Source organism: Aegilops tauschii, chromosome 5, assembly GCF_002575655.3.
Source record: "Aegilops tauschii subsp. strangulata cultivar AL8/78 chromosome 5, Aet v6.0, whole genome shotgun sequence".
Taxonomy (NCBI): Eukaryota; Viridiplantae; Streptophyta; class Magnoliopsida; order Poales; family Poaceae; genus Aegilops; species Aegilops tauschii.
In genome coordinates, this window is record NC_053039.3 from 269,508,779 (window position 1) to 269,580,867 (window position 72,089).

The window sequence follows — 72,089 nt, forward strand, 5'->3', positions numbered from 1 at the left end:
GAAAGAAGTTCATCACACAGATCAGTTCATGTGGTTCCTACACCAATTAGAGAGGAAGCTAATGATGATTATCATGAAACTTCAGATCAAGTTACTACTGAACCTCGTAGGTCAACCAGAGTAAGATCCGCACCCGAGTGGTATGGTAATCCTGTTCTGGAGGTCATGTTACTTGACCATGACGAACCTACGAACTATGAGGAAGCGATGATGAGCCCAGATTCTGCGAAATGGCTTGAGGCCATGAAATCTGAGATGGGATCCATGTATGAGAACAAAGTGTGGACTTTGGTTGACTTGCCCGATGATCGGCAAGCCATAGAGAACAAATGGATCTTCAAGAAGAAGACTGACGCTAACGGTAATATTACTGTCTACAAAGCTCGACTTGTTGTGAAAGGTTTTTGACAAGTTCAAGGAGTTGACTACAATGAGACCTTCTCACCCGTAACGATGCTAAAGTCCGTCTAAATCATGTTAGCAATTGCCGCATTTTGTGATTATGAAATTTGGCAAATGGATGTCAAAACTGCATTCCTTAATGGATATCTTAAAGAAGAGTTGTATATGATGCAACCAGAAGGTTTTGTCGATCCAAAAGGTGCTAAAAAAGTGTGCAAGCTCCAGCGATCCATTTATGGACTGGTGCAAGCATCTCGGAGTTGGAATCTACGCTTTGATAATGTGATCAAAGCATATGGTTTTATGCAGACTTTTGGAGAAGCCTGTATTTACAAGAAAGTGAGTGGGAGCTCTGTAGCATTTCTAATATTATATGTGGATGACATATTGTTGATTGGAAATGATATAGAATTTGTGGATAGCATAAAAGGATACTTGAATAAAAGTTTTTCTATGAAAGACTTCGGTGAAGCTGCTTACATATTGGGCATCAAGATCTTTAGAGATAGATCAAGACGCTTAATTGGACTTTCACAAAGCACATACCTTTATAAAGTTTTGAAGAAGTTCAAAATGGATCAAGCAAAGAAAGGGTTCTTGCCTGTGTTACAAGGTGTGAAGTTGAGTCAGACTTAATGCCTGACCACTTCAGAAGATAGAGAGAAGAGGAAAGATGTTCCCTATGCTTCAGCCATAGTTTCTATCATGTATGCAATGCTGTGTACCAGACCTGATGTGTGCCTTGCTATTAGTTTAGCAGGGAGGTACCAAAGTAATCCAGGAGTGAATCACTGGACAGCGGTCAAGAACATCCTGAAATACCTGAAAAAGGACTAAGGATATGTTTCTCGTTTATGGAGGTGACAAAGAGCTTGTCGTAAATGGTTACGTCGATGCAAGCTTTGACACTGATCCGGATGACTCTAAGTCACAAACCGGGTACGTATTTATATTGAACGATGGAGCTGTCAGTTGGTGCAGTTCCAAGCAAAGCGTCGTGGCGGGATCTACGTGTGAAGCAGAGTACATAGCTGCTTCGGAAGCAGCAAATGAAGGAGTCTGGATGAAGGAGTTCATATCCGATCTAGGTGTCATACCTAGTGCATCGGGTCCAATGAAAATCTTTTGTGACAATACTGGAGCAATAGCTTTGGCGAAGGAATCCAGATTTCACAAGAGAACCAAACACATCAATAGACGCTTCAATTCCATCCGCGATCAAGTCAAGGAGGGAGATATAGAGATTTGCAAGATACACACGGATCTGAATATTGCAGACCCATTGACTAAGCCTCTCTCACGAGCAAAACATGATCAGCACCAAGACTCCAGGGGTGTTAGAATCATCACTATGTAATCTAGATTATTGACTCTAGTGCAAGTGGGAGACTGAAGGAAATATGCCCTAGAGGCAATAATAAAGTTGTTCTTTATATTTCCTTATATCATGATAAATGTTTATTATTCATGCTAGAATTGTATTAACCGGAAACTTAGTACATGTGTGAATACATAGACAAACAAAGTGTCCCTAGTATGCCTCTACTTGACTAGCTCGTTAATCAAAGATGGTTAAGTTTCCTAGCCATAGACATGAGTTGTCATTTGATGAACGGGATCACATCATTAGAGAATGATATGATGGACAAGACCCATCCGTTAGCTTAGCACTATGATCATTTAAGTTTATTGCTATTTCTTTCTTCATGACTTATACATGTTCCTATGACTATGAGATTATGCAACTCCCGAATACCGGAGGAACACTTAGTGTGCTATCAAACGTCACAACGTAACTGGGTGATTATAAAGATGCTCTACAGGTGTCTCCGATGGTGTTTATTGAGTTGGCATAGATCGAGATTAGGATTTGTCACTCCGTGTATCGGAGAGGTATCTCTGGGCCCTCTCGGTAATGCTCGTCACTATAAGCCTTGAAAGCAATGTGACTAATGAGTTAGTTGCGGGATGATGCATTACGGAACGAGTAAAGAGACTTGCTGGTAATGAGACTGAACTAGGTATGGTGATACCGACGATCGAATCTCGGGCAAGTAACATACCGATGATAAAGGGAACAACGTATGTTGTTATGCGGTTTGACCGATAAAGATCTTCATAGAATATGTAGGAGCCAATATGAGCATCCAGGTTCTGCTATTGGTTATTGACCGAAGATGTGTCTTGGTCATGTCTACATAGTTCTTGAACCCGTAGGGTCCGCACGCTTAACGTTCGATGATGATTTTTGTATTATGAGTTATGTGATTTGATGTACCGAAGGTTGTTCGGAGTCCCGGATGAGATCACGGACATGACGAGGAGTCTCGAAATGGTTGAGACATAAAGATTGTTATATTGGACCATGTTATTCGGACACCGGAAGTGTTCCGGATAGTTTCGGGTAAAACCGGAGTGCCTGAGGGGTTACCGGAACCCCCGAGGAAGTAATGGGCCTTAGTGGGCCTTAGGGGAGAGAGAGGGCAGCAGCCAGGAGGTGGCGCCCCCCAAGGGGAGTCCGAATAGGACTAGGGGAGGGGGGGCGCGGCCCCTCTTTCCCTCTCCCTCTCCCTATCCTTCCTTCTTCCCCCCTTCCACCAAGTGAAATCCTACTAGGACTTGGAGTCCTAGTAGGACTCCTCTCCTTGGGGCGCGCCTCTAGGGGCCGGTTGGCCTCCTCCCTCCCTCCTTTATATACGGGGGAAGGGGGCACCCCATAGACACAGAAGTTGATCTTTTAGCCGTGTGCGGTGCCCCCCCTCCATAGTTACACACGAGGCCGGTTGGCCTCCTCCCTCCCTCCTTTATATACGGGGGAAGGGCGCACCCCATAGACACACAAGTTGATCTTTTAGCCGTGTGTGGTGCCCCCTCTCTATAGTTACACACCTCGGTCATATCGTCGTAGTGCTTAGGCGAAGCCCTGCGCTGGTAACTTCATCATCACCGTCGCCACGCTGTCATGCTGACGGAACTCTCCCTCGGCCTCAACTGGATCAAGAATACGAGGGACGTCATCGAGCTGACCGTGTGCTGAACACGGAGGTGTCGTACGTTCGGTGCTAGGACCGGTCGGATCATGAAGACGTACGACTACATCAACTACGTTGATAAAATGCTTCCTCTTTCGGTCTACGAGGGTACGTGGACACGCTCTCCCTGCTCGTTGCTATGCATCACCTAGATAGATCTTGCGTGATTGTAGGAATTTTTTTGAAATTACTGCGTTCCCCAACAACATATCATCAAAATATCGAACGAATATCAAATTCACATGATTACTTGCAACATGACTTCTCCCATGGCCTCAAGAACAAGGGCAACTACTCACAAATAATATTCATGCTCAAGATCAGAGGGATATTAAATAGCACAATGGATCTGAACATATAATCTTCCACCAAATAAACCATCTATCATCAACTACAAGATGTAATCAACACTACTAGTCACCCACAAGTACCAACCTGAGGTCCCGGTATAAAAATTAAACACAAGAGATGAACTAGGGTTTTGAGATGAGATGGCGTTGTTGAAGATGTTGATGAAGATTGGCCTCCCAAAGATGAGAGGGTTGTTGGTGATGACGATGGCTTCGATTTCCCTCTCCCGGAGGGAAGTTCCCCCGGCAGAATTGCTCCGCCGGAGGGCAAAAGTGCTCCTGCCCAAGTTCCGCCTCAAGAAGGCGGCGCTCGATCCCGAAAGTCCTCTCCTTATTTTTTTCTAGGTCAAAATACCTTATGTACTAGAAGATGGGCACCAGAGGTGGGCCAGGGCCCCCACTACCCACCAAGGCGCGCCTGGAGGGGGTGGCGCGCCCTGGTGCCTAGTTGGCACCTGGGTGCCCCCTGTGGTATTTCTTTTCTTGAATATTTATTATACATTCCAAAATAATTATCCGTAAAATTTCAACTCATTTGGAGATGTGCAGAATAGATATCTCCGACATAGCTTTTTAGGTCCAGAATTCCAGCTGCCGATATTCTCCCTCTTTGTGTAAACCTTGCATATTATGAGAGAAAAGGCATTAGAATTACTCCACAAAGTGTTATGATGAATAAAAACACTATAAATAATAGTAGGAAAACATGATGCAAAATGGACGTATCAAGAAGCCAGTCTACTATGTATCAGAAGTGCTTACCCCGTGCAAATCTCGGTATCCACACTATCAGAAGATAGCCTATATTGTTTTTATGGCATCCCGAAAGCTCCGACACTACTTTCAAGAGTGTTCGGTAACAGTGGCATCTGAGGTACCCTTGAATGACATCATTAACAACAGGGACACCACTGGCCGCATCGCCAAATGGGCCATAGAGCTCCTTCCCTTTGAAATTGTGTACAAACCACGCCGAGCTATTAAATCTCAGGTGTTGGCCAATTTCCTAGCCGAATGGACAGAAGCCGAGCTCCCACAGGAATATAGTACATATTCACATTGGACAATGTACTTTGACGGCTCCAAAATGCTAGCCGGACTGGGGGGCTGGGGTGATCCTTACATCTCCCATAGGCGACAATATTCGATATGTCCTACATATCATGTACACGGATTCTAACAACACAACCGAATACGAGGCCCTGCTACATGGTCTTCGGATGGCAACGTCAATGGGCGTACAATAGCTCGAGATGCGGTGAGACTCTAACCTTGCCATCTCCCAAGTCAGCAGCGAATTTGATGCCAAAGACCCAAAAATGGCGACATATAGAAATGTCGTCCTCAAGATATTAGCCCGGTTCGAAGGGTTAGAATTTCACCATGTCTCCAAAGACAACAACCAAGCTGTGGATGTCCTCGCTCGCATGGGTGCTAAACGTGACCTGGTACCTAAGAACACCTTCTTGGAGCGGCTCTTCAAGCCATCCGTGGTGTGGCAGGACGGGGACAAGGACGCGGCAGCCAATGGCCCTGAACAGATCATCCCTCCGGAAATCGAGCCAAACGACAACATCATCGGTGGCTCAGCGCTCGAATAAACACCTTTGGCTCACGAAATCATGGCAGTAATCGCACCATGGACTAAGCCCTTCCTTGCCTATATTCTACAGCAGGAGCTCCCCGATGATCAGACCGAGGCACGTCGCATAGTCTAGCGTTCTAAAGCCTACAAGGTCCACGAGGGTGAGTTATACAAGAAAAGCACTACCGGAGTCCTCCATAGATGCATATTTGAAGAGGAGGGGCATCAATTTTTGGCCGAAATACATGCTGGCATGGGCGGCCACCACACGGCAGCTCGGGCTTTGGAAAGCAAAGCCTTTCGATTAGGGTTTTTCTGTCCCACCGCTCGCGCGGACGCGCATACACTAGTCCAACACTGCGTTGGATGCCATCTCTTTGCAAATCAAAGCCATATGCCCCCACGACTCTTCGAACAATACCGATCACCTGGCCTTTTGCGGTCTGGGGGCTTGACACGGTCGGACCACTTAAAGGGGGGGCAAGAAAAAGAAATACTTACTGGATATGGTTGAAAAATCCACTAAATGGATCGAGGCAAAACTAGTAACCTCAACAAAGTTTGGACCAGTCATCGACTTTATATCCGGCGCGTACACCATTACGGTGTTCCCCACAGCATAATCACAGGACAATGGATCCAAGTTTACAACCCAGGGAGTCAAAGACTGGTGTGCTAACATGGGCATCAAGCTCGACTATGCTTCAGTTTATCATCCACAGACCAATGGACATGTCAAACGGGCTAATGGACTAATCATGAGTGGCATTAAGCCCTGTCTGGTCCGTTCCCTAAAGGAAGCCGATTGCCACTAGGTAGAGGAGCTCGACACCGTACTGTGGGGACTGCGCACCACCCCTATCCGGTCAATGGGATACACCCCCTTTTTATGGTGTACGGCGCAGAGGCAGTCCTCCCATGCGACCTCATCCATGACGCGCCTAGAGTATGATGTACGAAGAAAAAGAAGCCGAGTTGGATCCGCGGGATGACCCGGACGCCCTGGAAGGAGAGCGCAACATAGCTCAGGCTCGCTCTACATTCTATCAACAGCATGCCCGGCGCTACCAGAGCAGGGATGTTCGGGCAAAAGCATACAATGTAGGCCAACTATCTCCCTAGGAAGCAAAAGAACAAGCTCTCGCCTAAATGGGAGGGTCCTTTCATAATCGATGAAGTGCTAGCAGGAGGAGCATATCTTCTTCGCAATCCAACGGATAATTGCCTCGAACCAAACCCTTGGAATGCATCTCGGCTTCCGTGCTTCTACGGCTAGTCCCATGTCGTCACTTTAACTACCCTTTTCTTTGTTTTTTATTTTTATTTTTTTGGGAGTTAGCACCTCCCGGGCTATGTTCGGATAAACCGAACTATGTTAGGCTCTTTAAGTATACATCTTCAAATGTACTGCCCAGATCTACTTGGGGGCTCCCTTCAAGAAGCCAATCACCATACTTTTCGTGCACATATTCGTCTTTTTCGTGTTTGCACCCTTCTCGTACCATTTCAATCCATCGTATGCACCAATTTGACTTAAGTTTTTTGCCAAGCTGGGTTGCCTGGCTCCTGCGCTTACCCCCAACATTCTCGATTGTTCGGCTAGGGGCTAAAGGGAGCACCTCTCTGATTGCTACGACCGGGCCAGCCGTGTACGTACCACAGACGGGTGAAGCCGAAAGCTGATGTTCTTAAGAAAATAATGGGTCGGCCATGAGGGAAGTGAAAATAATTAGGTGTTCTCCACCAAAATCCTGGGGTTGGTTCCCAACATGACTAATACCCGCATAACTATAGGTATCCGGATGTAACGTCTGTGGTCAACATAACAAACCCGAAGAAAAGAACCCATGGAGGAACTATTTTCTTCAGAAGATGTTTCTTACGTTAAAAAGTAATATAACATAACTCTTCATATGCGCTTTTGTCTATTTACACCAAATGGTCGGATTGCCTGGTTCCCGAAGTGATTTCCTGTTTCTCAGGTCACATGGTACGGAACACTCCCCGACCACTGGTCGGGGAGGCGGAAGCCAATGGCCGGTTAAGACAACGTTTACAATGTCGATTGAGAAGGCTTGATGTATAGTACATACATACATAGAATCAAGCACCCTACTCCTTGTCAGTATTATCTATCAAGCTGTCCAGGGCACAGTCCTCTTGGGAGTACCGAGCAACAGGCATCACTTGGTAATACACCAGACGAAGCGGTATTTCTTGCCCGTCTGGCCCCGCCGGTCCAACACGAGCCATATGCTCTGGCTCGAGTTTGGTAAACCGGGTCTTCACCGTCGCCCAGGCCTCGTGCACTCCTTCTCGGCAAGCTGATATCTTCCATAACTCAAAACGACACCGAGCTCCTTTGAAACGATTGACCGATTCAGCCATACCTTCTGGAGGTGTCTCGGTTGGCTATAACACCTTGGCCATGCTCTTCATGTCTTTCCGAGCTCTCTCGTGCACAATGGACAACTCCTTTAAAAGGTTCCCTCCAAATGAGTTGACCTCTTCTTTGGGCCGCCTAGTCAGGAGACCTGGCACAAGGCATTGCATGTCCTATACATTCAGACACTATGAATATCTACGTGCACATAAGTTGAAATACCACTTACCAAACATACCACCTTTCAATCTCTGGTTCTCCTCAAGGGCTTGTGCCAGTTGAGTTTTCAAGCTCTCAATTTCTTTGGCATGTTGTTGGTTTCCCGCCTTCAGTTATTCCTTTCCTCATGGCTTTGCATCAATACTCGGCGGCCAGCTTCGTGCTATGACTCGGCGTATCTTTGAGATTCTCTGGCCGCGTCCAATTCCTTTTGTAGTTGACCTATGGATTCAGCTGCTATAATGGAAGCCTATGTTAAATAAGGTACCATAAATAATTAATGCATTCTAAAGCTTTTCCCTCACCATGGGCTTCGCTGGTGAACTACCGCCTCCAGTTCGGCTATCGCATTAGCCAACTATGTTCGGTTCAGCTCGAGGTCCTCCGATAGTTTCTTATTTTGTTCCCTCGAAGCCTACAAAATATTACAAATACATATAATCACAGATCCTTAACTCGGTCATCCCACGCAAATCAAGGCTCGGGGGCTACTGGGTTAAGATTTATGTTCGGTTTTCAAAACTAATCTCGTAGCTGCATATTGGTGGACATGAGGTTGGCAATCCCTTCAAGACCTGTTCGGGCTACTCTGAGGTATGCGTCCATCGAGTTAAATACATTGAATTGCTGGTCGGAAAATGCGGTGTTGCGCAAGGATTTCCTCTGCTGTCGATGATTCATCACACTTTCAACTTCGAAATTGGTAACCGAGACATCCCCAAGATCCTATAGACGAGGGTCTGCGGCAGAATCTTCCGCATTGACCCCGGCCCGCGCTGAGGACCCTAGTCCGGGATTATGCCCTGACACCTCCTGGACGTCTTCGGACGGTGGTGGTGGTGGTGCCCTTCTTCTGCAGGTGTTAGTAAATGTTACGGGTACCCGTGGCGGCAATGTTAACAATGACCTGACTATAATCTCAGATGTGCTACCTTTTGACCGAAGGTACGGTCAATGTAGCTCCCGTGGTTGCCTTGCGCTTGGAAGCTCCATTATTGGCCGATGTCGGCACATTCGACACCGCTTCCGTTGGAGTTTGGTGCATGGTACGGCGGCCCTTGGGAGTAGAAGTCAGCATACTCGGGGTGGCGTGAGGCAAATGCCTTGTTCGGGAAGAGGCCTTCTTGCTACTTACAGCGGAAGAAGGGAGGCCCCCGGATGATCGACTATGAGGGCCACCTTGGTACCGTCAAGGCTTTCCTGGAAAAAGACCCCGTCCTCGAAATCAATGGACATCTTCAGTTCATCATGAAATCCAGGGCCGTCATCACGGACATGGCTCTCCGGTTGAGGAGAGGGCTAGCTGATAGACTCGACCTGCTGCCTCCAATTCTGTTCGAAAAAATATAGATCCGGTCAGTATACGGATGTAACGTCCGAACTATGAATTTTTTTTTTTGAACTTACCCATTCTATGGGGTTATAGCTCGTATAGCCATCCCTGTTCCTCAGATGGGCAAACTCTTCTTCTTCTCATTTGAAGAGATCAGCTAGTATGGCAGCCATTGCCGCCTGGTTATCCGATCCCTGCCACTTGTAACGGGTCGCGTCGTTTGTCCCGTTATAGCACCACAGGGGGTGCATCCTTTGTTGAAGAGGCTGTACGCACCGAGCGATGGTGGTGGCCATCACATCAACCATTGTTAACTTGCTATGGGTTAGCAGCCGAACTTTGGCGGACAAGCGTAGCACCTCGGCGCTCTCTTCTTGGGAAGGGCTTTTTGGCCGCCAGTTGAACCGCTTCTTTAGACGAGCGTCCGAATAGTCAGGCAAACCCCTCTGAACTGGCCCAGATAAGGGAACATCTTTGATATAAAACCATTCTGAGGTCCACTCTTCAGAATCCTTCTTCGGGGTCCCAATAGGATACCCCGTTCCGGCTATGCGCCATACCTCGGCTTCGCCTACTTAAAAATCGACCCCCACGGGTACGGGGGGCGAGGCAGAAATATTTCCTCCATAACTCGAAATGAGCCTCACAGCCCAAGAACATCTCGCAAAGGGCAACAAAGCCAGAGATGTGCAATATGGATCCGGGGGTGGGCTGGTGAAGTTGGATCCCGTAAAATTCTAGCAAGCCCCGCAGGAAGGGGTGAATGGGGAAGCCTAGACCTCGTAGAAGGAAAGGCATGAAACATACCCTCTCTTCCTTGCTTGGGGTAGGGAAGTTCTCCGCGAAGGCCTCACCGTTCATGGAAGTTAATCCGGCGCGGACAGATACGAGATCTGCAGCAGGAAGATATCCTTGCGTTTGGACATTGCTTAACTGGAGGAGTGGAACCGAGCAGCTAGCCTAGTCGCCTGGGAGAGGGCCATGAGGGCGGGAGGATGAACCTGGGGCGCTGGCCATTTGACCTGAATTTTCTTTGGTTCGATCTTGGCCTCTTTCTTTGGATGGATTAACCACCCGTCGCGCTCCTGGCATGTTATATAGGGACGCTTTCTGGCCCCAGGGGGCGTTTCTGTAAAAGAGCGCTGGACTATTTGCCTCCTGATGAGCGCATGGAAGTCGAGGGTTGTCTTTAACCCTTGATAAAAATTAACACTGAGGGTCCTACAGTGACTTGACGGATTAGGAGGTTATCGGTGGCCGAACTGTTAAACATCCGAACAAGGAAGGGGTGAAGAACTCGCCTCGCAAGCCGAAGACTTTGGGGCGCACAGGGTGGCCGGCAATTATGAACCCTGGCATTGGAGGCTAGTTCGGGGGCTACTAGGGGAGACCTGGACTAGGGGGTCCTCGGGTCGCTGCCTCATCTTTCATGGGCCGGACAGGTGGGCCGCACTACAGTTGCTGGAAGACCGGACTACGAGGCAATGTCGTATCCGGACAGGAGATTTTGGGTGCCTTGGTGTGTCCTCCAAGTCAGCATAGGAGATTTGACATGTTATTTCCCTTGTTTGTAACCCATCATGTGTAACCCTAGTACCCCTTGTGTCTATATAAACCAAAGGGTTTAGTCCGTAAAGGAGATTTAACTAAACCAAAGGGTTTAGTCCTCCAAGTCGGCATAGGAGATTTGACATGTTATTTCCCTTGTTTGTAACCCATCATGTGTAACCCTAGTACCCCTTGTGTCTATATAAACCAAAGGGTTTAGTCCGTAAAGGCTAGAAGAACAACCATCATCCTACAAGCCTAGGGTTTAGTTCATTTGATCTCGTGGTAGATCGACTCTCTAATCATCCTATACACTTCAATATAATCAAGCAGGACGTAGGGTTTTACCTCTTAGAGAGGGCCCGAACCTGGGTAAAAATCGTGTCCTTCATCCCTTGTTCCCCATTGATCCAAAATCCACAGCTCGGGACCCCCTACCTGAGATCCGCCAGTTTTGACACCGAGAAGCATCGAAATCATTCTATGTGGTATGGACTAAATTATGGCGACGAAGAGGTCCCATTCTACGGTGCCCCTGGTACCCCTTATATAACAAATGTTATGGAAGACCTCCAATGTTGGTGCATTGGAGGCATGCAGAGATAGGAGTCGACCCAGGTGTCGATATGCAACACGTTTGACTTCTTTTTCCTATCCGTGAGTGTTTCCTAGTTCCATTGGCATTGTATGCTGGTAAGTCTCCTCATGAGGCGGTGGCAATCCCCCTAGGGTAGGTTGGGTTTCTTGAGCTTCGTGGGCCCACTTGGGCGTCAAAGGGAGGCATGCCGATAAGTACTTTAACTCATCACCGACAAACAAATGGTTCCCTCGACATTTTCTTTGGCTTGCGGATGCGTGCTTATCAGATCCAACGATGAGATCATGCAAAGAGGTAGGTCTTCTCCGCTCGTCACTTCACTTCCGTTAGTAGTGGTGGTGCTAAATAACGTTTTCTTCTGCTTTGATGGTCCGTGCGCTGCCCGTTACAAAGATGAGATCAGGTGGACATGTTTTGGAAGCAGAGAGAGTTTGTGTGTCTTAGTCTAGTCGATGGTACTTCGGTATCAATGACGTAGATTTGGTTATCTCCTCGACTCGAGCGGACATATGTGACCGAGCCATCATCTTCTACTCATTCAGTCCGTGGATCCTTTGGGATCAATGTCACCGACACTTCCTGGTTGTGTGTGTGGATACTACTTTCTTGTTCCGTTGACAACGCGGAACTCCGGCGCGACAACATCGCTGCGCCATTGCATGTGTGGGATGGAGTGGCCGGATGATTCCCCCAGGAAGATTGTATCTTATTATTTCTTTAGTACTCCCCCCGTTTCTTTTTAGTCTGCATATAAAGTTTGGTCAAAGTTAAGCTTTGTAAAGTTTGACTAACTTTATATTAAGAAATATTAACATTCACAATATGAAATCAATATCATCAGATGCATCATGAAATGTATTTTCATACAATATAGTTTTAGTATTGTAGTTTTTCATATATTTTCATATAAATTTGGTCAAAGTTTATGTAGTTTGACTTTGACCAAATCTTATACGCACAGCAAAAAGAAACGGAGGAAGTATAATTTTCTTATAATGCTGATGTTTCATTAATGCAGAGATTCGTCTCTTTAACAAGGAAGAAGAGAAAAGAGTGTAAAATCATGCTATTTGAAAGTTAAATAGAAGGAAAAGGAAAATAAACTACATTGTATCTGATTTACTTAAGCCAACTCCACCGCGCGACCCTATCCTGTTCCTCCCCGTCCGTTTGGGGTAAAAGGGACAAACCGGACGGCCCAGCGCGTGGGAGCAACCGGACTTTTGTACATTTCTTGTCCGCTTTCGACCCATCCCCGGCCCAAGTTTACGCCGGTTTTGGGGTGAAACGGATAGCACGCGGACGGGCGGGACGCGCGCACTTGTCCTCCCCTGGCCCACCTGTCGGTGGCTGTTGGGGATCGTTGCAGAAATTAAAAAAATTCTACGCATCACCAAGATCAATCTATGGAGTTTACTAGCAATGAGAGGGGAGTGCATCTTCATACCTTTGAAGATCGCGAGTCGGAAGCGTTGCAAGAACGCGGATGAGGGAGTCGTACTCGTAGCGATTCAGATCGCGGTGGATTCTGATCCTAGCGCCGAACAACGGCACCTCCGCGTTCAACACACGTGCAGCCCAGTGACGTCTCCCGCACCTTGATCCAGCAAGGAGGAGGGAGAGGTTGAGGAAGAGGGCTCCAACAGCAGCACGACGGCGTGGTGGTGATGGAGTGGCAGTTCTCCGGCAGGGCTTCGCCAAGCTCACGCGGAGGAGGAGAGGTGTTGGGGAGGGGAGGGGCTGCGCCTTGGATGTGGTGTTGCAGCCCTCCCTCCACCCCTCTATTTATAGGGAGAAGGGGGAAGGGTCCCAGCCCCTCTAGATGAGATCTAGAGGGGGGCGGTGGCCAAGGGGAGGGGGCTTGCCCCCCAAGCAAGGGGCGCGCCCCCTTTAGGGTCCCCCCCCAACCCTAGGCGCATGGGCCCTAGGGGGGATGGCGCCCGACCCACTTAGGGCTGGTTCCCTTCCACATACAGCCCATAGGGCCCTCCGGGGCAGGTGGACCCTCCCGGTGGACCCCCGGAACCCCTTCGGTGGCCCCGGTACAATACCGGCATACCCCCGAACACTTCCGGTGACCGTATGATGACTTCCCATATATAAATCTTCACCTCCGGATCATTCCAGAACTCCTCGTGATGTCCGGGATCTCATCCGGGACTCCGAACAACATTTGGTAACCACATACAAATCTTCCTTATAACCCTAGCGTCATCGAACCTTAAGTGTGTAGACCCTACGGGTTCGGGAATCATGCAGACATGACCGAGACAGCTCTCTAGCCAATAAACATTAACGGGATCTGGATACCCATGTTGGCTCCCACATGTTCCATGATGATCTCATCGGATGAACCACGATGTCGAGGATTCAAGCAATCCCGTATACAATTCCCTTTGTCAATCGGTACGTTACTTGCCCGAGATTCGATCGTCGGTATCCCAATACCTCGTTCAGTCTCGTTACCGGCAAGTCACTTTACTCGTTCCGTAATGCATGATCAGATCCCGTGACTAACTACTTAGTCACATTGAGTTCATTATGATGATGCATTACCGAGTGGGCCCAGAGATACCTCTCCGTCATACGGAGTGACAAATCCCATTCTCGATCCGTGCCAACCAACAGACACTTTCGGAGATACCTGTAGTGCACCTTTATATCCACCCAGCTACATTGTGACGTTTGGTACACCCAAAGCATTCCTACGGTATCCGGGAGTTGCACGATCTCATGGTCTAAGGAAACGATACTTGACATTAGAAAAGCTTTAGCAAACGAACTACACGATCTAGTGCTATGCTTAGGATTGGGTCTTGTCCATCACATCATTCTCCTAATGATGTGATCCCGTTATCAATGACATCCAATGTCCATGGTCAGGAAACCGTAACCATCTATTGATCAACGAGCCAGTCAACTAGAGGCTCACTAGGGACATGTTATGGTCTATGTGTTCACACATGTATTACGATTTCCGGATAACACAATTATTGAAGGAAATATGCCCTAGAGGCAATAATAAAGTTATTATTTATTTCCTTATATCATGATAAATGTTTATTATTCATGCTAGAATTGTATTAACCGGAAACATAATACATGTGTGAATACATAGACAAACAGAGTGTCACTAGTATGCCTCTACTTGACTAGCTCGTTGATCAAAGATGGTTGTGTTTCCTGGCCATAGACATGAGTTGTCATTTGATTAACGGGATCACATCATTAGGAGAATGATGTGATTGACTTGACCCATTCCGTTAGCTTAGCACTCGATCGTTTAGTATGTTGCTATTGCTTTCTTCATGACTTATACATGTTCCTATGACTATGAGATTATGCAACTCCCGTTTACCGGAGGAAGACTTTGTGTGCTACCAAACGTCACAACGTAACTGGGTGATTATAAAGGTGCTCTACAGGTGTCTCCAAAGGTACTTGTTGGGTTGGCGTATTTCGAGATTAGGATTTGTCACTCCGATTGTCGGAGAGGTATCTCTGGGCCCACTCAGTAATACACATCACTATAAGCCTTGCAAGCATTGTGACTAATGAGTTAGTTGCGGGATGATGTATTACGGAACAAGTAAAGAGACTTGCCGGTAATGAGATTGAACTAGGTATCGAGATACCGACGATCGAATCTCGGGCAAGTAACATACCGATGACAAAGGGAACAACATATGTTGTTATGCGGTCTGACCAATAAAGATCTTCGTAGAATATGTGGGAACCAATATGAGCATCCAGGTTCCGCTATTGGTTATTGACCGGAGAGGTGTCTCGGTCATGTCTACATAGTTCTCGAACCCGTAGGGTCCGCACGCTTAACGTTACGATGACAGTTATATTATGAGTTTATATGTTTTGATGTACCGAAGGTTGTTCGGAGTCCCGGATGTGATCACGGACATGACGAGGAGTCTCGAAATGGTCGAGACATAAAGATTGATATATTGGAAGACTATGTTTGGACATCGGAAGTGTACCGGGTGAAATCGGGATTTTTCCGGGGTACCGGGAGGTTACCGGAACCCCCCGGTAACTTAATGGGCCTTAGTGGGCCTAGGTGGAAGAGAGGAGAGGAGGCCAGGGCAGGGCCGCGCGCCCCTCCCCCCCCCCCCCCCCCCCAGTCCGAATAGGACAAGGAGAGGGGGGTGGCGCCCCCCCTTCCTTCCTGCCCTCCACCTCCTCCCCCTTTCTCTCCTAGTCCAACATGGAAAAGGGGGGGAGTCCTACTCCCGGTAGGAGTAGGACTCCTCCTGGCGTGCCTCTCCTCTAGGCCGGCCGAACCCCCCCTTGCTCCTTTATATACGGGGGCGGGGGCACCTCTAGACACACAATTGATCAACGATCTTTTAGCCGTGTGCGGTGCCCCCTTCCACCATATTACACCTCGATAATATCGTAGCGGTGCTTAGGCGAAGCCCTGCGTCGGTAGAACATCATCATCGTCACCACGCCGTCGTGCTGACGAAACTCTCCCTCAACACTCGGCTGGATCGGAGTTCGAGGGACGTCATCGAGCTGAACGTGTGCTGAACTCGGAGGCGCCGTGCGTTCGGTACTTGATCGGTCGGATCGTGAAGACGTACGACTACATCAACCGCGTTGTGTTAACGCTTCCGCTTTCGGTCTACGAGGGTACGTGGACAACACTCTCCCCTCTCGTTGCTACGCATCACCATGATCTTGCGTGTGCGTAGGAATTTTTTTGAAATTACTACGTTCCCCAACAGTGGCATCCGAGCCTGGTTTTATGCGTTATGTTATATGCACGAGTAGAACACAAGTGAGTTGTGGGCGATATAAGTCATACTGCTTACCAGCATGTCATATTTTGGTTCGGTGGTATTGTGAGATGAAGCGGCCCGGACCGACATTACGCGTACGCTTACCCGAGACTGGTTTCACCGTTGCGAGCACTCGTTGCTTAAAGGTGACTGGCGGGTGTCTGTCTCTCTCACTTTAGTTGAACCAAGTGTGGCTACGCCCGGTCCTTGCGAAGGTTAAAACAGCACCAACTTGACAAACTATCGTTGTGGTTTTGATGCGTAGGTAAGAACGGTTCTTGCTAAGCCCGTAGCAGCCACGTAAAACTTGCAACAACAAAGTAGAGGACGTCTAACTTGTTTTTGCAGGGCATGTTGTGATGTGATATGGTCAAGACATGATGCTATATTTTATTGTATGAGATGATTATGTTTTGTAACCGAGTTATCGGCAACTGGCAGGAGCCATATGGTTGTCGCTTTATTGTATGCAATGCAATCGCCATGTAATTGTTTTACTTTATCACTAAGCGGTAGCGATAGTCGTAAAAGCAATAGTTGGCAAGACGACAACGATGCTACGATGGAGATCAAGGTGTCGCGCCGGTGACGATGGTGATCATGACGGTGCTTCGGAGATGGAGATCACAAGCACAAGATGATGATGGCCATATCATATCACTTATATTGATTGCATGTGATGTTTATCTTTTATGCATCTTATCTTGCTTTGATTGACGGTAGCATTATAAGATGATCTCTCACTAAAATTTCAAGATAAAAGTGTTCTCCCTGAGTATGCACCGTTGCGAAAGTTCTTCGTGCTGAGACACCACATGATGATCGGGTGTGATAGGCTCTACGTTCAAATACAACGGGTGCAAAACAGTTGCACACGCGGAATACTCAGGTTAAACTTGGCGAGCCTAGCATATGCAGATATGGCCTTGGAACACTTAGACCGAAAGGTCGAGCGTGAATCATATAGTAGATATGATCAACATAGTGATGTTCACCATTGAAAACTACTCCATTTCACGTGATGATCGGTTATGGTTTAGTTGATTTGGATCACGTAATCACTTAGATGATTAGAGAGATGTCTATCTAAGTGGGAGTTCTTAAGTAATATGATTAATAGAACTTAAATTTATCATGAACTTAGTACCTGATAGTATCTTGCTTGTCTATGTTAATTGTAGATAGATGGCCCGTGTTGTTGTTCCGTTGAATTTTAATGCGTTCCTTGAGAAAGCAAAGTTGAAAGATGATGGTAGCAATTACACGGACTGGGTCCGTAACTTGAGGATTATCCTCATTGCTGCACAGAAGAATTACGTCCTGGAAGCACCGCTGGGTGCCGGGCCTGCTGCAAGAGCAACACCAGAAATTATGAACGTCTGGCAGAGCAAAGCTGATGACTACTCGATAGTTCAGTGTGCCATGCTTTACGGCTTAGAACCGGGTCTTCAACGACGTTTTGAACGTCATGGAGCATATGAGATGTTCCAGGAGTTGAAGTTAATATTTCAAGCAAATGCCCGGATTAAGAGATATGAAGTCTCCAATAAGTTCTACAGCTGCAAGATGGAAGAGAATAGTTCTGTCAGTGAGCATATACTCAAAATGTCTGGGTATAATAATCACTTGATTCAACTGGATGATAGCGTCATTGACAGAATTCTTCAATCACTGCCACCAAGCTACAAGAGCTTCGTGATGAACTATAACATGCAAGGGATGAATAAGACAATTCCCGAGCTCTTCGCAATGCTAAAGGCAGCGGAGGTAGAAATCAAAAAGGAGCATCAAGTGTTGATGGTCAATAAGACCACTAGTTTCAAAAAAAGGGCAAAGGGAAGAAGAAGGGGAACTTCAAGAAGAACAGCAAGCAAGTTGTTGTTCAGGAGAAGAAACCCAAGTCTGGACCTAAGCCTGAGACTGAGTGCTTCTACTGCAAGCAGACTGGTCACTGGAAGCGGAACTGCCCCAAGTATTTGGCGGATAAGAAGGATGGCAAGGTGAACAGAGGTATATGTGATATACATGTTATTGATGTGTACCTTACTAATGCTCGCAGTAGCACCTGGGTATTTGATACTGGTTCTGTTGCTAATACTTGCAACTCGAAACAGGGGCTACGGATTAAGCGAAGATTGGTTAAGGACGAGGTGACGATGCGCGTGGGAAATGGTTCCAAAGTCGATGTGATCGCGGTCGGCACGCTACCTCTACATCTACCTTCGGGATTAGTTTTAGACCTAAATAATTGTTATTTGGTGCCAGCGTTAAGCATGAACATTATATTTGGATCTTGTTTGATGCGAGACGGTTATTCATTTAAATCAGAGAATAATGGTTGTTCTATTTATATGAATAATATCTTTTATGGTCATGCACCCTTGAAGAGTGGTCTATTTTTGTTGAATCTCGATAGTAGTGATACACATATTCATAATATTGAAGCCAAAAGATGCAGAGTTGATAATGATAGTGCAACTTATTTGTGGCACTGCCGTTTAGGTCATATCGGTGTAAAGCGCATGAAGAAACTCCATACTGATGGACTTTTGGAACCACTTGATTATGAATCACTTGGTACTTGCGAACCGTGTCTTATGGGCAAGATGACTAAAACACCGTTCTCTGGTACTATGGAGAGAGCAACTAATTTGTTGGAAATCATACATACAGATGTATGTGGTCCGATGAATATTGAGGCTCGTGGCGGATATATCGTTATTTTCTCACCTTCACAGATGATTTGAGCAGATATGGGTATATCTACTTAATGAAACATAAGTCTGAAACATTTGAAAAGTTCAAAGAATTTCAGAGCGAAGTTGAAAATCATCGTAACAAGAAAATAAAGTTTCTACGATCAGATTGTGGAGGAGAATATTTGAGTTACGAGTTTGGCCTACATTTGAAACAATGCGGAATAGTTTCGCAACTCACGCCACCCGGAACACCACAACGTAATGGTGTGTCCGAACGTCGTAATCGTACTTTACTAGATATGGTGCGATCTATGATGTCTCTTACTGATTTACCGCTATCGTTTTGGGGTTATGCGTTAGAGACAGCTGCATTCACTCTAAATAGGGCACCATCAAAATCCGTTGAAACGACACCTTATGAACTATGGTTTGGCAAGAAACCAAAGTTGTCGTATCTTAAAGTTTGAGGTTGCGATGCTTATGTGAAGAAACTTCAACCTGATAAGCTCGAACCTAAATCGGAGAAATGTGTCTTCATAGGATACCCAAAGGAGACTGTTGGGTACACCTTCTATCACAGATCCGAAGGCAAGACATTCGTTGCTAAGAATGGATCCTTTCTAGAGAAGGAGTTTCTCTCGAAAGAAGTGAGTGGGAGGAAAGTAGAACTTGATGAGGTAACTGTACCTGCTCCCTTATTGGAAAGTAGATCATCACAGAAACCAGTTTCTGCGACACCTACGCCAATTAGTGGGGAAGTTAATGATAATGATCATGAAACTTCAGATCAAGTTATTACTGAACCTCGTAGATCAACCAGATTAAGATCCGCACCGGAGTGGTACGGTAATCCTGTTCTGGAGGTTATGTTACTAGACCATGACGAACCTACGAACTATGAAGAAGCGATGGTGAGCCCAGATTCCGCAAAATGGCTTGAGGCCATGAAATCCGAGATGGGATCCATGTATGAGAACAAAGTATGGACTTTGGTTGACTTGCCCGATGATCGGCAAGCCATTGAAAATAAATGGATCTTCAAGAAGAAGACTGACGCTGACGGTAATGTTACTGTCTATAAAGCTCGACTTGTTGCGAAAGGTTTTCGACAAGTTCAAGGGATTGACTACGATGAGACCTTCTCACCCGTAGCGATGCTTAAGTCTGTCCGAATCATGTTAGCAATTGCCGCATTTTATGATTATGAAATTTGGCAAATGGATGTCAAAACTGCATTCCTGAATGGATTTCTGGAAGAAGAGTTGTATATGATGCAACCGGAAGGTTTTGTCGATCCAAAGGGAGCTAACAAAGTGTACAAGCTCCAGCGATCCATTTATGGACTGGTGCAAGCCTCTCGGAGTTGGAATAAACGCTTTGATAGTGTGACCAAAGCATTTGGTTTTATACAGACTTTTGGAGAAGCCTGTATTTACAAGAAAGTGAGTGGGAGCTCAGTAGCATTTCTGATATTATATGTGGATGACATATTGCTAATTGGAAATGATATAGAATTTCTGGATAGCATAAAGGGATACTTGAATAAGAGTTTTTCAATGAAAGACCTCGGTGAAGCTGCATATATATTGGGCATCAAGATCTATAGAGATAGATCAAGACGCTTAATTGGACTTTCACAAAGCACATGTTGGGGAACGTAGTAATTTCAAAAAAATTCCTACGCACACGCAAGATCATGGTGATGCATAGCAACGAGGGGGGAGAGTGTTGTCCACGTACCCTCGTAGACCGACAGCGGAAGCGTTATCACAACACGATTGATGTAGTCGAACGTCTTCACGATCCGACCGATCAAGTACCGAACGCACGGCACCTCCGAGTTCTACACACGTTCAGCTCGATGACGTCCCTCGAACTCCGATCCAGCCGAGTGTTGAGGGAGAGTTTCGTCAGCACGACAGCGTGGTGACGATGATGATGTTCCACCGACGCAGGGCTTCGCCTAAGCTCCGCAACGGTATTATCGAGGTGTAATTTGGTGGAGGGGGGCACCGCACACGGCTAAGAGATCTCAAGAATCAATTGTTGTGTCCATGGGGTGCCCCCTGCCCCCGTATATAAAGGAGCAAGGGAGGAGATGGCCGGCCCTAGGAGGGGGGCGCACCAAGTGTGGAGTCCTACTAGGACTCCCTAGTCCTAGTAGGATTCCACCTCCCATATGGAATAGGAAAAGAGGAAGGGAAAAAGAGAAGGAAGGAAGGGGGCGCCCCCCTTCCCTAGTCCAATTCGGACCAGACCAAGGGGAGGGGTGCGGCCACCCTTGAGGCCCTTTTCCTTCTTTCCCGTATGGCCCAATAAGGCCCAATACGTATTCCCGTAACTCTCCGGTACTCCGGAAAATACCCGAATCACTCGGAACCTTTCCGAAGTCCGAATATAGTCGTCCAATATATCGATCTTTACGTCTCGACCATTTCGAGACTCCTCGTCATATCCCCGATCTCATCCGGGACTCCAAACTCCTTCGGTACATCAAAACTCAATAAAACTGTCATCGTAACGTTAAGCGTGCGCACCCTACGGGTTCGAGAACTATGTAGACATGACCGAGACACGTCTCCGGTCAATAACCAATAGCGGGACCTGGATGCCCATATTGGTTCCCACATATTCTACGAAGATCTTTATCGGTCAGACCGCATAACAACATACGTTGTTCCCTTTGTCATTGGTATGTTACTTGCCCGAGATTCGATCGTCGGTATCTCGATACCTAGTTCAATCTCGTTACCGGCAAGTCTCTTTACTCGTTCCGTAATACATCATCCCGCAACTAACTCATTAGTCACAATGCTTGCAAGGCTTATAGTGATGTGCATTACCGAGTGGGCCCAGAGATACCTCTCCGACAATTGGAGTGACAAATCCTAATCTCGAAATACGCCAACCCAACAAGTACCTTTGGAGACACCTGTAGAGCACCTTTATAATCACCCATTTACGTTGTGACGTTTGGTAGCACACAAAGTGTTCCTCCGGTAAACGGGAGTTGCATAATCTCATAGTCATAGGAACATGTATAAGTCATGAAGAAAGCAATAGCAACATACTAAACGATCGAGTGCTAAGCTAACGAAATGGGTCAAGTCAATCACGTCATTCTCGTAATGAGGTTATCTCATTAATCAGATGACAACTTATGTCTATGGCTAGGAAACATAACCATCTTTGATTAACGAGCTAGTCAAGTAGAGGCATACTAGTGACACTCTGTTTGTCTATATATTCACACATGTATTATGTTTCCGGTTAATACAATTCTAGCATGAATAATAAACATTTATCATGATACAAGGAAATAAATAATACTTTATTATTGCCTCTAGGGCATATTTCCTTCAGCACATACCTTGACAAAGTTTTGAAGAAGTTCAAAATGGATCAAGCAAAGAAAGGGTTCTTGCCTGTATTACAAGGTGTGAGATTGAGTAAGACTCAATGCCCGACCACTGCAGAAGATAGAGAGAAGAGGAAAGATGTTCCCTATGCTTCAGCCATAGGCTCTATCATGTATGCAATGCTGTGTACCTGACCTGATGTGTGCCTTGCTATAAGTTTAGCAGGGAGGTACCAAAGTAATCCAGGAGTGGATCACTGGACAACGGTCAAGAACATCCTGAAATACCTGAAAAGGACTAAGGATATGTTTCTCGTTTATGGAGGTGACAAAGAGCTCATCGTAAATGGTTACGTTGATGCAAGCTTTGACACTGATCCGGACGATTCTAAATCGCAAACCGGATACGTGTTTACATTGAACGGTGGAGCTGTCAGTTGGTGCAGTTCTAAGCAAAGTGTCGTGGCGGGATCTACGTGTGAAGCGGAGTACATAGCTGCTTCGGAAGCAGCAAATGAAGGAGTCTGGATGAAGGAGTTCATATCCGATCTAGGTGTCATACCTAGTGCATCGGGACCAATGAAAATCTTTTGTGACAATACTGGTGCAATTGCCTTAGCAAAGGAATCCAGATTTCACAAGAGAACCAAGCACATCAAAAGACGCTTCAATTCCATCCGGGATTTAGTCCAGGTGGGAGACATAGAAATTTGCAAGATACATAGGGATCTGAATGTTGCAGACCCGTTGACTAAGCCTCTTCCACGAGCAAAACATGATCAGCACCAAGACTCCATGGGTGTAAGAATCATTACTGTGTAATCTAGATTATTGACTCTAGTGCAAGTGGGAGACTGAAGGAAATATGCCCTAGAGGCAATAATAAAGTTATTATTTATTTCCTTATATCATGATAAATGTTTATTATTCATGCTAGAATTGTATTAACCGGAAACATAATACATGTGTGAATACATAGACAAACAGAGTGTCACTAGTATGCCTCTACTTGACTAGCTCGTTGATCAAAGATGGTTGTGTTTCCTGGCCATAGACATGAGTTGTCATTTGATTAATGGGATCACATCATTAGGAGAATGATGTGATTGACTTGACCCATTCCGTTAGCTTAGCACTCGATCGTTTAGTATGTTGCTATTGCTTTCTTCATGACTTATACATGTTCCTATGACTATGAGATTATGCAACTCCCGTTTACCGGAGGAACACTTTGTGTGCTACCAAACGTCACAACGTAACTGTGTGATTATAAAGGTGCTCTACAGGTGTCTCCAAAGGTACTTGTTGGGTTGGCGTATTTCGAGATTAGGATTTATCACTCCAATTGTCGGAGAGGTATATCTGGTCCCACTCAGTAATACACATCACTATAAGCCTTGCAAGCATTGTGACTAATGAGTTAGTTGCGGGATGATGTATTACGGAACGAGTAAAGAGTCTTGCCGGTAACGAGATTGAACTAGGTATCGAGATACCGACGATCGAATCTCGGGCAAGTAACATACCGATGACAAAGGGAACAACGTATGTTGTTATGCGGTTTGACCAATAAAGATCTTCGTAGAATATGTGGGAACCAATATGAGCATCCAGGTTCCGCTATTGGTTATTGACTGGAGAGGTGTCTCGGTCATGTCTACATAGTTCTCGAACCCGTAGGGTCCGCACGCTTAACGTTACGATGACAGTTATATTATGAGTTTATATGTTTTGATGTAACGAAGGTTGTCGGAGTCCCGGATGTGATCACGGACATGACGAGGAGTCTCGAAATGGTCGAGACATAAAGATTGATATATTGGAAGACTATGTTTGGACATCGGAAGTGTTCCGGGTGAAATCGGGATTTTTCCGGAGTACCGGGAGGTTACCGGAACCCCCCGGTAACTTAATGGGCCTTAGTGGGCCTAGGTGGAAGAGAGGAGAGGAGGCCAGGGCAGGGCCGCGCGCCCCTTCCCCCTAGTCCGAATAGGACAAGGAGAGGGGGGCGGCGTCCCCCTTCCTTCCTCCCCTCCACCTCTTCCCCCTTTCTCTCCTAGTCCAACATGGAAAAGGGGGGGAGTCCTACTCCCGGTAGGAGTAGGACTCCTCCTGGCGCGCCTCTCCTCTAGGCCGGCCGAACCCCCCCCCCCCTTGCTCCTTTATATACGGGGGCAGGAGGGCACCTCTAGACACACAATTGATCAACGATCTTTTAGCCGTGTGCGGTGCCCCCTTCCACCATATTACACCTCGATAATATCGTAGCGGTGCTTAGGCGAAGCCCTGCGTCGGTAGAACATCATCATCGTCACCACGCCGTCGTGCTGACGAAACTCTCCCTCAACACTTGGCTGGATCGGAGTTCGAGGGACGTCATCGAGCTGAACGTGTGCTGAACTCGGAGGTGCCGTGCGTTCGGTACTTGATCGGTCGGATCGTGAAGACGTACGACTACATCAACCGCGTTGCGTTAACGCTTCCGCTTTCGGTCTACGAGGGTACGTGGACAACACTCTCCCCTCTCGTTGCTATGCATCACCATGATCTTGCGTGTGCGTAGGAATTTTTTTGAAATTACTACGTTCCCCAACAATTATAGCATGAACAATAGACAATTATCATGAACAAGGAAATATAATAATAACCATTTTATTATTGCCTCTAGGGCATATTTCCAACAGTCTCCCACTTGCACTAGAGTCAATAATCTAGTTACATTGTGATGAATCGTACACCCATAGAGTTCTGGTGTTGATCATGTTTCGCCCGTGGAAGAGGTTTAGTCAACGGATCTGCGACATTCAAATCCGTATGCACTTTACAAATATCTATGTCTCCATTTTGAACATTTTCACGAATGGAGTTGAAGCGACGCTTGATATGCCTGGTCTTCTTGTGAAACCTGGGCTCCTTGGCAAGGGCAATAGCTCCAGTGTTGTCACAGAAGAGAGTCATCGGCCCCGATGCATTGGGAATAACTCCTAGGTCGGCAATGAACTCCTTCATCCAGATTGCTTCATGTGCTGCCTCCGAGGCTGCCATGTACTCCGCTTCACATATAGATCCCACCACGACGCTTTGCTTGCAACTGCACCAGCTGACTGCCCCACCATTCAAAATATACACGTATCCGGTTTGTGACTTAGAGTCATCTAGATCTGTGTCGAAGCTAGCATCAACGTAACCCTTTACAACGAGCTCTTCGTCACCTCCATAAACGAGAAACATATCCTTAGTCCTGTTCAGGTACTTCAGGATGTTCTTGACCGTTGTCCAGTGTTCCATGCCGGGATTACTTTGGTACCTTCCTACCAAACTTACGGCAAGGTTTACATCAGGTCTGGTACACAGCATGGCATACATAATAGACCCTATGGCCGAGGCATAGGGGATGACACTCATCTTTTCTCTATCTTCTGCCGTGGTCAGGCATTGAGCCGTGCTCAATCTCACACCTTGCAATACAGGCAAGAACCCCTTCTTGGACTGATCCATATTGAACTTCTTCAATATCTTGTCAAGGTATGTGCTTTGTGAAAGACCTATGAGGCGTCTCAATCTATCTCTATAGATCTTGATGCCTAATATGTAAGCAGCTTCTCCAAGGTCCTTCATTTAAAAACACTTATTCAAGTAGGCCTTTATGATTTCCAAGAATTCTATATCTTTTCCCATCAATAGTATGTCATCAACATATAATATGAGAAATGCTACGGAGCTCCCACTCACTTTCTTGCAAACACAGGCTTCTCCATAAGTCTGTGTAAACCCAAACACTTTGATCATCTCATCAAAGCGAATGTTCCAACTCCGAGATGCCCGCACCAGCCAATAGATTGAGCGCTGGAGCTTGCATACCTTGTCAGCATTCTTAGGATCGACAAAACCTTCCGGCTGCATCATATACAATTCTTCCTTAAGGAAGCCGTTAAGGAATGCCGTTTTGACGTCCATTTGCCATATTTCATAATCGTAGAATGCGGTAATTGCTAACATGATTCGGATGGACTTCAGCTTCGCTACGGGTGAGAAAGTCTCATCGTAGTCAACTCCTTGAACTTGTCGATAACCCGTAGCGACAAGTCGAGCTTTGTAGATGGTAACATTTCCATCAGCGTCCGTCTTCTTCTTAAAGATCCATTTATTTTCTATCGCTCGCCGATCATCGGGCAAGTCTGTCAAAGTCCATACTTTGTTTTCATACATGGATCCTATCTCGGATTGCATGGCTTCAAGCCATTTGTTGGAATCTGGGCCCGCCATTGCTTCTTCATAGTTCGAAGGTTCACCGTTGTCCAACAACATGATTTCCATGACAGGGTTGCCGTACCACTCTGGTGCGGAACGTGTCCTTGTGGACCTACGAAGTTCAGTGGTAACTTGATCATGATCGTCATCATTAACTTCCTCTCTAGTCGGTGCAGGCACCACAGAAACATTTTCTTGTGCTGCGCTACTTTCTGGTTCAAGAGGGGTCATCTCATCAAGTTCCACTTTCCTCCCACTTACTTCTTTCGAGAGAAACTCTTTCTCCAGAAAGGACCCGTTCTTGGCAACGAAGATCTTGCCTTCGTATGTGAGGTAGAAGGTATACCCAATGGTTTCCTTAGGGTACCCTATGAAGACGCATTTTTCCGACTTGGGTTCGAGCTTTTCAGGTTGAAGTTTCTTGACATAAGCATCGCATCCCCAAACTTTAAGAAACGACAGCTTAGGTTTCTTTCCAAACCATAATTCATACGGTGTCGTCTCAATGGATTTCGACGGAGCCCTATTTAAAGTGAATGCGGCAGTCTCTAAAGCATAACCCAAAAATGATAGCGGTAGATCGGTAAGAGACATCATAGATCGCACCATATCCAATAGAGTGCGATTACAACGTTCGGACACACCATTACGCTAAGGTGTTCCGGGCGGCGTGAGTTGTGAAACAATTCCACATTTCCTTAAGTGTGTGCCAAATTCGTGACTCAAATATTCCCCTCCACGATCTGATCGTAAGAACTTTATTTTCCTGTCACGTTGATTCTCAACCTCACTCTGAAATTCCTTGAACTTTTCAAAGGTCTCAGACTTGTGTTTCATTAAGTAGACATACCCATATCTACTCAAGTCATCAGTGAGGGTGAGAACATAACGATAGCCACCGTGAGCCTCAACGCTCATTGGACCGCACACATTAGTATGTACGATTTCCAATAGGTTGGTTGCTCGCTCCATTGTTCCGGAGAACGGAGTCTTGGTCATTTTTCCCATGAGGCATGGTTCGCACGTATCAAATGATTCATAATCAAGAGACTCCAAAAGTCCATCCGCGTGGAGTTTCTTCATGCGTTTGACACCAATGTGACCAAGGCGGCAGTGCCACAAGTATGTGGGACTATCATTATCAACCTTACATTTCTTGGCATTCACACTATCAATATGTGTAACATCATGTTCAAGATTCATTAAGAATAAACCATTGACCAGCGGGGCATGACCATAAAACATATCTCTCATATAAATAGAACAACCATTATTCTCGGATTTAAATGAGTAGCCATCTCGCATCAAACGAGATCCAGATACAATGTTCATGCTCAAAGCTGGCACCAAATAACAATTATTGAGGTTTAAAACTAATCCCGTAGGTAAATGTAGAGGTAGCGTGCCGACGGCGATCACATCGACCTTGGAACCATTCCCGACGCGCATCGTCACCTCGTCCTTCGCCAGTCTCCGCTTATTCCGCAGCTCCTGCTTTGAGTTACAAATATGAGCAACCGCACCGGTATCAAATACCCAGGAGCTACTACGAGCGCTGGTTAGGTACACATCAATAACATGTATATCACATATACCTTCGGTATTGCCGGCCTTCTTATCCGCTAAGTACTTGGGGCAGTTCCGCTTCCAGTGACTGTTTCCCTTGCAATAAAAGCACTCAGTTTCAGGCTTGGGTCCATTCTTTGTCTTCTTCCCGGCAGCTTGCTTACCGGGCGCGGCAACTCCCTTGTCGTCTTTCTTGAAGTTCTTCTTACCCTTGCCTTTCTTGAACTTAGTGGTTTTATTCACCATCAACACTTGATGTTCCTTTTTAATCTCCACTTCCGCTGATTTCAACATTGAATATACCTCAGGAATGGTCTTTTCCATCCCCTGCATATTGAAGTTCATCACAAAGCTCTTGTAGCTAGGTGGGAGCGACTGAAGGATTCTGTCAACGACCGCATCATCCGGGAGATTAACTCCCAGCTGAGATAAGCGGTTGTGCAACCCAGACATTTTGAGTATATGCTCGCTGACAGAACTATTCTCCTCCATCTTACAACTGTAGAACTTGTCGGAGACTTCATATCTCTCGACCCGGGCATGAGCTTGGAAAACCATTTTCAGCTCTTGGAACATCTCATATGCTCCGTGCTGCTCGAAACATTTTTGGAGCCCCGGTTCTAAGCTGTAAAGCATGCCGCACTGAACCAGGGAGTAATCATCAACACGTGTTTGCCAGGCGTTCATAACGTCTTGGTTTGCTGGGACGGGTGCTTCACCTAGCGGTGCTTCAATGACATATGCTTTCTTGGCAGCTATGAGGATGATCCTCAAGTTCGGGACCCAGTCCGTATAGTTGCTACCATCGTCTTTCAGCTTGGTTTTCTCTAGGAACGCGTTGAAGTTGAGGTTGACATTAGCATGGGCCATTTGATCTACAAGACATATTGTAAAGATTTTAGACTAAGTTCATGATAATTAAGTTCATCTAATCAAATTATTAATGAACTCCCACTCAGACAGACATCCCTCTAGTCATCTAAGTGATACATGATCCGAGTCAACTAGGTTGTGTCCGATCATCACGTGAGACGGACTAGTCATCATCGGTGCACATCTTCATGTTGATCGTATCTTCTATATGACTCATGTTCAACCTTTCGGTCTTCCGTGTTCCGAGGCCATGTCTGTACATGCTAGGCTCGTCAAGTCAACTTAAGTGTGTTGCGTGTGTAAATCTGACTTACACCCGTTGTATGCGAACGTTAGGACCTATCACACCCGATCATCACGTGGTGCTTCGGAACAATGGACTTTAGCAACGGTGCACAGTTAGGGGGAACACAATTCTTGAAATTTTAGTGAGAGATCATCTTATTTATGCTACCGTCGTTCTAAGCAAATAAGATGTAAAACATGATAAACATCACATGCAATCAAATAGTGACATGACATGGCCAATATCATTTTGCTCCTTTTGATCTCCATCTTCGGGGCGCCATGATCATCATCGTCACCGGCATGACACCATGATCTCCATCATCATGATCTCCATCATCGTATCTTCATGAAGTTGCCTCGCCAACTATTACTTCTACTACTATGGCTAACGGTTAGCAATAAAGCAAAGTAATTACATGACGTTTCAGTTGACACGCAGGTCATAAATAAATTAAGACAACTCCTATGGCTCCTGTCGGTTGTCATACTCATCGACATGCAAGTCGTGATTCCTATTACAAGAACATGATCAATCTCATACATCACATATATCATTCATCACATTCTTCTGACCATATCACATCACATGACACATGCTGCAAAAACAAGTTAGACGTCCTCTAATTGTTGTTGCAAATTTTTTACGTGGCTGCTATAGGTTTCTAGCAAGAACGTTTCTTACCTACGCCAAAACCACAACGTGATATGCCAATTTCTATTTACCTTCATAAGGACCCTTTTCATCGAATCCGGTCCGACTAAAGTGGGAGAGACAGACACCCGCTAGCCATCTTATGCAACTAGTGCATGTCAGTCGGTGGAACCTGTCTCGCGTAAGCGTACGTGTAAGGTCGGTCCGGGCCGCTTCATCCCACGATGCCGCCGAATCAAGATAAGACTAGTAACGGCAAGTAAATTGACAAAATCGGCGCCCACAACAACTTGTGTTCTACTCGTGCATAGAAACTACGCATAGACCTAGCTCTGATACCACTGTTGGGGATCGTTGCAGAAATTAAATTTTTTTTACGCATCACCAAGATCAATCTATGGAGTTTACTAGCAACGAGAGGGGAGTGCATCTTCATACCTTTGAAGATCGTGAGTCGGAAGCGTTGCAAGAACGAGGATGAGGGAGTCATACTCGTAGCGATTCAGATCGCGGTGGATTCCGATCCTAGCGCCGAACAACGGCACCTCCGCGTTCAACACACGTGCAGCCCGGTGACGCCTCCCGCACCTTGATCCAGCAAGGAGGAGGGAGAGGTTGAGGAAGAGGGCTCCAACAGCAGCACGACGGCGTGGTGGTGATGGAGTGGCAGTTCTCCGGCAGGGCTTCGCCAAGCTCACGCGGAGGAGGAGAGGTGTTGGGGAGGGGAGGGGCTGCGCCTTGGATGTGGTGCTGCAGCCCTCCCTCCACCCCTCTATTTATAGGGAGAAGTGGGAAGGGGGCCGGCCAAGGGGAGGGGGCTTGCCCCCCAAGCAAGGGGGGCTCCCCCTTTAGGGTTCCCCCCCAACCCTAGGCGCATGGGCCCTAGGGGGGATGGCGCCCAGCCCACTTAGGGGCTGGTTCCCTTCCACATACAGCCCATAGGTCCCTCCGGGGCAGGTGGACCCTCCCGGTGGACCCCCGGAACCCCTTCGGTGGCCCCGGTACAATACCGGCATACCCCCGAACACTTCCGGTGACCGTATGATGACTTCCCATATATAAATCTTCACCTCCGGACCATTCCGGAACTCCTCGTGACGTCCGGGATCTCATCCGGGACTCCGAACAACATTCGGTAACCACATACAAATCTTCCTTATAACCCTAGCGTCATCAAACCTTAAGTGTGTAGACCCTACGGGTTCGGGAATCATGCAGACATGACCGAGACAGCTCTCTAGCCAATAAACAACAGCGGGATCTGGATACCCATGTTGGCTCCCACATGTTCCATGATGATCTCATCGGATGAACCACGATGTCGAGGATTCAAGCAATCTCGTATACAATTCCCTTTGTCAATCGGTACGTTACTTGCCCGAGATTCGATCGTCGGTATCCCAATACCTCGTTCAATCTCGTTACCGGCAAGTCACTTTACTCGTTCCTTAATGCATGATCCCGTGACTAACTACTTAGTCACATTGAGTTCATTATGATGATGCATTACCGAGTGGGCCCAGAGATACCTCTCCGTCATACGGAGTGATAAATCCCAGTCTCGATCCGTGCCAACCCAACAGACACTTTCGGAGATACCTGTAGTGCACCTTTATAGCCACCCAGTTACGTTGTGATGTTTGGTACACCCAAAGCATTCCTACGGTATCCGGGAGTTGCATGATCTCATGGTCTAAGGAAACGATACTTGACATTAGAAAAGCTTTAACAAACGAACTACACGATCTAGTGCTATGCTTAGGATTGGGTCTTGTCCATCACATCATTCTCCTAATGATGTGATCCCGTTATCAATGACATCCAATGTCCATGGTCAGGAAACCGTAACCATCTATTGATCAACGAGCCAGTCAACTAGAGGCTCATTAGGGACATGTTATGGTCTATGTGTTCAGACATGTATTACGATTTCCGGATAACACAATTATAGCATGAACAATAGACAATTATCATGAACAAGGAAATATAATAATAACCATTTTATTATTGCCTCTAGGGCATATTTCCAACAGTGGCACAAAGCAAAACCCCCCGCCCGCCCATTTGGCGCCATTTCCAGCAAACCCTCCCACGTCCCTCCCGCCACCCCCCTTCCTCCCCCATCCATGGCCGACGCCCAGCCGAATTCCGGCGGCCTGGCCGTCGACCCGCCCGGAAAGGTGAAGAAGAAGGCGGCCAAGGCACCAAGGAAACCACGGTCGGAGTGCACGCCAGAGGAGATCGCCAGGTTGGACGCAGAAGTGGCGACGAAGAGGAGCCGGAGAGCGGCCGTCAAGGGCAATGCCGCCGCGGCCAAGTTCGCCGCCGAGCGCGATGCGATTGAGGCCGCGCGGCGCAAGGCCGCGGCCGACGAGAAGGAGGACATCGTCAACAAAGCGCACGCCCTCCTCATGCTTAGCATGGGCCGTCCGGCCGGTTTCACTACAGCGGCCGTCGGCCCGGCGAGCACAGGCTCGTCGGTCGCCCGGCCTGCGCACTGCCAGTCGCCAACGTCGCGGACCACGCCCATGTCGCCCGGCTTTCTTCCGCCAAGGCACGACGGTCACACTCGTTTCTCGGGGTCGCCGGACGTTGGCTTGTTCGCACCGTCCACACCACGCCCCGCGGCCGTCATCGACCTCAATGTCACGCCTGGGTCCAGCAGCGGCGGCCGGCCGTCCGTCGAGATGCAAAGCAAGCAAGCACGGGTACCGTTCACGGGCACCATGCCGCCCCGCGCGTGTTGTTTGACGGAATGCCAACAGCAACGGCATCGGTCGACGACCCCCTCTACAACCAGTACATGGAGAACGTGATCTTTGAGGCTGGGCACGGACGTGCCTATGACCCCGAGGAGACCCAAAGTCAGGATGGCCGCGCCCAGTACGTCCCCGATGAAGAGGCTGACGACCGTGCAGACTACGACCATGGTGACTCGTGGCATGAAGACGATGACATCTATGTCGAAGGTGATGGTGAAGAAGAAGAAGAAGGCAATGACGTTGATATTAGTGACGCGCCATTGTTCATCGACGAGCTGACCCAAAGAGCGGAAGCACAAAAGAAGAGGAAGAGCATTCGCACGGGTTCATACACACAAGATGAGGACAAGTTGATTTGCCAAGCTTGGATGGAGATTAGCCAAGATCCGAGGACCGGCGCGCTACAAAAGGGCATTGTTTTTTGGACGAGAGTCCACAAAACATTCCATGAAAGGAAGATGTTCGAGCCCTACCAAATTACAAGCAACTATGGCATTGGCTCGATTCAAAAGAGATGGTTGTTCATCCAACAAGAGTGCAAAAAGTATCAAGCCGCATTTGAGAGCGTTGAAGCACGGCCCGTGAGTGGTCTCGGTGTTGGGGACACGGTATGCTCTCCTCTTCCTAGCCCTTTCCTTGCTACGGCCATGAGACTTCGGCCTTGTATATGTTTGCATGTTCACTTCTTGTTGATCATGTGTTGTAGGCATTTCAATCTTTGGAGGCATTCAAGGCCGGCACAATGACAAGCCATTCACTCTTACGCATTGTTGGACGCTCATCAACAATTGCCCTAAGTTCAAGGACCAATACCGTGAACTACAAAGGAAGAGAGGACTGAAGACGGCCAAGTTCGCCGGAGGTGAAGATGGCGAGGCGTTGAAGAGGCCGAGGGGCAAGACCAACTCCAAGGTTGATGACATACGTGATGCCTCATCCATGGCATTGCATGACACTTTGCATGGCATGATGTCTCAAAAGGATGTGAGGGACGAGAAGAAGCGGCAAAGTAAGGACAAGCAAATGAAGCAATACCTAGACCTTCAAAGAAAAAAGCTTGAGATGGAGGAGGCGGCCAAGAAGAGGAAGATCGACATGGAGGAGGCGGCCCGGCAAAGGCAACTCGACATGGAAGAGGCCGCCCGGCAAAGGCAGCTCGACATAGAGGCCGACAACGTCAAGGCCAGGCAGAGGCAGCTCGACATCGAGGCCACCAATGCCGCCACCAAAGCGAAGGAGGTGGTCCTTGCGATCATGAGCGTGGACTTGTCGAAGATGAGCGACAAGACGAGGGCCTGGTTCGAGGCCAGGCAGAAGGAGATGCTCGACGCCGAAGGCTTGAACTAGGTCGTCCGATCGGCGTGGCCGTTCTTTTTGGAGGCTGGCATGGGTGCCGCCCGCCCGCTGGGCCGCTGGCAGTGTGCCGGCGAGAAAACATTCATTTTGGAGGCCGGCTGTGTTGCCGGCGAGGACAACTATTCATTTTGGAGGCTGGCTGTGTTGCCGGCCGCTGGCCGATGCCGGCGATGGACGTGTAGGCCGCTGGCTTTGTTGCCGGCGTGATGAACTGGGGCCGTGAACTAGGGCTCGGCATTTGAAACGTTGCTTTTTTTTAAATAGACGCGGACAGGATGGGGCAAACAGATGCGCCCGCATGCTAGGCGCACGGCCACCGCATCCAAAGACACGCCCGGACACGATCCCAAATCCCTATCAAATGGACAGAATCCGGACAAAAACGTCCGTTTGGGGTCGCGCGGTGGAGTTGGCCTTATGACCGGAAATTTTATTTGGTGCCGGTGCCAAGGTCGGTTCAAAAGCTCCCGCGGGGCTGCCTCGTCTACTATAGTCTAGGGTTTTGCCCGCAAACCCCAATTCCAGTCCCCGTCCCAGTCCCAATCCTAATCCCGCCCCCACCAGCGGAGCGGCGTAGCCGCCGCCTCGGCCGCCCTCGGCGCCCGCGCCGGAGAGCCGGCGACGATGGCGAACCGCACGGACCCCCTGGCCCGGAGCATCCACGGCACCAACCCACAGAACCTGGTGGAGAAGATCGTGCGGGCTAAGATCTACCAGAGCAACTACTGGAAGGAGCAGTGCTTCGGCCTCACGGCGGAGACCCTCGTCGACAAGGCCATGGAGCTCGACCACACCGGCGGCACCCACGGCGGCAACCGCAGGCCGACCCCCTTCCTCTGCCTCGCCCTCAAGATGCTCCAGATCCAGCCCGACAAGGAAATCGTCGTCGAGTTCATCAAGAACGAGGACTACAAGTAATTTCCTCTTTAACGTATTCGTCGATTCCGTCCTCTACCTCTAGCTGCTTCTGGTAGGCATTGAATTGAAAAATCGATGCCCTTATCTTGTTGTTTCTGCTCTAGGTATGTCCGGGTTCTTGGGGCCTTCTACCTGCGCCTCACTGGCACCGTCGCCGACGTTTACCAGTACCTCGAGCCGCTCTACAACGACTACCGCAAGATTAGGCAAAAGCTCAGCGATGGAAGTATGCACTCCAAATTTTGTTTCTTTTGATCTCATATTGTTACTTATGCTGGTAGCTAGCTAGGTGTATGAGATTTCAGATTTGGGGGTATGCGGTTATTTTACTCATTTTCTCATCTGTATTCGTTTCAGAATTCACGCTGACACACGTTGACGAATTCATTGACGAGCTCCTGACCAAGGACTATAGCTGCGACACTGCCCTCCCCCGCATTCAGAAAAGGTTTGATTTTATCTGTCCCAAACTCTGCCATGCAGTTGAAATTTATCTTGTTTGCGACATCTGCATCTACCCTGCCATCTGCTACTGCTCAATTTCTCGCTGATGTTCCGAGACTAGCGACATCTTAAAAAGATAGTTACCCCTTTTGAGATTGTGTTCACTGTTCTCTCTGTGTTAAAGATTGGAGTTGTTGATTGTTCCCTCTCTGTTAAACACATAGTTGTCATGTACTCCCTCTGTCCCAAAATAAGTGGCTCAACTTTATACTAGCTTTAGTACAAAGTTGAGTCACTTATTTTGGGACGGAGGGAGTATGTTTCAGTAATAGTTTTTGGTTTAGAGATATTTTCTTTTGACCACTAGTCAGTAATCTTAAATACGGGTTTGCCTCTTGATGTGCTCCAGATGCTTCACAAATTCATTTTTATGAATATTTTCAACAGATGGATCCTTGAAGCTTCTGGAACTCTAGAACCTAGAAGAAGTGCACTTGAAGACGATTTTGAGGAAGAGGAGGAAGATAAGGAGGATGGACAGCCTATGGACGTAGATGAGCCTAACACTCGTGAAAAGGTGAGCATACTTGCTAAATGATCTAAATCAATTCACCTAATTTGTTGACCAGAGGTGTTGACTTGTTTTAACGTGTTAACAGGACCATCTTCGTGGAAGAAGCCCCACCAAAGAACGCGACAGGGAAAGGGAGAGGGACAGAGACAGGAAACACGAAAGGCATCACAGGTATCTGCTATATATGAATTGCTTGTTACGTAGATGGTTGTCAACGACTTATCTATTGTTTCTTGAAATGCATCTGTACTGCTCTCGTGCTTAAGGAAGAATCAGGTGTGAGCTGATTGGTTAATATTCATCGGATGCCAAGTTTTTAGTACTCTGTTTACTGTGTGTTTTGGGAGTTCAGGCCAAGGATCTTCTGTTTTCTTATTGGTTAAGGGCCCAGAAGTAACCTATGTTTCACTGATTTTACATTGATAAATGTTAGTGACGTCATGCTTAAGACATATTAACTTAGAAAATATATACTTAGAAGCCCTAAGCATTTTGCTATCTTGGTTTTGGTAACTGTAGAATATATATAGGAAAATTACCACATCTGTGTAAGCTATCCTTTTCATACATGGACGTGACTCAATAACACAAGACCAACAAGCAGAGCAAGAGCTTCTGGGGCACCCATGCACGAGCAGGTTCACTTGTCTTGTATCACAGCACAAGACTGAAACAGTGACTTTCTCTTTAGCTTCTTTTGATATTGTATGACTTTTAGTTATAGAGATTGTACTGGAAGCTGTTGCTGTATCATTGCAGCGTTGCATTGCATATTTGCGCACTTAGTACTTACTGCCATGGCATGTTCATGTCAAGAGCCATTGGTTGATGAGCTGCTTCCTACAGTGTTTTGTGGCCCTGCCAGGTTTCTCTGCACTGATAGTGTGCAGTTGAGAAGTATGATGTGCCAAACAGATTTAAAATCACAAACTGGTCCAAATTTGAACTTTTCGCTTATTGAAATTTGCTATCTTATTCGGATTTATGTTAAACTTTATCATATCAGTTTCATCACATCCTCCATTTTTCTGCCGCTTGCAACCTTTTGAGTTTTTGAAATGAAGAGCTCTTGCTTGTTTTTGTGTCTGCTTTTATAAAAACATGTAAGAAGCCTGTTTTAATCGTGTCTAAAATGTATAGAGCCCGATAGAATTTTGTAGCGGTGCCAGATGGGTTGGCCAACGAGTTATTGTAAGTATTTCCCCCAAAGCTTAATGTGCCTAGCATGCATATTGCTCTTGCATGAAAGTAGAAATCAGATAAGAGCCGAAGGAGCTTATATTCATTTCCGGCAAGTTTTGAGTATGATGTTGATTTACATGCTCTTTGAGAGTTCAAGTCACCGATGTTCTATTTCTTCTTCTTACTGGTTAAGGGCATAGAAGTAATCTCATTTTTATTTCATGTTGATACATCATACATATTAGTGATGTCATGCTAAGCCACATCAATTTGGAAAATATATACTAAATTAGAAGCCATAAGCATTTTGCTATCTTGGTTTTGGCAACTAGATTATATCCAAAATGCAAATAATCTGAGAGCAGAAATTGCAAATCATTGGAAAGTATGCAATGTAAAAATGCTAAGAAGGCCAAAGAGCAGCGCAGGAGCTTTTATTATAGTTGTTTAATCCTGGAGATCATACTGGAAGCTGATGCTGTAGCATTGCAGTTGCATTGCATATTTGCAATTTTGCATACTAGAGTTACTGCCATGGCATGTTAATGTCAAGAGCCTTTGGTAGGCAAGCTGCTTCCTATAGTGAATAATCATGACTCTGCCAGGTTTCTCTGCACTGATAGTGTGCAGTGAGAAGTATGATGGACCAAACAGATAGTTCTTATCCACAGTGGTTCAAATTTGACATTTTGCTTATCGGTTTTGTTGCTCTTGTTTAGTCCATGTTAAGAAGCCTTCCTTTCATGTATAAATGTATAGAACCGGATATAATTGCATAGCTAAGCTTCATGCTCTGCCTAGATAAGATCAGTTTCTCTGTTCTAGAGATTTGTTTGTTCATAACCAAATGAATAAAAGGAATCGGTTATTTTTGGAAACTCATTTTTTAAGGATGTATTGAGATACTGCCTAAGGGTTTAACTTCGGATTATGTCATAAAGAAGTGTAATAATTTTTTTGACAGCTGGTCATGTTCATTAGCTGTGCACCAGTGTACGATGTTCTTAACATTGAGCTACTTTCTAAGTTCAGTGAACTACAGTTATTGTTATGGTTTCCCCTTAAGCATCTGTGTGAACTTTTGCCCATTTTATAGCCTGTAATTTTGTAGACTTATTGTTTGAAAAAATAAACTCATATGGTGGAGACTACTGTAGCTGCTTGCGTAAAAGTAATTATGTGGGTCCAAATATTTTATCAGGGTTGGACAGATTTGTTTTAGGAATGGAAGCCTGATAGATGTTCAAACGTGATAAGATCTTAAAAAAGTACCTGCTTTGTAGACATATCTTTCTGAAGGCACCAGGTCCATTTGATTGTCATGTAAATGGATTTGATTATTTGGCTAGAGGTTTTTCATAGGTATGGGGAATGGGGGCAATTGCTGAATAACTATTGATCCCTTGTTTCTCGGCATGTTCTGTCTATGGTTTTGAGGTGCTGACGTGTGACTAAATGATCTGTAGTTTCTCAGCATGTTCATTCTGTGGTTTGAGGTTACTGACATACTTATAAAAACTTGGTGTGGTGTTTCTCTGTGATACATGCACTAGCTATCAGTGTGTTGATTTGGTCTCTAGATACCCTTTTGATCTTTGTTTTTCCAGGGACCGAGATCATGACAGAGATCGGGATCACGGGGACTATGGAAGAGGCCGGGAAAGAGATCGAGACAGAGATAGAGGCCGTGAAAGAGATAGAGAGAGGGATAGGGAACGAGACCGTCACCGCATCAGAGATGATGACTACAACCGAGATCGTGACCGGGATGGCAGGGAAAGGGAACGCCGGGACAGAGACCGTGGCAGGCACAGGAGCCGCTCAAGGAGCAGAAGCCGGGATCGGCGTGAAAGAGACCGTGAAGTGGGAGAGCTCCGTAAGAGACGTGGCCGTGGTAGTGCCAGTCCTCCTCGAGGGCGTGCCGATGATGGTCCGAGGGAGGAGCCTAAGAAGAGAAAGGAAAAGAAAGAGAAGAAGGGCAGCGGGAAGGGTCCAGATCCTAATGATCCAGAGATTATAGAGATGAACAAGCTGCGCGCATCGATAGGGTTGGGACCACTGAAGTAATGGTACATTGCTGTAATGTATTTTGAAGCTCCAAGCTTAAAACCAACAAAGGAGTAGTTAGCATTTTTCTTTTAACACTGCAAGCTTTTCAAAATACACTGTAATGTAACTTTGGCGGTTTGGTCTGCTTTTCTGGCTCTACCTTGCTGGGTCTTTTTTGCATTTTTCTTGAGAGACATGGTGAAGGCTGATGAAGGAGAAAGCATTTGATTTCAACTGTATTGTGTTGACAAAATTGACTAGATATTTCTGTTCAATAATTTGTTATATTTTAGTGAATAAGCTGCATCATGTGCAATAATCGTGCCAAGATGAGATGTGCAATAATAAGCTGCATTTTGACCATGTTATTGGTCAACTGTGTCATACAATTTCATACTTGGCTGATGAGATGTGGAGATATTCAATGATTGCTTCATACTTAGCTGAGCTAGTGTATTCTATGATGCCGATTGAAAACAATGTAACCATTAGAAGTACATCCCTTGAGCGTTAAGGCTCCAAGCAAAAAATGAAAATGTGGTGGATAGTGAATTCCCTAACAAAAGGAAAAAAGGAACCGCTGTCACTGTGCTATAGTACTAAAATGAGATCTTTTGGTGAAGCTTCTGTGGCTGTAGACTTGAGCAACACATCATCCGTATCACAGTCGGTCGGCGTAGAGAACAGACACTAAGGACGCCACTCTTCGATTACTTGTCAACGGACTTCAAAACCTCCCAGCTCAGCCGCATGTGCAGCGGCAATGGAGCAACGAAGCTGAGCTTCTCGAGACCCGAGAAGTCACGCTCGGCGTCTTCAGACTGCAACCCTTGGACGGCAGCTGAGATATCAGGGAGCATCATCTGCTTGCAGTGCAGATGCAGCTGAGGCTGCTCCTCCGCGACGCTCCCGCCGCCCAGGACAAGACCAAAGGGAAGCCTTTGCTTCCTGAGCAGTTCCTCGTCGACGGTTTGCGGCACGGGGAGAGGCGTCCAGTCCTGGTGCGCTTGACGCCCGTACTTGTAGTCCCCTACGATCGGCGTTCCGAGAACCTCTGCACAGTGGACTCGGAGCTGGGTGGGTTTTCAGGAGAAATCAGGTTTTCTAGTGGTGAGTGATTCTGATACTTTGTAAGATCTTTGTTCAGGGATTGAAATTACCTGATGCTTTCTTCCGGTGAGAGGAAATAGTTCCAACCAAGTGAACCCTGCAATCATTAGCAAACCCCAATGATATAGAATGGTGATGGTTAATACTTAACACTCCATGTCATATTGGCATTCTTTTTCTTGGTTTGCATACTCATCACTCAGGGCAACCTAAAGATCACACTGTAATGCTAGAAAACATAGAGAGCGATGTTGCCATATGAATATTTTACTTTTAACCCATTTTACCTTGCTGTCTATGCTCTGGTTTTCACTAACTGAATTCTTTCTCCACATAACGTTTCACACTTGTTTGATGCACCTCCTTCCCAAAATGTAAGGCGCACTTACTTTTCATGGTCTCAAGTTTGACCAATACCCCCCCCCCCCCCCCCCCCCCCCTTCACAAATATAAGATGTTCTAACTCTTTTTGTGAATCGGATGTATATAGACACGTTTTAGTGTGCTTGTTCACTCATTTCAGTCCGTATGTAGTGCATATTGAAATATCCAAAACAACATATACTTGTGAACGACTATATAACAAAGTATACAGATTGGACATATATGAATGGTGTTGTTGTATTTATCCTGCAAATAATTTTATGCCCCATGTCTTCATACTAATTTCATAAACAATAATACTGTAAAAAAATCGAGTCAAAATCATAGACTTAAGACCATCAAAAGCTAACCGCACCTTACATTTTGGGAAGGGGGAGTGCCTTTTAACTGGAGTAACATAACGCTGTTACCATTCTATACAGTATATTGTGACGCAGGGGAACTGCAAATTGATGTCATGCATAACTGCATAAGTTCTAATGTAATTTTATCATTATCTACTGGTAGAAGGTAACGTACTCATATAAAAATGTGTCATGTTGAAACTCAATCTGGGAAAGTCTGTTTCTCATCAGTATCATAAGTCTGCATGTGACTTGTACTGTTTGGCATTCTTACACTACTGGTCATACTGATTGCGTTATGGTACTGAATTATCATATCATATGTTCAGAAGAACTTGAGATCTTGACATAAAACTGCTACCAGTAATTACTTTGTAAAAGAAAGTAATGTTTGTTTTTCAACAGACAAGATTATTGTTCACCTACCTCGGGGGCAAGATTCAATCACTCTGTATTCTGTCAAAGCATCCTGAACAGATGTAGTATTTGGACCAGCTCTAACAGTCAGACGCTCAGACTTGCCATCTTGTAATAAAACCTGCAAAAAGCAGACCTCCATAAAATAGTACTCCATCCGCTGATTTCTATCGTGGCACCCATGCCTTTTAAGATTATAACCTTTTAATTTTGACCAACAATGTCCCCAGCAATGTATAGATTTCATGGTACAAAACTTGTACCATCAGATTTGTATTTCAAAATACTTCTAAAAAAACACTCGACGCTCTGGGAATGAAACCTGAAGGCATTGCTTTTTAGGTTGAGGAAAGGTCCTGAACACTGGCTCCACCCGCTATGGTGGCGCCATTGGTGATCTGCCACGCATGGGGAACAAACTAAGCGAGGGGCCTTTTTTGTGAGAACCGGCCTGGTTGGCAGCCCCACACCTGGAGGTCTTACCACCATGTTAGACGCACGTTCTCTCGAAGTACTTCTCATGTAGTCACGATTTTGCAGTTATTAAACAATCCAAAAATATATCATACACGAAACTAATGGTCATTACAGCCATGCGAAGCTAAACCACACTACATACAAATAAACGAAGGGATACAAATCACAATAATGATCAAGGTATTGGATGAACAATCGACATGAGAAAGAACAAAGAGTTCTGAGCATGAGATGGATAAAATGACATGTGACAGGAATATCCAACTTGCGGATAGAGGAAATTGCCCTATACTCCTGTCCTTTACTAAGGTCGCAATCTCCCACCTACAGTACGCAATTCAGTAAATACCCAATGTGAAGTTCTATAATTGAATCACCTGTCTACACTCAATTAGTTTTCTATTATTTTAAAGTAAAACAAATTTATATCTTAACTTATGGAGGAAAAAGAGAATGTGTCTTCTTGTTAAGTAAATATCTATTGTATCTGACTTGAACTCATTGTTTATTTCTGGCTACATCTCTTGTCAGTGAAGTTGCTTGTCAAAACTATAAAGAAGATTTTTGCTAAATAGAAACAGCAAGGGAACAACAACGCATATTCTACAAACCTTCGCAAGTGGAGCCGAGAGTAAACCCTTGGGATGTCTAGGTGTTCCCATAACAAGTGCAACATATTTTCGTTGCAATACTTGTTGAGTACCCTTCAACATAAAATATATGAGTATCAAGATAAGTATATAATATGGTGCGGAATTCAATACGAGCATTGACAAGCACAGTAGAAGTTACACTGAACTACTTACATCAGCTAAAGCATCAGCAGTTTTCTCACGAAAGATAGCATGCAAAATGGAAGCACTAAGTTGAGTTCTACCCAGAACAAGGACGCCGCTACAATCCCTATCAAGTCTGTGGACCTGAAAAGCAAATGAGGGCATCAGCAAACATGCAACTCTACGTATATCAACACAAACAAGTTGTTTATCCAAATGTAGCAATACTACAAATGGAAAGAGATCTTGAATAATTATACAGAATATATTACTTATCGAAAGTATATAGTACAGTCTTAATTTACATGAACGTAAAGATCTTGAATAATTATACAGAATATATTACTTATCGAAAGTATATAGTACAGTCTTAATTTACATGAACGTAAACATGAATTACCAACAGAGACCTACAAGTTTATTAGTTTGAATCAGAATACAATGTTCACTGAATTGAGATAGGTCTACCTTGACAAATACAAATTCAATCTTGTGCTCGTCTCAAAAAAAAAAAAAAGTTTAGTAGCACAACACTACCCTAATCATTATCTTCTCAGAATGCTTAGGGTATGCCTTTATCCTAATTATTACACTCACAGCAATGACAGGTGATTCTATACTCCCTCAGAAAGTACTTTTTTTCCCAAACGAAGGAGATACAACAGGCAAAACTTCCATGCTTACAGCCTTCGCTACAAGTGAGAAACAACTGAACTGTACCGAACTCACCAGGCGAGGTGCGTCAGAAGAATTTTCTTCGAACATCGGGGCAAGCACATCTATACTGTTTTTTATGCCAACACCACCCTCCAAATAGAGAAGCAAGAAAACCTTTATTATGCACTGTAAAATCTTATGAGAAATCAGGCAAAAACTAAGCCTGCATAAATTCACCTACTTGAACCGGCATTCCAGGGGGTTTGTTGACCACAATGATGGCTTTATCCTGAAAGAATTCCAAACACCAACGAATATTATCTACCACCCAAATCAATTAAAATAATCTTTTAAATACAAGAATAAATCAAGACCTTGTAAATCTCAAGGCTACGTAAAAAATCAATCTCATTCCTGTTATCAAATTTCCTGGCCTTCTCAGCAACAGGAGATTCTTGAATATTAACAGGTAGAAAGAGGGTATCACCAGGTACTAGGTGATCTTTTGCCGAAACCTTCAACAATGAAACAAAGTCACATACTGCCAGAGCACTCAGGACCAGTAAAAATACGTGCTCTCTTATCTCATCAGGCATGGTACCAACTAAGATTTACAGTGCTATATAATCTCATCCCACATTCTACAGTGGTACCACATACTCCCTCTGTACCACAATACTTGTCACTGGGGGAACTTGTACTGGTTTCCCCCAGCGACAAGCATTATAGTACAGACGGAGTGTTTTTTATGCAGTAACAAAACCAAACACAGAGCATATGTCAAGGAAGAATCAGGCCATGTAGTATGGGACAATGTGATATGATGGATGAAGAAATACTGGAAATACACCATCATATGGAGAAGGCAGGCGAAAAAGAGAAAACCGAGGCTCAACGAATTCTTTCATATTTACCCGAGCGACCATACAGCAAAGAGTATGAACCATTATATGTCTGGTTCCAGTAATGACAGAAGTATGAATGCGAATGACTGATACATTGGGTTTTAGTGTTTTACACTATCCCTTGGGCTGGTATTGCTGTTATATGTGTCATTATCTGGTCATGTCGACTGGAGTGGTTATATTGCATTTTAGAAACAATGGTAACAAGTTACCAGGTTTCTCAGTTAAGTATTACATAAAAAGTAGGTGATGTTCAAATTTATTATCTCACTCGACAAATTCAGTTAATACCATTATTCATGTATTTGGCTGATGAGTGTGTATGTGTCTGCAAACCAGAAAAGTACCAAGTATAATGAGCTACAAATGATACAACACAAATATTTCTAATTTAGACTGCTAGGTATATCTAATTCACGCATTGTATTCGTTACCCTTCTCAACCGGAATTGCTCAGCACTAGCATCTGTGGAAGATGTCTCCGCAGTCACAGCATTCTTCTTAACCTGTCAGTCACCAAACACAATTAAGATCTTCTTAATATTCTTTTTATTTTATCGCTCATGGAGAAAAATAACTAATATCACAGTAGTGGTTAAAAAAGCATACAGTTTACGGTATTTAAAATTAAAAACATAGTAGATTGCTAATCTACTGCAGTTTTAACATGCATTTTCAAACAGAAGCCTGCTCTAGATTGTTCTTAACCAAGATTAAAAAAAAAACTTGAGTACCTCAGACCTACAAACAGTATCCAGCAAGAACGCCTCATGTTCTTGCATGAATATTCAGTTCACAAAAAAACTCTGTCTGCACAGTTTTCCACCACCTCAAGTATATATTGATGGTAACAAAACGGGAACGCTTTGCCCTTTGGCAAATTTGTGCATGAGCAATTGTTTATATTTTTAAGTAATTCTTGCTGCAATTATATTCAAATAATTCTAGTAACAATTCTAACCAGCCTTCAAATGTTGATGGCCTGATGACGTTTTTCTAAATGTTGGTATATGAATCTTGTTGAAGTGTATATGTGGATGGCCTAGCCCTTTCCATAAGTTCGGACTTTTGGTTGTGTTGGCTAGTGCATGACGCTTAACATGGTGTCAGGGCCAAAGGTCTTGAATTCAAGTCCTGGCTTTCGCAATTTATCAAAAAAATTGCTGTTGCCCCCTCTGTGTCCATGTATAGGCCTCTTGAGCTATACCTTGATGGTGTGGATTGCCTAGCCCTTTCCCAGCTCGGACTTTTTGGTTCTGTTGGCTAGTGTATGGAGCTTAACAAATCTCTCAGTTTAATAAAAAGAAGCATGCCATTTTAAATTAAAAGAGGAAACATACTTCCAAGCAAATATGTGAATCATACAGTGTGCAGTGTATTATTTCAAGAATGCCAAGATGATAACTATATCATTTATCATCTGGTAGTTAAGTGCATGCACACAAGGGCCAAACCTACACTCAGTAGGAAAAACTAAAAATATCTGTTGATCAGATACCAATCTTTTCATGAACTACCAAGTGAAACCTCCACCGCTTGCTTTGTTTGGAAGTGCAACAATATATAGAACAATTAAAAAAATATGCAAAGAAGACATAGCACACCACATAATTGCTGGACAGCAGGAGCCATCCTTCCAGCCAACAGGCTAGAGAAACTAAGCCTGCACTGTTGCCTAAAACGAGCCATCTCAGCTCCGATTAGAGAACTGAATTTTGAGGTACAGTAAGTAGGGTATTCTATTGACAATAACTCCAATGATTGTGTTTCCTTCAGTAGCCTGAGGTTCTGGATAAATAAGGTCTTTTGTGCATGCAAGTGCAGAAATTCAACTCAGCGACCACACAATAGGAGCGAGCAATTAGATAATCGTGCAAATATTAGGCGTCAACCAAATCCTTTTTTCATAAGAGGAAGCAGTTCACTGGCGCATTTGGTCGAGCATGTGGTGCGCACCTTGCGTAGGCGGAAGAGCTTCTGCACCAGCGAGGCCGGCAGGTGGGGGCAGCATCGCCGGACCCATCTGATGGCGGTGGAGTTGGAGTTCCCTTCTATCTCATCTCCTCCCTGCCCTCGAAAAATGGCTCTCGCAGCGGCGGCGGCATCGACCGGCGCGAACGGCGGGAGCTCCATCCAGCGGTTCTTGTTCCCCTTGTCCGGCCGTCCGCTCTCCTCGCCGGTAGCGTCTAGAGCGTCCTGCCTCGCTGCTGCGGTGGCTAGGCCGGCGTACGGTTGCTGCAGCCTTGTAACCGCGCCGCCGGCCGCCAGCCTTCGGAGTAAGAGGAGCGCCGCCATTCTCGTTGTCATTCAGAGCCGAGGAAGACTTGGTGCCTTTTCTCCTTGTCTGCGGGTATCCCTGGCCGTCGGATCCATTTGTACGCATCAAACCAGCCTCCAAATGTTACTTCCCGCCCAAAAAAACAATATTTGCGTGAAATGTTTATATTTTACAGCACGCAAGACATAGTGATTGAATTGCTCCCTGATACCTTCCACACGCAATCAGGAGCCCGAACACTTTCCCCTTCCTCCCGGGCCGCTCGCGCGGGCGGCTCTGGAGGCCAAATCCCTAGCCCCGCAAGCCTCCTCCTTGTGCTACCCCAGCCGTCGAAGGCGACGGGCGGGGTCGGCGTGCCCCGGTGGGCTCCCCTCCCGCGGGGGTGGGACGCCAAGCGGGCAGCGCGGGAGGTTTCTTCTGGTGTGGCGGCGCATGGCGGGGAGCGCAGCGGAGTGGCGGAGCTTGGCAAGGGAGTAGCAGCGGAGGCCTTGGCGCACGGGTTCGGGCTCCGAGTGGAGCCGGGAAGGGTCCTGGAGGCGGGTGCGCGGCTGGGTCAAGGTGACGCCGGCGAGGGTACTCGAGGTGGTCACGGCGCTGCGAGCCCGGCCAGGAGATGCTGCTTCGGCAGCGGTCGGGTGTAGCAGCGGCGTCGAGCGCCCTCGATTGGCTCCGGAGTTGGGAGATGGCGGCGACGGCGTGCGATCCGGATCTGGCCGTTCCGGGTCCTTGGGCCATCTGCTGCGTGCCCGCCTGCCTGGATTGGTGTGGCTGGTGGCTGCGTGTTGTGCAGGCTGCCCTTGGCGTGCTGCCATGGAGATGGACCAAAGCTGCGGTCTTTTCTTGGCCGGGCGGGAGATGGAGGTCGGGTTGCTTGCCCTCGGTCGTGCAGGGTCGGGGTGGGCACTGTCACACCGAAAACCGAAAAACCGAACCGAACCGAACCGGATTAACCGATTTGTCTGTTTATTCGGTGTACGGTTGTTTGGTTCGGTGGGAACTTCCATCGCTATTCGGTGTTCGGTGTACGTTCAGTTTCCGGACATCAAAAACCGTAATCACCGAAGAAGCCGATCTTATTTACGATTCCTGTTTTCCGTGAGGCCGTGCGTGATTGCGAGGACAGCCCATTTGTCCACGGGCCCAACATCCCCCGATTACTACTAATTCCCAAACATCCACGTTCATGCGTACGTATGTAAAACCTAGACTAGACATCGCCCATCTCTCAATCACTTGGTCAGGTGGCGCCCTGCCCATCTCTCAATCACTTCGTCAGGCGGCGCCCTCTCTCCAACCCTAGGCGCGCGATCAACTGCTCATGGAGCCAGCTTGGTGAGTCGGCGCTCCATAGTCAGCAACAAGTACTTCATGCCATCCGCTCACAAGTACTAATTCGCTGCCTTCTCCAAGTTCTAATCTGTCAAATCTTAGTACAGGTAAGTACAATAGCACGTAACGTACCCCATGCAAGTAATTGGTTTGATCTACTAGGAATATTTTACTATTGTTTTGTATGAAACGACCATCATGAGCTAGTGTATCCATAAAGCTAGCTCTTCTGATTATTTTATACATTCTGTAGAATGTAAATCGCTGCTCATGAGTCAGGTCTCTTAGACAGTTGGGTACATGTACTTTGGTTTTTCGGTTAACCGAATAAACCGAACCGATATATTTTGGTTAATAAGGTTCGGTGGCTAATTTATGTGTGATTATTTCGGTTGCCATTTCTTCAAAACCGAAATTATAAAAAACCGAATAAACCGAACCGTATAAATCATATTAACCGAACGCCCAGCCCTAGTTGGAGATGTGCGACGCGGATGAAAATCTTGCCCGTCTTTGGACGGTGTTGGCGGCGACGGCGCCTGCGGGTGTCGGTCCCCTCCTTGGAGGCGTCGCTAAGGTGTGCCGGCATCTCTTCCTCCTAGCTTGGGTTGCTGTCTTCGGGTGAAAGCCTAGTTCGTTCTCGGACCGACGATGGCGGCGTCTTAGCGTCATTCCTCTGATGGGACCATCTTGTGTGGAGACTTGGCCTTGAGGTTCTGTGTTGTGGTTCTTCGGTGCCTACTGCTGGTCCGAGTGGAGCTACTTCGGCGCAATGTACGCCAGTGCCGGTGAGTCCAAGACGGTGGCTTTTTTCAGGATCGACTGAGTCCTGCCACCCACTCGCCATCTTCTTTTAGGCATTCAAGGGTGGTTGGTGCGTTGGCAAGGGAAGTCCGGTTGAAGCTGTTGCTCTTTGAGGTGACCGGTGTTGGTCGAGACGCGGCTTAGTTGTTCTGTTTAGGGCAAGTTCCTTTGTGTTGTGGTTGTAGCGTTTGCGGTTGCTTGTCTTCGGATAAGCTCGGGTGTGGAGTTCGTGCTACACTTGCTGTTCGCAGCGAGAAGTAGTTTCTTATAATTGTCTTCTGCCTTCTATAAAAATATAGTACACCTTTGGCATACTCTTGAAAAAAAAATTTGCTCCCTAATTTTTTAGACAATGAAGAGTAAAATGCATCATAAGTCCTAAACTGAGGTGTGCCAGTCTAGTCTTATAACTTCGAAACTGCAGTTTTTGGTCAAAAATGCTTCTCCTCAGTTTAGGACTTATGATGCATTTTACTCTTCATATGTGGTCAACCGGACTTGCTTCGTATGTGGTCTACGCTACAACGACTGGAGCACCAACCGCTGTTCAGGGCGGTGTGTACGCGGTTGGAGCAGGCGGCTATGGAGGTTTTTTCTCAATATGGGCGGGATCATAACCTCCGAATCGATCTATCTCTATTTTTTACATAGGCATAGTGTCGGTCTATAGGACTCTACTGTTGCCGACTTGTCATTTTTGTTACTTTTCCTTTTGCCAGACTTTTGTTATTTGGCTGTGTGCATCCTAGTTATGCAGAGGCCGGGTGTTACTCATAATGTTTTGTATCCGCTTGATGCTACATTTTGAAATAATAAAAGCGCCCTTTATCGAAAAAATATATCGAAGGTGTCAGTTTAGTCATATATCTTCAAATCTGCAGTTTTGGGTCCTCAAACTATGTAAGTTTGTTCACTCAGGTCCTAAACTTGCATGTTCAACATCGATGATGCATTTTTTTTTTCAAATGAGCCATTTATATGTGTTTACTTCCTCGAAAGTTATCCATACGTTGCAGTGTGTGCTGCAACCTGCACGCCCACCACCTGTGTGGCCATGAGCTGTAGGGCAGCCTCATTGAGAGGTTTGGCACGGCCGCAGGGGAGACCCCGAGCTAGTCGGAATGGAGGACGACATCCCTCTCCCTCGGCCTGCCCGTCGGGTGACCCCGAGCCAGATGGAGGACCCCCCCCCCCCTCTCTCTCATAACATCGTTGTTGCCTCGACACCCTTGCTGTAGAGCTGGTCGTGCAGGTTGTTGTTTGGGCACGAGCATGACCACATGTGGGACTCAAAACTGCAGTTTCAAAGTTATAGAGCTGAACTGACACATCTCCAATAGTTTTAGAGGCTAAAACTACAGTTTTGAAGTTATAAGACTGAATTGACACACATCTAATAATTGTAGGACTTATGATGCATTTTTACTCTCGAGCTGTATCCTCTCTATGAAAAAAGCAATTGCACTGGTTCACACGTGCCTTTCAGTAACGATTTAGGCTACTTAAGTTGTACTCCCTCTGTAAACTAATATAAGAGCGTTTAGATCATTACTTTAGTATTCTAAACGCTCTTATATTAATTTATGGAGGGAGTAGAATTGCTAAATGACTAGTGTACTAACTTATTTTTTTACTACAAACACAATACAATGTAGACACTCATATACATGTGTGCATATTCATCCATATGAACGTGAAAAACTGAGCCAACCGATCTTGAGATTAACGAAGTCACCACAAATATATTGTACTCCCTCTGTTTTTAAATATATGTCTTTATAGAGATTTTAATAGGACTACATACTGATGTATATAGACATATTTTAGAGTGTATATTCACTCATTTTGCTCTGTATATAGTCCATATTAAAATCTCTAAACAGATTTATATTTAAAAACGGAGGGAGTAGTTGACAACCACACTATAACTCTATAAGGACACATCATAACACTATTTCAACGATTTTATGATGGAATTATGCGATTCTACTAACTTCAGGGAGGATTTTTTGCAGAATTTCCTGTCTTAGCCGAGGCGCACAAAATGTCACGTGAACATGCGAGCACTATCAACCTTCTCGAACGCGATCAGACAAGTTAATGGACTAGTGCAATTACCTACCTCTAAAAAAAAATGTACAATTCTTTTCTTCCCTGGAGTACTTCTAGTGCAATTACCTACCTTAAAAAAACATGTACAGTTCTTTTCTTCTCTGGAGTACTCCCTCCGTAACGCTCTTCGTACTCCCTCCATCTCAAAATAAATGACAAGTTAGTATAAAGTTGAGATATTTATTTTTTACAAAGTTAGTACAAAGTTAAGACACTTATTTTATGACGGAGGGAGTAAAGTTAATACAAAGTTGAGACATTTATTTTGAAACAGAGGGAGTAAAGTTAGTACAAAGTTGAGACACTTATTTTGACAAGTTAGTATAAAGTTGAGATATTTATTTTTTACAAAGTTAGTACAAAGTTAAGACACTTATTTTATGACGGAGGGAGTAAAGTTAATACAAAGTTGAGACATTTATTTTGAAACAGAGGGAGTAAAGTTAGTACAAAGTTGAGACACTTATTTTGAAATAGAGAGAGTACTATATTAGCTCTAGTATATACAGGAGGAACTAATGGCCACACAATGTGATTGCACAACCGAGCACATTACAAGATGACATTAAGAGGACGATGTTTTATTGCCACGCAAGATTTAAAGGCTAAATTTGTCTTTTTATAGCTCATATCTCATAATGTGTTTCAACTTAAAAATTTGCGCGGCGATAAAACATCACCCTCTTAACCTCCCGTATTTTTTTCAGATTTTTTTGGAACTTTAAAATATGGTTTCCACTAAGTTTTCATTAAATTTTGGTTTCTGTATGAAATTCTCCCAAGCTTATATACAGTTTCATACAATCTCATAATATACATAAATAGTGGTACCGTCAATCGTAAATCCAGAAAAGAGAAGAACTGTACATATGTATTACACACACCAGCGTGCAGGACATGTCCTAGTAGCTACTGTGCAATGATCCATTTGCCCTAAGGCGAAGGAACTGCATCAAGTCGACATAAACATCATCTTTGGCCTTCACGCTCATGACGAAATCAATGTGGCCATAGCCACTAATGTATAGCAGTTCTGGCGTAGATCTCAGCTCTTTGACGGTACGCGCGACATCAGTAACATCAGCCAATGCATCAAGACCACCGTACCCCATCCACATCGGCAGTGATTCCGGTATGCTGCTTAGGTCAAACGGAGGGGGCGACAGCTTACCGTAGCGCCTTAGGTTTCCCCACAATCCGTAGTCGTACCTTGCGAAAGTGCCTTTCCTGATCACTGCATAGACGAAATAAAATCCCTGCTTTAAGATGACTAGAAAGATTGTTTCAATTAGCCAGTAATTATTTCTGCAAGCAATACTCATGCTTTGAGAAATGAGCTAAATGCAATATCAATAACAACAGAGGAAGTTGTATGCTCAACTCACGAAACAGTCCTAATTTTAGCAGCAAAGCAACTGCAACGAATAAAACTCTGTAGAGTTGCCTTAGTTAGTTCATACTATTTGATACTTTGATGGTGGTCCAAGCACAAAGTAAATAGCAGTTGGGTTGATACTAACGAACTTGGATGGTATTCAAGTGAACTGAAAGCTTTTGATGCTACTACGTACCATAACTGGGAATCTTTTAGTAGTGCATAACCAATTTCTCAATCTGGAATTTTGCTTGTTGCTATTTGATGCTATGTACCATAACTGGGAACCTTTTACTGGTGCATAACCAATTTCTCAATTTGGAATTGTGCTTGAGGTCATAGCAAAAGGTACTCTTGTGGGTTTTTTTTTCAGATAAATAAATAAAAACCTTTCTCTACCATGGACTGAAGTGAATGGTAGAAGTATGCCATATTTTTGTTATCAAAGTTTTAAATCCATCAACTTCTCAGCTGAGTTGAGCTGATCTCTATAAACTATTCTCCTAACAGTACCCAATCAACGTCGTTCCTCAAACTGGTACGAACTCATATCCTAATCAAGTGTTAAGTTTACTAACTACTCGACCATGTCAGAACAGTTGGGGAAGCGATTGAAATCCTCACCATTGGTTGTGCAAATCTACATCATCCAATGGTCTTGGAGGTTATACATCCACCATCACAGCTATGAGATGGCAGATGGGACGAGTCCTGAGTTACTGATACCTGCTGGGACAATAATGGTCCGTGGAGGGAATCCTATGTGATGCCACTCTAGAAACCACTCTTTCAAATTCCTACAGCTATAAATCAATTAACTTGCCTGCATTCTACACTTTTAAGATTATGGAGATGAATGCCCATCAGAAAGATCAGAAGTGCTTGCATGCAAGCGCAAGTGCATAACACATTCAAAAGGATTGAAGAAATGGAGGCCAATGTAGGTACTGTTTGCAACTCTCAGTTATAAACTATACAAAGTAAGGGAAAATAATGTTCCAAGACATATTGTCTAACAACTTAAGAATTAGACATGAGAAAACATACTCTGAAAAAGATGATGCAAGTTTTTAGTTGAAGATGGATGAGGTTCGTACTCCAAGTAATGGTCAATCCGTGATCCATTGAAGCAACAATTTTCCCCTGAAAAAGTAAATGAATTAAATCAAAACAACAAGAAATTAAGAATGCAGTTCAAATATACCACAGCATAAGCAGTCAGCACAGCTAAAATGTGTTAGTTCATTCATCAACATCCCTTATGATGTGATCGATTTAGATCTTAAATAGGTAATTTATTCGTGTGCATTTCCAATAAGGAGAGACACTAACTTAGAACAGACAGTTCAACTTTGTTTCAGGATGTAAACTTGTGTGCCACTATCAGAAGTACCATGGCATGTGAATTCTACAATTACTGAAACTCGATACAGAAAGTTAACTTGGCGGTGGCTCAAATATGCCACAGCATAAGCAGCCAGCACAGCTAAATTGTGTTAGTTCATTCATCTACATCCATGATGATGTGATCCAGCTAGATAATTAAATAGGTAATTATATCTCAGTTCTAATAAAGAAAGATATACTAGCTTAGAACAAACAGTTTGACTTTGCTTTGAGATGTAAAACTTGTGTGCCACCATCAGAACTTCAGAAGTATCATGGAATGTGAATTCTACAATTACTGAAACTCAAAACAGAAAGTTAACTGCAATCTTGAAATTAAACTCGAAACTGAGAATGCTAGTGCTCTAATTGGATGAGAGCAGACCCCCGATAAAAGTTCAAGCATAACCTGGCATGCACAGGAACTGGTCTAGGCTCCACAAATTAACATAACATTGTTGACATGCCTTTTAAACACCTAATCTTGCAATCCATCACCATTGCCATCAAATCTGTCTGTGTGATAATGTATCGTGCATTATTACGACACCAAATCTGTCTGATAATCCACCATCATCATCTGGAAGCAGCGAACGCTGCTGCCTTCAACAGTGACAAACCCGGCATCGTTATGCTGCTAGACAAAGGCAAGTTTGTAGGGTAAGGCAGGTGTGACTGGCCTACAGGTGTCATCACCGGCGGAGCTTACCGCTTAAGGCGTGGTTCGTGTTGTCGGTGTTTCGGTCTATTCAAAGGCCCGTTGAACATATTACTTTTTCTATCTATCGAGTTATCAGACACAAGACTATTACGTTTTCTCAAGATAAAAATTGTGAGCACAACTGCCTTACAAGCTCAGTAGCTTATTATATACACAGTTTCAGTATCTGGATTATTTGGGAATGGTTATGTTCTAGTGCATATAAAATGTGTGTTTGGACAACAGAACAGCAGAACTCAAGCAATATCAAATTTAGAACAATCTCATCTTTTCTTTATAGCAAGTAAAAATCTATAACAAATCCGACAGAAACAATACAATACCTGTTATTGAAGACAGCAAATCGTTGCAGTCCACATGTCCATCATCGCATATAGAATCTACTATTTGAACTCCCATATCGCTATTCATCGAGTTGGACAATTACAATCACACCCAAAGAGAAAAAAAGGAAGGCTAGGGAAAGAAGTGCCATACCTCCGGAAGTTCAGCTGATGGAAGCCCATGGTAAGAAGCATCTATGTCAAAGCTCACCATAAGTCAGTTTGGAAGTTACTGGCATTTATTTGGTGGATTTATTCAAAGGATAGTAAAGCACCTGGTCAAGATGCATGCCAACTGCTCTGAGAACAAAACTAGCACTAACATGATCAAGGTAAGAAATTGGACAAAGAAGTGCAGCAGCGCTAATCATCTTTGTGATTTCAGGCAATGTAAAAGCAGCCAAACCCATAATAGTTCCCTACAAGAAAAGGAAAATATTTATTACCACAAATTTTTGGATTCACAACAAACATTTCTCAATCGAACCCCAAACAGCTTACCTGTGAATGCCCCACATACAAAATTTTGGACTGCCTAACTGTATACACGTAGCTTAACATTGCCAGAAGATCATATTCAGCAAGCTCTTGCCAGCTCCAATCCCAGAAAAGCTGCAAAGCTCCCACAGGATTTGGTCAGAATCAAAGACTAGAACCAGTTTGTAGTTACTGTGCTGTGCTGTGTTGTCCGCACAATGGAATCTAGTTACATACAGGAATTTTACTAATTGCATTTATTATGGCTAGAATGTGCTTACAACTGTATATCCAAAACTAGAAAAAGCTTCGGAAAAGCTCACCACTGTCAAGCGAGCCTAAACCATAGGGACCATGGACAGGTCAGGGAGCACATTATGATCTGTATTTGTGACTTAAAGCATCAAAAGCAGGCATGTTATTCAATTTCATCCACAATTTTAATAATGAAAATCTTCATTTCGAGTGACTTTCAGGTTCTATAAAGGTCAACTCCACTTTATTTTTACTACTATGCAATTGGGTGAATGGTCAAATCAGAAGACTTACTGTACATACCCAATTCATTCCTTGTTTGCAGAAAGTGGTGTTTCATAATGTAACTTTCTATAGAGTACACTCACCTTATCATGCACAGTGAAAGTTGAATGGCCTTTACTCCAACGTGTTCCACGAACATTTCCAATCCAAACATCGAACCCATTATCAGCAAGGATATATCCAAGCGACTGTTCAGCAGAATTTATGAACCATGTATCTCCTCCCTGTCAAGGATTTAGATAAAGCAAAAAACATTTTAAAAATAGAGGCTGATGCGATTGGACAGTGATTGTGGCAACTGAAGATAAGAACTGCATTATCTAATGGAACATCCAGATATGGAATAAACTGCAATTGTAACATGATAAGATCAAAAAGCTATATAAGGATGGCTGTAATGAGAAAAAACCTGAAAAAGACCATGTTGAAGAAAAACTGGAGGTCCAGTATTATCTGCAACTCCATTTTTGCCATGTGGAATATGCTGAAGAGACAAAAGAAAGCCATCATCTGTTTCAACCTGCAAGGCCAAAAAAATAATAAATAAGATCTATAGAAAAAAGAGTGGCAGTCACTCTACATGTCAGTAACAGGGGGGGCTTTCTGTTACAGTTCATACTTGGTGAACTTTAAAAGCAGGAATGAAACGAAAAGAAGGACACTAAGTTTTTAGAAAAGTTTCATGGCGTTTGGTAAAATACCTTCAAGATTAATTGATACAAATACACGTAAGGACACATTAGTTTTGGTCTCACTGTAGGATATTAATAGTGTTTTAAATCAAAAATCAAGATCCCTCTTCCTTCACTCTGGCATCACCGTGGGCAGAAGCGCCACCACCATGTACCATGTGATACCAGGATGATTCTGCAGTCAATGACTTGTCAATAGTTGGTTACATTATCGCAAGACATCTGTGCTAAAGAAATGAACCTGCAAGCTGGTATTTGCACCATAGAATGGTGTCAACAAGTCGGACTCATTTATCACAAGCCAGCTCTAATGGAAGAATGTTTATTCAAGATGGATGTGACAATGCCTAGTAGAGTTGTGCCCTGAAACTAGGAATCGAAGAAGAGGAGTGTAAGCACGGTCAACCAGTACGTTTGTCTTTTGCTTGGAGTTGAAACAAAGGATATGGGCTACTACTTTGCCTGAGAGTAAAGGAGCTCCATGACACAAGTAATTGCTGCTCCAGTTCACTTGAGACACACTCTTACATTTGTTGCGTTGTTTTCCTACGACGATTGCATTTTCTTCTCTTGGAGCGGGACGTGAGAAACACAATTTGGAGGCTCTACACAAGCCCAACTGGGACCAAAATAGTATCTCAGCCATTTCACTTTCACCCGGCAAGAAAAACAGAAGGACACTGCCGTGTGAATGCACGCAAGCCTACGTACGGACACAGAACAATCCGGCTCTCACCGATCTACCCTGGTTGCTAGGCTAGCTGTTCGATTACCATCCGGAGAGACTCAATCGTGGCTCAACTCCATACGGATAAGTCAACGAGTAAACAAACCTCCCCCTTCCATTCGCTGGGGGGGGGGGGGGGGGGGGGGGGAATGGTCGAAATCGGCACTAGAAGCACAAGACTAATCACCAGTGGAGGACCGAGAGGCGAGGGATGGGGGGAAGAGGAAGATGTGTACTACATATACTAGCAGCAGGGAACGTACGTACGGTGTGCTCGGTGCACGGGTAGCCCAGCGGCAGGAGCAGCTGCCCGCAGAGTCCGCCGCCGGCGTCGCCGCGCGGCACGGCGTGGCGGAGGGCGGAGGAGGCGTGGGTCGCGCCGGAAACGCAGGAGCGGAGGAGGAGGAGGAGGGTCAGGGCGAGCGCGGCGGCGGCACCTCCTCCTGGGACCGCCATCTTCGCCGGTCGGGAGTTGGGAGGGCGGAAGCGGCGGGTCGAGGGCAGTTGGCAGTTACACACGCCACACGAGCGAGGTTATACTAGTGCTGCAAAATGTTTTATTTGGGCGCGCGACCGACGACGGATACGTAAAGGATCGGCAGCCGCAAAGTTTTTGTTTCATCATTAAGTACATACTCCCTCCGTTCCATAATGATCTCGAACACGCATAAGTGTGCGTATTATATATTAAAGAAAAAGAATGGGGACAAAAATCCCTCCACGTTGGCGGTTACATGTGGCCAGTTTTCCTCTCCTCCCTAGCGGTTGTAACCCTAGCCGCCGCCAGGACCGATCTTCCAACGCCGTTCTTCGGCGGCTCCCCTCTGCCGGCGACCTCGGTCGTCGGTGGTGAGAGGGGCCGCCGGATCCACGCGTGTGGATCAATTTTACTCCCTCATAGTTTAGGTTTTTAGGTTGTTCATCGTCTTTGCTTCGGTGGGACGATGGCGGCGCTGAATAAAGAATCTTCGGATCCTTCCCTGACGAGGCCATCGGTTCTATGGTTGGGGATGGATTTGGAAACCAGCCTGTTCAAGCAAGGATGGTGTGGCGGCGGCGGCATCCTCGTGGTGGACCTATGTCCTCGGGCTCCGCCGTTGCGACGATGTTTGCTCTAGCGTCGACGTGGTGCTTGGGAGGTAGTCCAGGAGCGGATGCAGATTGTGGTCTGCATCGACGACATCTGGAAGACGGAATATCTGCTGGGCTCGTGGTTCGTGCATGGCAGGCATGGTTTCCTCCTTCGGCGTCTTAGTCGTGGTGGGGTGATAGATCTGGAGTTCGATGGCGTGTCCGGGGTGTTGCCCCGGTCTGATTCGTTCAACGGTAAGGGCTTCACTTTTGGTGAGCCACCTTGGAGGTCCGCAAGCTGCATATCAGCGATGGAGCCGCGTCGAGCTCGGGTGAGGTGGTGATTCGTCATTCTTTTCTTCGGTGGCTGCTGTGGTGGTGCCGGAGGCAGTTGACGAGCGTTGGTGTCAAGCTCAGAGATGTTCTGCTATCTTTTCAGATTTGTCATGTCGGTTTTTACGTGATTTGTACTTTGTTCTTTATGATATGAATGAGACACGTATTACCATGCAAAAAAAAATGTTGGCGGTTACATGTTACAATGATACATGTGGACCAACTCCGCCGGCATAGCCGGAAACTACTCTAGCCTAACTTCTCCCCTCAGCCCGCCTGACTAGCCCTCTGAGGAGAGGCTCTACATTCCCTTTTAAGATGCCAGCTTGCTTCCATGCGCGTCCCTCGGTGTCAATTTTGTTTGCTAGCGCCATCGAAGACAATCGCGTTTCGTGCTTCCAAATCTCCCATAGCACGAGTAGTAAGATTGCACGCGTGTCCTTCGCCCCTTGGCCATGAGTAGCTGTGACAGCGCACCAGTCTCGCAACCTCGAGTCCTGGCTCGGCGTCCACTGTGGCCTATCAAGTGCTCCGCATATGACAGACCAAACTTCTCTTGCGAAGACGCAGCCCAGAAGAAGATGATCGATGGTCTCCTCGTGTTGATCGTAGAAGGGGCATGCGTCTTGGTGATCTAATCGGCGCCTAGCAAGTCTGTCCAAGGTCCAACACCTATTATGCATCGCAACCCAAAGAAAGAACCTGCAACATAGTGGGGCCTTGGATTTCCATGTAAATTCTGCTGTCGGCTCGACCTCCCGTCCTACGAATTTGGCCTCGTATGCTGATTTCGTGGAGTAGTCCCCATTGGCCTCCCAGCTCCACGTGATGCGATCCGTCTCCTCCAGCATGAGCATCGTACTGGTGACCTGGTCCCATAGGAGCATGTACTCATTTAACTGCTGGCCAGTGAGGTCGGGCCCAATGTCCAAGGCCCATTCACCCGTTGAGACTCCCTGGTAGACCGTCCGAGATGCCCGCGCGCTGGGTGCAACAATGGCGTATATTGACGGGGCCACATCCTGGATCGTAAAGCCTACAAGCAACCGGTCTTTCCAGAAGCTAGTGGTAATGCCATTGCCCAGCACAGTTTTTGCCGCAGCCCTGAAGAGCTGCCTTGATTCCTCTGGGACTTGAATTTGGAATTCAGCCCAAGGTCGGGATTGATCAGTACGTTGGAGCCATAGCCATCGGGCTTGAATGGCGATGTTCAGCCACCGGAGATTGGGAAGACCTAGGCCTCCCGCCCACTTGGGCGTGCACACGGCCTCCCAGGCCACTCTGCATTGTCCACCATTCGCGCTGTCACGCGCACACCAAAGAAAGCCTCTACAGATTTTCACCATGGCCGTGAGTACTTTCTGAGGAATGTCAAGCGCCTTCATAGCATGTATCGGGGTGGCACAAAGGACCGATTTGATCAGCAGCAAGTGGCCACTCTTTGGCATGGAGGATGCCCTCCAAGTTGGCAGCTTTCGCGCAAGGCAATCCACAAGACCCATGAGCTGAGCCGACGTTTGCTTTCTTATCGTTAGCGGGAGGCCGAGGTATTTGCAAGGATATGATCCCATCGGACATCCCAGTATTTCCTCCACCCTTTCCATTTCAACTGTAGTGCAGCGAACTGGCATTGCCATGCTCTTAGAGAGGTTTACCACAAGACCCGATGCCTCGCCGAAGCTTTGGAGGATCCAGGCACTGGCCCGTAGATCAGTGTCATTTGGTTTGATAAAGAGCATCACGTCGTCAGCAAACATCAAGAGCCGCTGTTGCATCCCTAATCTTGCCAACGGTGACAGGATAGCACGGGATGTCGCCTGATACGTCCATTTTGCATCATGTTTTCCTACTGTTATTTAAGATGTTTTTATCCATAATAATGCTTTTTGGAGTAATTCTAATGCCTTTTTTCTCATAATATGCAAGGTACACACAAAGAGGGAGAATTCCAGCAGCTGGAAATCTGGACCTGAAAAAGCTACGTCAGGCTACCTATTCTGCACAACTCCAAACAAGCTGAAACTTCACGAAGAATTTTTATGGAATATATGAAGAATATTGGAGCAAATAACTACCAGAGGGGGGCCACCAGGTGGGCACAACCCACCTGGGCGCGCCAGGGAGCCCAGGCGCGCCCTGGTGGGTTGTGCTCACCCATGCCCACCTCCGATGCCCATCTTCTGGTATATAGGTCATTTTGACCTAGAAAAATAAGGAGAGGACTTTTGGGACGGAGCGCCGCCATCTCGAGGCGGAACTTGGGCAGGAGCACTTTTTCCCTCCGGCGGAGTGTAGGATCGAAGGTATGTCTAGAGGGGGGGGATTAGACTACTTGACCAAATAAAAATCTATCATTTTCCCAATTTTAAGTCTTGGTAGATTTTAGTAACTTAGCACAAGTCAAGCAAACAACCTACACATGCAAGTCTAAGAGTATAGCAGCAGAATGTAAAACATTTGCATATGAAGGTACAGGGAGGAGTTTGGAGGGAGCAAACGCAATGTAGACACGGAGATTTTTGGCGTGGTTCCGATAGGTGGTGCTATCGTACATCCACGTTGATGGAGACTTCAACCCATGAAGGGGAATGGCTGCGCGAGTCCACGGAGGGCTCCACCCACGAAGGGTCCACGGAGAAGCAACCTTGTCTATCCCACCATGGCCATCGCCCACGAAGGACTTGCCTCACTAGGGTAGATCTTCACAAAGTAGGCGATCTCCTTGCCCGTACAAACTCCTTGGTTCAACTCCACAATCTTGATGGAGGCTCCCAAGTGACACCTAACCAATCTAGGAGACACCACTCTCCAAAAGGTAATAGATGGTGTGTTGATGATGAACTCCTTGCTCTTGTGTTTCAAATGATAGTCTCCCCAGCACTCAACTCTCTCTCATGGATTTGGATTTGGTGGAAAAGATGATTTGAGTGGAAAGCAACTTGGGGAAGGCTAGAGATCAAGATTCTTGTGGTTGGAATGGAATATCTTGGTCTCAACACATGAGTAGGTGGTTCTCTCTCAAAAAATGTATGTTGGAAGTATAGGCACGTTCTGATGGCTCTCCTCACGAATGAAGAGTGGGTGGAGGGGTATATATAGCCTCCACACAAAATCTAACCATTACACACAATTTACCAAACTCGGTGAGACCGAATCATGAAACTCGGTCAGACCAATTTAGTTCAAAATGTGAACGTTAGGCTTTTCGGTGGGACCGACATGTCAACTCGGTGGGACCGATTTCATTAGGGTTAAGGCATAATGTAATCTCGGTGAGACCGATCACATAAACTCGGCAGGACCGATTTCTGTAATAGGCAAACAGAGAGTTGGTCAGGCAAACTCGGTGGGACCGAATCGCTCATTTCGGTGAGACCGAAACGTTACGAAAGGGAAACAGAGAGTTTGCATTGCGAACTCGGTGGGACCGGTCGCTCATCTCGGTTAGACCAAAACATTACAAAGGGAAACAGAGAGTTTGCAATCCCATCTCGGTGAGACCGAGATCCCTATTGGTGAGACCGAACTGACTAGGGTTTCTGGCAGTGGCTATCTCAAATGAACTCGGTGGCGCCGGATAGATCAAATCGGTGGGGCCGAGTTTAACTTTTGGTTTGGGACATATGTGGGTATGAGAAAGTGGTTGAGGGCTTTTGGAGCATATCATTAAGCATTTTGAGAAAGCAAGCCATTAAGCAACACCTCATCCCCTTTTAATAGTATTGGCTTTTCCTATGGACTCAATATGATCTTGGATCACTAAAATGAAAATGTAGAGTCTTGAGCTTGAGCCAATTTGTGTCCTTAGCATTTGAGGGGTCCACATTCCTAATCCATGCCTTGCCAATCATTGAACTTTCTGAAATGATTACCTTGAAAGAGCATTTGTTCAATGAGCTATATGTTGTTAGGAATTACCAAAACCACCTAGGGATAGTTGCACTTTCAATCTCCCCCTTTTTGGTAATTGATGACAACATATAGATCAAAGCTTCGACAAATGATAATAAGAATTAAACACATCGTCATGTTGAGAAGTATGTGATAAGTAAGAGCTCCCCCTAAATTTGTGCATTATTTAAAATTTGCTTTTGAATGCAAATGCACAATCAATTAGGATCATGGGTTACTCTCCCATGTCACATACATCTTGGTGGAGCGCTCAAAATGATAGACAGTAAAAACCTGCACTCATCACCAAGTAAAGTGAATGATCATACAAGAGATATAAAAGATAATATCATCTAGGCAAGCATTTGCTACCTCTTGAGCACTGCGTTGGTTTTCCCTTGAAGAGGAAAGGGTGATGCAGTAAAGTAGCGTAAGTATTTCCCTCAGTTTTTGAGAACCAAGGTATCAATCACGTAGGAGACCACGCTCGAGTCCCACGCACCTACACAAACAAATAAGAACCTCACAACCAACGCGATAAAGGGGTTGTCAATCCCTGCACGGTCACTTACGAGAGTGAGATCTGATAGATATGATAAGATAATATTTTTGGTATTTTTATGATAAAGAGAAATAAAGATGCAAAGTAAAATAAACGGCAATAGAAATAGCTAAGTGTTGGAAGATTAATATGATGGAAAATAGACCCGGGGGCCATAGGTTTCACTAGTGGCTTCTCTCAGAAGCATAAGTATTACAGTGGGTAAACAAATTACTGTCGAGCAATTGATAGAATTGAGCATAGTTATGAGAATATCTAGGTATGATCATGTATATAGGCATCACGTCCGCGACAAGTAGACCGAAACGATTCTGCATCTACTACTATTACTCCACACATCGACCGCTATCTAGCATGCATCTAGAGTATTAAGTTCATAAGAACAGAGTAACGCTTTAAGCAAGATGACATGATGTAGAGGGATAAACTCATGCAATATGATATAAACCCCATCTTTTTATCCTCGATGGCAACAATACAATACGTGTCGTTTCCCCTACTGTCACTGGGATCGAGCACCGCAAGATTGAACCCAAAGCTAAGCACTTCTCCCATTGCAAGAAAGATCAATCTAGTAGGCCAAACCAAACTGATAATTCGAAGAGACTTGCAAAGATAACCAATCATACATAAAAGAATCCAGAGGAGATTCAAATATTGTTAATAGATAAACTTGATCATAAACCCACAATTCATCGGATCTCGACAAACACACCGCAAAAGAAGATTACATCGAATAGATCTCCAAGAAGATCGAGGAGAACTTTGTATTGAGATCCAAAGAGAGAGAAGAAGCCATCTAGCTAATAACTATGGACCCGAAGGTCTGAGGTAAACTACTCACACATCATCGGAGAGGCTATGGTGTTGATGTAGAAGCCCTCCGTGATCAATGCCCCCTCCGGCGGAGCGCCGGAAAAGGCCCCAAGATGGGATCTCACGGGTACAGAGAGTTGCGGCGGTGGAAATAGGGTTTTGGTTCCGTATATGATGTTTCCAGGGTATATGGGTATATATAGGAGGAAGAAGTACGTCGGTGGAGCAACGAGGGGCCCAAAGGGTGGAGGGCGCGCCTAGGGGGGTAGGCGCGCCCCCTACCTCGTGCCTTCCTCGTTGATTGCTTTACGTGGACTCCAAGTCCTCTGGATCACGTTTGTTCCGAAAATCACGTTCCCGAAGGTTTCATTCCGTTTGGACTCCGTTTGATATCCTTTTCATTCGAAACACTGAAATGGGCAAAAAACAACAATTTGGGCTGGGCCTCCGGTTAATAGGTTAGTCCCAAAAATAATATAAAAGTGTATAATAAAGCCCAATAAACATCCAAAACCGAATATAATATAGCATGGAACAATAAAAAATTATAGATACGTTGGAGACGTATCAAGCATCCCCAAGCTTAATTCCTGCTCGTCCTCATCCGGGACTCCAAACTACCTTCGGTACATCAAAACACATAAACTCATATTACCGATCGTCACCGAACGTTAAGCGTGTGGACCCTACGGGTTCGAGAACTATGTAGACATGACCGAGACACGTCTTCGGTCAATAACCAATAGCGGAACCTGGATGCTCATATTGGCTCCTACATATTCTACGAAGATCTTTATCGGTCAAACCGCATAACAACATACGTTGTTCCCTTTGTCATCGGTATGTTACTTGCCCGAGATTCGATTGTCGATATCACCATACCTAGTTCAATCTCGTTACCGGCAAGTCTCTTTACTCGTTCCGTAATGCATCATCCCGCAACTAACTCATTAGTCACATTGCTTGCAAGGCTTATAGTGATGCGCATTATCGAGAGGGCCCAGAGATACCTCTCCGACAATCGGAGTGACAAATCCTAATCTCGATCTATGCCAACCCAACAAACACCATCGGAGACACCTATAGAGCACCTTTATAATCACCCAGTTACGTTGTGACGTTTGGTAGCACACAAAGTGTTCCTCCGGTATTCGGGAGTTGCATAATCTCATAGTCATAGGAACATGTATAAGTCATGAAGAAAGCAATAGCAACATACTAAACGATCAAGTGCTAAGCTAACGGTATGGGTCAAGTCAATCACATCATTCCCCTAATGATGTGATCCCATTTATCAAATGACAACTCATGTCTATGGTTAGGAAACTTAACCATCTTTGATGAACGAGCTAGTCAAGTAGAGGCATACTAGTGACACTCTGTTTGCCTATGTATTCACACATGTATTATGTTTCCGGTTAATACAATTCTAGCATGAATAATAAACATTTATCATGAAATAAGGAAATAAATAATAACTTTATTATTGCCTCTAGGGCATATTTCCTTCAGTCTCCCACTTGCACTAGAGTCAATAATCTAGATCACATCGCCATGTGATTGAACACCAATAGTTCACATCACCATGTGATTAACACCCATAGTTCACATCGTCATGTGACCAACACCCAAAGGGTTTACTAGAGTCAATAATCTAGTTCACATTGCTATGTGATTAAAACCCAAAGAGTACTAAGGTGTGACCATGTTTTGCTTGTGAGAGAAGTTTAGTCAACGGGTCTGCCATATTCAGATCCGTATGTATTTTGCAAATTTCTATGTCAACAATGCTCTGCACGGAGCTACTCTAGCTAATTGCTCCCACTTTCAATATGTATCTAGATCGAGACTTAGAGTCATCCAGATCGGTGTCAAAGCTTGCATCGACGTAACTCTTTACGACGAACCTTTTGTCACCTCCATAATCAAGAAACATATCCTTATTCCGCTAAGGATAAGTTTGACCGCTGTCCAGTGATCTACTCCTAGATCACTATTATACTCCCTTGCCAAACTCAGTGTAGGGTATACAATAGATCTGGTACACAACATGGCATACTTCATAGAACCTATGGCTGAGGCATAGGGAATGACTTTCATTCTCTTTCTATCTTCTGTTGTGGTCGGGCTTTGAGTCTTACTCAATTTCACACCTTGTAACACAAGCAAGAACTCTTTCTTTGACTGTTCCATTTTGAAATACTTCAAAATCTTGTCAAGGTATGTACTCATTGAAAAAAAAAACTTATCAAGCGTCTTGATCTATCTCTATAGATCTTGATGCTCAATATGAAAGCAGCTTCACCGAGGTCTTTCTTTGAAAAACTCCTTTCAAACACTCCTTTATGATTTGCAGAATAATTCTACATTATTTCCGATCAACAATATGTCATTCACATATACTTATCAGAAATGTTGTAGTGCTCCCACTCACTTTCTTGTAAATACAGGCTTCACCGCAAGTCTGTAAAAAACTATATGCTTTGATCAACTTATCAAAGCGTATATTCCAACTCCGAGATGCTTGCACCAGTCCATAGATGGATCGCTGGAGCTTGCATATTTTGTTAGCACCTTTAGGATTGACAAAACCTTCTGGTTGCATCATATACAACTCTTCTTTAATAAATCCATTAAGGAATGCAGTTTTGTTTATCCATTTTCCAGATTTCATAAAATGCGGCAATTGCTAACATGATTCGGACAGACTTAAGCATAGATACGAGTGAGAAACTCTCATCGTAGTCAACACCTTGAATTTGTCGAAAACCTTTTACGATAATTCTAGCTTTCTAGATAGTAACACTACTATCAGCGTCCGTCTTCCTCTTGAAGATCTATTTAATCTCAATGGCTCGCCGATCATCAGGCAAGTCAATCAAAGTCCATACTTTGTTCCCATACATGGATCGCATCTCAGATTTCATGGCCTCAAGCCATTTTGCGGAATCTGGGCTCATCATCGCTTCCTCATAGTTCGTAGGTTCATCATGGTCAAGTAACATGACCTCCAGAACAGGATTACCGACCCACTCTGGTGCGGACCTTACTCTGGCTGACCTACGAGGTTCGGTAGTAACTTGATCTGAAGTTACATGATCATCATCATTAGCTTCCTCACTAATTGGTGTAGGAGTCACAAAAACTGATTTCTGTGATGAACTACTTTCCAATAAGGGAGCAGGTATAGTTACCTCATCAAGTTCTACTTTCCTCCCAATCACTTCTTTCGAGAGAAACTCCTTCTCCAGAAAGGATCCATTCTTAGCAACAAAGATCTTGCCTTCGGATATGTGATAGAAGGTGTACCCAACAGTCTCCTCTAGGTATCCTATGAAGACACAGTTCTCTGATTTGGGTTTGAGCTTATCAGGATGAAACCTTTTCATATAAGCATCACAACCCCAAACTTTAAGAAATGACAACTTTGGTTTCTTGCCAAACCACAGTTCAGATGGTGTCGTTTCAACGGATTTAGATGACGCCCTATTTAATGTGAATGCAGCTGTCTCTAATGCATAACCCCAAAACGATAGTGGTAAATCGGTAAGAGACATCATAGATTGCACCATATCTAATAAAGTACGGTTACGATGTTCGGACACACCATTACGCCGTGGTGTTCCAGGTGGCGTGAGTTGCGAAACTATTTCGCATTGTTTCAAATGAAGACCAAACTCGTAACTCAAATATTCTCCTCCATGATCAGATCGTAGAAACTTTATTTTCTTGTTATGATGATTTTCCACTTCACTCTGAAATTATATGAACTTTTCAAATGTTTCAGACTTATGTTTCATCAAGTAGATATACCCATATCTGCTCAACTCATCTGTGAAGGTCATAAAATAACGATACCCGCCGCGAGCATCAATATTCATCGGACCACATACATAAGTATGTATGATTTCCAACAAATCTGTTGCTCGCTCCATTGTTCCGGAGAACGGCGTTTTAGTCATCTTGCCCAAGAGGCATGGTTCGCAAGCATCAAGTGATTCCAAAAGTCCATCAGCATGGAGTTTCTTCATGCGCTTTACACCAATATGACCTAAACGGCAGTGCCACAAATAAGTTGCACTATCATTATTAACTTTGCATCTTTTGGCTTTAATATTATGAATATGTGTATCACTACGATCGAGATCCAACAAACCATTTTCATTGGGTGTGTAACCATATAAGGTTTTATTCATGTAAACAGAACAACAATTATTCTCTAACTTAAATGAACAACCGTATTGCTATAAACATGATCAAATCATATTCATGCTCAACGCAAACACCAAATAACACTTATTTAGGTTCCACACTAATCTAGAAAGTATAGGGAGTAAGCGATGATGATCATATCAATCTTGGAACCACTTCCAACTCACATCGTCACTTCACCCTTAACTAGTCTATGTTCATTCTGCAACTCACGTTTCGAGTTAGTTATCTTAGCAACTGAACTAGTATCAAATACCGAGGGGTTGCTATAAACACTAGTAAAGTACACATCAATAACATGTATAGCCAATATACCTTTGTTCACTTTGCCATCCTTCTTATCCGTCAAGTATCTAGGGTAGTTCCGCTTCCAGTGACTAGTCCTTTTGAAGTATAAGCACTTAGTCTCAGGCTTAGGTCCAAACTTGGGCTTCTTCACTTGAGCAGCAACTTGCTTGCCGTTGTTCTTGAAGTTCCCCTTCTTTCCTTTGCCCTTTTCCTTGAAACTAGTGGTCTTGTTAACCATCAACACTTGATGCTCTTTCTTGATTTCTACCTTCGCCGATTTCAGCATCGCGAAGAGCTCGGGAATTACTTTCCTCATCCCTTGCATATTATAGTTCATCACGAAGTTCTATTAACTTGGTGATAGTGACTAGAGAACTTTGTCAATTACTATCTTATCTGGAAGATTAACTCCCACTTTATTCAAGTAATTGTAGTACTCAGACAATCTGAGCACATGCTCACTGGTTGAGCTATTCTCCTCCATCTTATAGGCAAAGTACTGTTAGAGGTCTCATACCTCTCGACATGGGCATGAGTATGAAATACCAATTTCAACTCTTGGAACATTTTATATGCTCCGTGGCGTTCAAAACAATTTTTGAAGTCCCGATTCTAAGCCGTAAAGCATGGTGCACTTAAACTGTCAAGTAGTCATCATATCGAGCTTGCCAAACGTTCATAACGTCTGCATCTGCTCCTGCAATCGGTCTGTCACCTAGCGATGCATCAAGGACATAATTCTTCTGTGCAGCAATGAGGATAATCCTCAGATCACGGATCCAATCCGCATCATTGCTACTAACATCTTTCAACTTAGTTTTCTCTAGGAACATATCAAAAATAAAATAGGGGAGCTAAAGGCGAGCTATTGATCTACAACATAGATATGCTAATACTACCAGGACTAAGTTCATGATAAATTAAAGTTCAATTAATCATATTACTTAAGAACTCCCACTTAGATAGACATCCCTCTAATCATCTAAGTGATCACGTGATATGGAGTAGTTTTCAATGGTGAACATCACTATGTTGATCATATCTACTATATGATTCATGCTCGACCTTTCGGTCTCAGTGTTCCGAGGCCATATCTGCATATGCTAGGCTCATCAAGTTTAACCCGAGTATTCTGCATGTGCAAAACTGGCTTGCACCCGTTGTATGTGAACGTAGAGCTTATCACACCTGATCATCACGTGGTGTCTCGGCACGACGAACTTTCGCAACGGTGCATACTCAGGGAGAACACTTGTACCTTGAAATTTAGTGAGAGATCATCTTATAATGCTACCGTCGATCTAAGCAAAATAAGATGCATAAAGGATAAACATCACATGCAATCAATATAAGTGATATGATATGGCCATCATCATCTTGTGCCTGTGATCTCCATCTCGAAAGCACCGTCATGATCACCATCGTCACCGGTGCGACACCTTGATCTCCATCGTTGCATCGTTGTCGTCTCGCCAACTATTACTTCTACGACTATCGCTACCGCTTAGTGATAAAGTAAAGCAATTACAGGGCGATTGCATTGCATACAATAAAGCGACAACCATATGGCTCCTGCCAGTTACCGATAACTCGGTTACAAAACATGATCATCTCATACAATTAAAATTTAGCATCATGTCTTGACCATATCACATCACAACATGCCTTGCAAAAACAAGTTAGACGTCCTCTACTTTGGTGTTGCAAGTTTTACGTGGCTGCTACGGGCTGAGAAAGAACCGTTCTTACCTACGCATCAAAACCACAACGATAGTTCGTCAAGTTAGTGCTGTTTTAACCTTCACAAGGACTGGGCGTAGCCACACTCGATTCAACTAAAGTTGGAGAAATTGACACCCGCTAGTCACCTGTGTGCAAAGCACGGCGGTAAAACCAGTCTCGCATAAGCGTACGCGTAATGTCGGTCCGGGCCGCTTCATCCAACAATACCGCCGAATCAAAGTGTGACATGCTGGTAAGCAATATGACTTGTATCGCCCACAACTCACTTGTGTTCTACTCGTGCATATAACATCTACACATAAACCTGGCTCGGATGCCACTGTTTGGGAACGTAGTAATTTCAAAAAAATTGCTACGCACACGCAAGATCATGGTGATGCATAGCAACGAGAGGGGAGAGTGTGTCCACGTACCCTTGTAGACCGAAAGCAGAAGCGTTATGACAACGTGGTTGATGTAGTCGTACATCTTCACAATCCGGCCGATCCAAGTACCGAACGCACGACACCTCCGAGTTCAGCACACGTTCAGCTCGATGACGTCCCACGAACTCCGATCCAGCAGAGCTTCGAGGGAGAGTTCCGTCAGCACGACGGTGTGATGACGGTGATGATAATGCTACCGACGTAGGGCTTTGCCTAAGTACCGCTACGATATGACCGAGGTGGATTATGGTGGAGGGGGCACCGCACACTGCTAAGAGAGATCAATGATCAACGTGTGTGTCTATGGGGTGCCCCCCTCCCCCGTATATAAAGGAGTGGAGGAGGGGGAGGGCCGGCCCTCTCTATGGCGCGCCCTAGGGGAGTCCTACTCCCACCGGGAGTAGGATTCCCTTTTTCCTAGTAGAACTAGGAGCCCTTCCAAGTAGTAGGAGTAGGAGAGAAGGAAAGGGAAAAGAGAAGAGAAGGAAGGAGGGGGCGCCGCCCCTCCCCCTAGTCCAATTCGGACTAAGCCTTGGGGGGCGCGCAGCCTCCTCTCTCTCTTTCCCTTAAAGCCCAATAAGGCCCATATACTCCCCGGCGAATTCCTGTAACTCTCCGGTACTCCGAAAAATACCCGAATCACTCGGAACCTTTCCGATGTCCGAATATAGTTGTCCAATATATCGATCTTTATGTCTCGACCATTTAGAGACTCCTCGTCATGTCCCCGATCTCATCCGGGACTCCGAACTACCTTCGGTACATCAAAACACATAAACTCATATTACCGGTCGTCACCGAATGTTAAGCGTGTGGACCCTACGGGTTCGAGAACTATGTAGACATGACCGAGACATGTCTCCGGTCAATAACCAATAGCGGAACCTGGATGCTAATATTGGCTCCTACATATTCTACGAAGATCTTTATCGGTCAAACCGCATAACAACATACGTTGTTCCCTTTGTCATCGGTATGTTACTTGCCCGAGATTCGATCGTCGGTATCACCATACCTAGTTCAATCTCGTTACCGGCAAGTCTCTTTACTCGTTCCGTAATGCATCGTCCCGCAACTAACTCATTAGTCACATTGCTTGCAAGGCTTATAGTGATGCGCATTACCGAGAGGGCCCAGAGATACCTCTCCGACAATCGGAGTGACAAATCCTAATCTCGATCTATGCCAACCCAACAAACACCATCGGAGACACCTGTAGAGCACCTTTATAATCACCCAGTTACGTTGTGACGTTTGGTAGCACACAAAGTGTTCCTCTGGTATTCGGGAGTTGCATAATCTCATAGTCATAGGAACATGTATAAGTCATGAAGAAAGCAATAGCAACATACTAAACGATCAAGTGCTAAGCTAACGGAATGGGTCAAGTCAATCACATCATTCTCCTAATGATGTGATCCCGTTTATCAAATGACAACTCATGTCTATGGTTAGGAAACTTAACCATCTTTGATCAACGAGCTAGTCAAGTAGAGGCATACTAGTGACACTCTGTTTGTCTATGTATTCACACATGTATTATGTTTCTGGTTAATACAATTCTTGCATGAATAATAAACATTTATCATGAAATAAGGAAATAAATAATAACTTTATTATTGCCTCTAGGGCATATTTCCTTCACTTTCCTCTCCTCAGCTTCTTCCTGGAGCTGCTCAACAGCTGTCTGCAT

General features: G+C 45.2%; 3 protein-coding genes across 6 annotated transcripts; 1 reads left to right on the forward strand and 2 right to left on the reverse strand.

Moving 5' to 3' along the window:
- The first annotated feature begins 34,496 nt into the window (after nt 1–34,496).
- LOC109787651 (uncharacterized) lies at nt 34,497–39,518 on the forward strand. Its single transcript, XM_020346192.4, has 6 exons — nt 34,497–34,965; nt 35,074–35,195; nt 35,327–35,417; nt 35,861–35,990; nt 36,073–36,158; nt 38,777–39,518. Exons 1-6 carry the CDS (start codon nt 34,676–34,678, stop codon nt 39,234–39,236), a joined length of 1,179 nt encoding a protein of 392 aa, XP_020201781.1. The 5' UTR covers nt 34,497–34,675; the 3' UTR covers nt 39,237–39,518.
- A 118-nt stretch (nt 39,519–39,636) lies between these two features.
- On the reverse strand, nt 39,637–47,451 carry LOC109787650 (RNA pseudouridine synthase 4, mitochondrial). 4 transcript variants are annotated; one of them, XM_020346190.4, is made up of 11 exons: nt 46,778–47,451; nt 46,245–46,644; nt 44,723–44,794; nt 43,758–43,898; nt 43,625–43,672; nt 43,456–43,533; nt 42,757–42,870; nt 42,562–42,654; nt 41,483–41,594; nt 40,379–40,425; nt 39,637–40,291 (listed from the first exon to the last, which is right to left on the reverse strand). In XM_020346190.4, exons 2-11 carry the CDS (start codon nt 46,593–46,595, stop codon nt 39,929–39,931), a joined length of 1,419 nt encoding a protein of 472 aa, XP_020201779.1. In that variant the 5' UTR covers nt 46,596–46,644; nt 46,778–47,451; the 3' UTR covers nt 39,637–39,928. The 4 variants fall into 4 exon arrangements, with proteins under 4 accessions (XP_020201779.1, XP_020201778.1, XP_073356321.1 ...); XM_020346189.4 differs by having other exon boundaries at nt 46,245–46,692; nt 46,778–47,049; XM_073500220.1 differs by lacking the exon at nt 43,758–43,898 and having other exon boundaries at nt 46,778–47,378.
- A 4,212-nt stretch (nt 47,452–51,663) lies between these two features.
- LOC109787652 (triacylglycerol lipase 1) lies at nt 51,664–57,617 on the reverse strand. Its single transcript, XM_020346194.4, has 9 exons — nt 57,320–57,617; nt 56,043–56,153; nt 55,717–55,857; nt 55,118–55,228; nt 54,892–55,035; nt 54,771–54,811; nt 54,617–54,696; nt 53,234–53,329; nt 51,664–52,045 (listed from the first exon to the last, which is right to left on the reverse strand). The coding sequence occupies exons 1-9, from the start codon at nt 57,506–57,508 to the stop codon at nt 51,714–51,716; spliced, it is 1,245 nt and encodes a 414-aa protein (XP_020201783.1). The 5' UTR covers nt 57,509–57,617; the 3' UTR covers nt 51,664–51,713.
- Between the last annotated feature and the right edge of the window lie 14,472 nt (nt 57,618–72,089).

Excerpts from the sequence above, each read along its gene's own strand:
- LOC109787650 (XM_020346190.4), bottom strand. The coding sequence starts at position 46,595 with ATGACAACGAGAATGGCGGCGCTCCTCTTACTCCGAAGGCTGGCGGCC. Across the intron at positions 43,899-44,722 it reads AGCAATTCCGGTTGAGAAGG|GTTTCGGCAAAAGATCACCT; the intron begins GTAACGAATACA and ends TCATTGTTGAAG. Across the intron at positions 41,595-42,561 it reads TCTCGGCTCCACTTGCGAAG|GTTTTATTACAAGATGGCAA; the intron begins GTTTGTAGAATA and ends TGCTTTTTGCAG.
- LOC109787652 (XM_020346194.4), bottom strand. The coding sequence starts at position 57,508 with ATGGCGGTCCCAGGAGGAGGTGCCGCCGCCGCGCTCGCCCTGACCCTC. Across the intron at positions 55,858-56,042 it reads TTCAACATGGTCTTTTTCAG|GGAGGAGATACATGGTTCAT; the intron begins GTTTTTTCTCAT and ends AATCCTTGACAG. Across the intron at positions 54,697-54,770 it reads CATCAGCTGAACTTCCGGAG|CGATATGGGAGTTCAAATAG; the intron begins GTATGGCACTTC and ends CTCGATGAATAG.
- LOC109787651 (XM_020346192.4), top strand. The coding sequence starts at position 34,676 with ATGGCGAACCGCACGGACCCCCTGGCCCGGAGCATCCACGGCACCAAC. Across the intron at positions 34,966-35,073 it reads ATCAAGAACGAGGACTACAA|GTATGTCCGGGTTCTTGGGG; the intron begins GTAATTTCCTCT and ends TTTCTGCTCTAG. Across the intron at positions 35,991-36,072 it reads AGCCTAACACTCGTGAAAAG|GACCATCTTCGTGGAAGAAG; the intron begins GTGAGCATACTT and ends ACGTGTTAACAG.